This window comes from Folsomia candida, unplaced genomic scaffold, assembly GCF_002217175.1.
Source record: "Folsomia candida strain VU population unplaced genomic scaffold, ASM221717v1 Fcan01_Sc004, whole genome shotgun sequence".
NCBI lineage: Eukaryota > Metazoa > Arthropoda > Collembola > Entomobryomorpha > Isotomidae > Folsomia > Folsomia candida.
Genome location: NW_019091196.1, coordinates 4328571 through 4400659, shown reverse-complemented (window position 1 = coordinate 4400659; position 72089 = coordinate 4328571). Strand labels below are relative to the sequence as shown.

The 72089-nt window shown below is 33.8% G+C and overlaps 2 protein-coding genes across 3 annotated transcripts in view; both read right to left on the bottom strand.

Moving 5' to 3' along the window:
* The window catches only part of LOC110848962, a 948-nt gene extending 76 nt beyond the window's left edge, over positions 1-872 (bottom strand). Inside the window, exons 1-2 of the mRNA XM_035851481.1 lie at positions 462-872; positions 1-389 (exon numbers count right to left, since the gene is read on the bottom strand). The exon at positions 1-389 is cut by the window's left edge and continues 76 nt beyond it. Of these exons, the coding sequence (XP_035707374.1) occupies positions 131-389; positions 462-757 (555 nt within the window). The 5' untranslated portion in view covers positions 758-872 and the 3' untranslated portion in view covers positions 1-130. The remainder of the gene's footprint in view (positions 390-461) is intronic.
* Positions 873-41388: 40516 nt separating this feature from the next.
* LOC110849375 (neuropeptide CCHamide-2) lies at positions 41389-70670 on the bottom strand. Of its 2 annotated transcripts, XR_004834755.1 has the most exons (5): positions 70452-70670; positions 70245-70387; positions 43053-43252; positions 42015-42159; positions 41389-41952 (listed from the first exon to the last, which is right to left on the bottom strand). XR_004834755.1 is itself a non-coding variant. In XM_022096780.2 (4 exons), the coding sequence occupies exons 2-4, from the start codon at positions 70357-70359 to the stop codon at positions 42067-42069; spliced, it is 408 nt and encodes a 135-aa protein (XP_021952472.1). In that variant the 5' UTR covers positions 70360-70387; positions 70452-70670; the 3' UTR covers positions 41389-42066. The 2 variants fall into 2 exon arrangements, 1 of the variants encoding a protein (XP_021952472.1); XM_022096780.2 differs by having other exon boundaries at positions 41389-42159.
* Positions 70671-72089: the final 1419 nt, after the last annotated feature.

Sequence of the window (72089 nt, the reverse complement as noted above, 5' to 3'; positions counted from 1 at the left end):
TTGGAGACCATGCTTACTTGACAAAGACTCAGCCTGTGCATTCTAGTAATATTAAGTTTCTATGCGTCAAACGGATGATTTACTGCAAGCTGAAATTTGTTGTAAGTTAATTCGCGTCTTTCAATGGTGACTAATCGATAATGTAATTTACCATTAAACCGTCCCTTTCACCGTGGACGCAGGCTTTTTCAGAATCGTTTTCGCGTTTGATGAGGAAAGTTAAGCCAGCAGTTTTACCAGGGAAATATTGCTTCCAGGGAATTGTAATCGTTCTATTTTGTCTCTTTTCCGCAACAGAGTCGCTGTCTCGATCAGATTTTACCTTTTGCCATTCAGTGAGCTCTTCAGCTTTGTACTGATGTCCAAATTCTGATTGCAGCGTCTTGTTACTAGATTAATGAAAACATTAGTATTTTTGATTATGCAAAAAATAATTGAGATCAAATAGTACTTAATCTTACAGTCGCGTTGCTGCGGTTGGAATTCCGTTAAAGACGCAAGAACTTCCCCTTTCAGAAAAATGCTCTTTAAAAACCTCCCCACAATCTAATTTCATTCCGTTGAGGAAGCAGCGTTCAAATAATTCCGAACAGTTTACCATTCCCTGCAGCAGAAGACAAGAGGGAATCCAATTTTTTGTGATATCATACATAAATACAGCGCAACTAAATGTGATTTCAATTTTCCTAACCTCTCGAATAAATGGGGCGACTATTTCACTCTTCTGTAGATCATTGTCCATTACTTGTTCAGTCATGTGAAGGTAATTTGATAATTCCCAGTTAGTATTGTTCTCATGGCTAACGCCATTCAAACCAGCAAAAGTTGTGTTGGGGGAGCAAACTTGATCAAAGATTTGAACTACTCCTACGGTCTCGTTATACGTCCAACCATCAACAGTATCAAGGTCATAGATTACGAAAATAGAATTCCTGTAATGTGTAAGTATAAACTGTTAAATTAAATAGATCAAATATATTATAGATAAATTTTGAGGTACAGTCCTAAACAATTTGTCATCTTTTTAGCTGTATTTCTTAAAATATTCTCTTTACCTTATCGCTTCGTCGATTTGGCTTTTCTTGAAGCCCCCCGGAGGGGCAACGGTGACCTTGGGAAATGCAACATTTCCGATGTACGTTTCCTCCGTTTCAGGGTTAATTACTAGCGGATGGCCCATTGTTCTTGTCCTCCCCATTTGAACAATGACGTACACAATGGCAATTAATATCGCAATAACGACCATCCAAAACACCCTAAAATAAAGAAAACGTCTTATATAAATTATTCATAAGTGAGCCACTCACGAAGCAGGAAGTATTGCAAAAAATATTATTTTTGAAGATTATTTTCTGGTACATAAATTTTAATCTGTACAGGCTCCAATGAGAATAGAATGTTTTGTGTGTAAATCAATTTATTTATTTATTGAAACACTTTATTTCTGATAGTTTAAAAGTATAAATTTATTTGGTTCTAGCTCAACGTTACACCGTCCCTTGTAAATAATGAAAGTTACCTTAACGCACCTAATGACGATGCTACTTGTCAGCTACATTTGTCACGCATCGCATGAGAACGAACACGATCGGAAGATACTTGTAAGTCAGTATGACCTAATACTGGGTAAGGAATGGGAACCGGGTTGCCTGTGTCCAGCAAGTCTAAACACGACGGGAACTTACTTTTTTTTCTGTGGCCGTGAACTAACGCCACCGGACAAGTGTGCCCCAGAAGCGTTAATGAGGTGCGTTAATGGGCGGACTAAAGCAATTCAGAAGCAGGACTGCGCCGCAAAAGGAGCTAAATGCGGCCAAAAAACTATCTTGAACAATGGAAAGCCTTGCCCCCAGTGTGAACCTCATGGTACAAAAATTTGCATAGAGAAGTAGACCCCCAATGAGGACGAAATGGAGAAAAATTAGATATCTGGATTTGGCAACAATTAGTTTATATCGATTATCGTTTGGAAGACTCCGAGCAAATCAAGCAGTATAATTATGCAATACGTACCTTAAAATAATGTAAACTATAATAAATTGATATGCAAAATGTGCTATAGTTTATAATCTGTTTCGGTACACTCTTATAAATAATTGATCTCTGCGAGCAATCAGAATTTCAAAAATTCCTAAGGGCACACTTAAATTTTTGCGTTAGTTTCATTTACATACAGTACCAGTGCGCAGTGGCGGCGGAAGTTGAGAGGGGGGCGTAGGGCGACGTTAGAATTGTAGAATATGAGCAAGATATGATTTCAGTGCGTTTCTGGAGGACGCCGCTAATGAGCAGTAAAAGTGCTCACTGTTCTCATAATTTCATAAAAATACCACCAATTTGATAACAGCTTACTATTTGGAGAGCAGCGAACTATTTTGAGAATGATAAAGGCCACCTAGCAAAGCTCCGCTTCAAACTTTGGCATTGACAGTTATGCAAATTTTGCGCATCAGAATTTCATGACACATTACATTTTTAAAGATACATCTTTCAAATAATGTAACTTATAATAAACTAGCTTTTAAGCCCGTCTTCGCCGGGCGATAAATTTCACACTTTGAATGCCTGTCCTCAACGGAAGTAAATTAAATTTGCGTAATTATCATACCACATCTAGAAATAATCATGATGGTGATTGGTGGTGGTAACCGAGAAGTTGTAAAATTGACGCATGTTCAAAGGAGATTTTATACAATCCCGTTTAATTTACTGCCAGCTCAGTAAACCCATCAGTCCAGTAAACGCAATAGCCCAGTAAACGCAATAGCCCAGTAAACCCAATAGCCTAGTAAACTCAATAGCCCAGTAAACCCATTAGCCCCGTAAACCCATCAGCCCAGTAAACCCATCAGCCCAGTAAACCCATCAGCCCAGTAAACCCATCAGCCCTGTAAATACATCAGGCCAGGAAACGCATCAACCCAATAACCAAGTTAACGCACCAGCCATAAACTATCTTTCCATGGGAGGCCATCTTTACGTTGAATTGCCATTCATTGCTGCAAATTGCATTATATCGAAGGGCACGCAGATAACCATCTTTGGACAACACCTTCAGATATCCACCCACAGATAACTACCTCCAAAATAATCATCCACAGATGAACACTCAAAGACAACTATCGTCAGAATATTGGAGCTATTCGAAACTTTATTTTTCCTACTTTCATATGCGTCACGCCTTATTTAGAGTATTATTTTCTGTTTATTTTTGTTAACATTTTATTTTTGTTTTGATTTATTTTTCACCATGTTAATTTATAGTACAAGATGAATATTTCAAAAATTTTCATCTCTCGTTCTTTTAATTTTCACGACAACATAAAACAAAATACTATAAATTGACAAAAAATAATCTCGGCCTAACATGAAAACCTGCAGTGCAGTGCATTTAGCCCAAGTCAGGGACTTGGGTTAAATTTTCCCCGAATTGTCCGACATAATATTACCAACCTCCGTGGTGTGATGTTTGTTAGATATTTTCTAATATTTGGCACCAAATGTTTGAAGTATTTACAAATCTTGTCCATTAACTACTATGACCAGTGGGGTTCTTTGACATCCTGAACTTCCAAGCTGCATGTGCTATCCAGAGGTGTGCAGATGATGCCACCCGATCAATGCACCCCATCAATCGCACCCCGTCTAAGGCACCCCACCATTGCCACCCCGAGGATAATGCCACCCCCGAGCAATCGCACCCCTGCAGATGCCACCCTTTATCAATCACACCCCTAGGAGTATCCCACCCCCGATTTTCTGAGATTTTGACAAATTCTCAGATAGAAATAAATAAATGAGTGTAAATATGCGATACACTTCGTTTTCTTGGGGAGTAGAGGAAAAACCGAAAAATCAGTATGGGTCACCCTCTAGGGTCACTCTGGTTGCACTTTGTTCACTTTTAATTTTATATATTTTTAAGAGAAGCCATTAAGTAGGATTTCATCTCACAAGTAAGGAGTTCATCTTTTTAAAGCAATTTCTAAAAATCGGTATGGATCACCCCATAGGGTCGATCCGGAGAAAAATTTTCGTAAGGAGGAGGCACCCTCCTTATGTGAAATGCCCCACCGTGATATTCGGCTCAATTTTTGATATGTTGTACATTTCGACGTGCTGAACGAAAAATGTATTGATCCCTAAGCTACCTGATTCGACCGGAAATAGAGGTCAAAGCTCATTGCACTTTTTCGCTCGGAACCCCACAAACCGTATATTTTTGGAAAGCTACGGACCTCACCAGTCCGAATATACACCATACTTGGGTCAAAGGTCACCCCTTGACCTTTCGAGGTCAATCCTTGACCTATCGAAGTCAAATACGTTATTTAGGCAAGGTAAGATTTTTGAGGAAAAGTGGCCAAAGTGCATTTCTGATATGATGACTGCACGCTTACTGAAAAAGGGCATTATTACATAGCTGGTTAACACTAACATTTGGGTTTATTGATCTTGATTATGTAGTGTTCAGTTGCATTTGTTTCTCTGTTCAAGTTGCATTACAGTTTTGACTGGAGAAACTCTAATTGTGTGGTTCGCTAACAAAAGAGCTTACATTTCGTCACGAGGAAAGCGATACAGTAAGAGATAAAGTGAGAAATTTTGAGATTCTAAAATTCTAAAGGAATCATGAGCAACAAGCTTCTCTCCGAGACTGATCTTGTCTCTGAAATGAAGGACATTGCATAAAACCCACTAGTGGGGCTCCACTAGGGTCAACAACTTCAAACTGGCAGTTAGTCATCCTCGAAGACGCACTATCTCGAAGACGCAGTGCGAAACTACTACTATTACTTTAGGGGATTTTTTGAGGCCCATTTCCGCTTTATATTAAAATCTGACGTTTTGTTTTATTTTCACTCGGAAAAAGTTGATTGGATGTCAACTTTGCAAAATGATGTGAAACAGAACAGAAAACGAGATGAATTGCACTATAAATTAACGAAAAGAAAATGAAAAGAAAATGTTTGCATGGCATTAATTTTGAATGAAATTAAAATGAAAAGAATATACTATAAATTGATGCCGTGGTGAAAAATAAATTAAACAGAAACTAAAACGACATTGACTGGTATGAATAAAACCAGGGAAATCCTCCAAGGAAACGGGAAAGGCATTTGCCTGAGGGGAAGTCTCAGGTCAAGGCTATTACCCCTTTCCGTATGAATAAACTTTTGCCTTTCTCGCCAGGCAAATCCCCCTGGTTTCGGGCAATTCCCCTAACTTTAATTACATATAATTAAAATGATACCATCGAAACTAAGACAAATGCATTTTCCAAAATTTCTGACCATGTTTTTTAATCAAATTCTTAAGGAAATGTACCCCTAGTGACCCCCACTGGTTTGTGCTGGTTAAAAAAGCTGAAATTCAGTATGATGGTACAGGTGCATCTCAGAATTGCAAAAATTAAATAAATTTCGGGGTTGTATATGAGTGTATTTGATTTCATGTGTTTGAAAATGTATTTGATTTTTTGTACACCCTCCAAACTCACTCACAATGCGATGACGCCAGCGCGCAGCGGTCGCGCTCCGATTTTGATGGAACTTCGGTAATTATGTAGCCTTAGGTAAATAATTGAATACATGTTTCGGGATTTTTCATAATGCTCAGTTTAAACAAAGTTATGATGGCATAAGTGGCCGAAAATTCGCATTTTTCTCCATCAAAAACAAAAAAAGAAAAACGTCACGAGAAAAATGCGAATTTTCGGCCACTTATGCCATCATAACTTTGTTTAAACTGAGCATTATGAAAAATCCCGAAACATGTATTCAATTATTTACCTAAGGCTACATAATTATCGAAGTTTCATCAAAATCGGAGCGCGACCGCTGCGCGCTGGCGTCATCGCATTGTCAGAGTAATCCTAAAAGACCATCTTCAAATGCTAGCCAAAAATCCAGTTTTTCTCGGAATTTACAAACTCTTGTACGATTTTAGTCCCAGTTGTTGTACAGTTGTTTTATAATATCCAACATCAAATTCATTTTTGAATTTTTATAGATTTTCGAAATTTTCCTAACCAGGAAAAAAAACTAAAATTCTAACCTCCTAACTTTGTATATACTTAAAAATCATGTAATTTTTGTAAGAAAAACACACGGCGATGAACAGGTTTCAAATTCGCCTTTAAACGTAAGAAGGGAAAATTGAGACACGAAAATTCAAGTTTAAAACCCGCACGCAAAAAACCCTTAACCTTTTAAGCATTTTGACCATGTATGTCATGGCGAACAATTTTACACGAAGTGCCGGACGAAAACACAACAATTAAAAAGATCCGTCCTTAGTTACATATATCAATTTTTTACGAAATTTATTAAGTAATTATTGTCGACTTTTAATCACATCGCAACGTTAAAATATTCGGATTACATCCAAAGACTGACTTTTTCTCGCGTCGTGATTTTTAGCCCGAACCAGGGCTTATGTAATTGTCATGTCAGTCGAACTGTCGAACGAGTTAACCAATTTTGACCAAATTTGGTGCAGACATGTATCTGGGCAATGCAACGACCGAGTTAGAAGATGGGTTCGATCAGAAAAGTTTTGAACCGGTGGGGGTCATATAAGTGGGTAGGGTATTTTGCACCAAAATTTCAAAATTGTTGTAGAGAGCTGAAATTTGATACAGAGGTTGCTAATGGCTCCTAATAGAAAAAAATAACTTCAGGTTGGAAAAATTTTAATCTTGAGGGACCCTGTGGGGTGACCCATACTGATTTTTAGAAATTACTTTAAAAAAAATGAAATCCGGCACGATGGTACTTAATGGCTTCTAATTAAAGAATATGAAGTTAAAAGTGAGTAAAGTGCAACCAGAGTGACCCTATGGGGTGACCCATACTGATTTTTCAAAATCATTATATCGAGCTGAAATTTGATATGGAGGCTGAAAACCACTGCTGGATAGCACATACATACAGCTTAGAGCTTCAGGATGTTAAAGAAGCCCACTGGTCATGGTGGTCAAGACACATGATCTGTAACTTGCTCAAAAATTTGGGACCAAATAATAGAAACTATCTAACAAACTTTTAACCATCCACAACACGGAAGTTGGTGATATTATGTTGGTCAATTCGGAAAAAAATTTAGAAGCGGGCTCTGACTTATTGAGTCAGGGACTATGTCCCTGACTCGGGCTATATGGAGTCTGCACTGTAGGTTTTATCTATTAGGAACCATTAGCAACCTCTGTGCCAAATTTCAGCTTTCTACGACAATTTTGAAATTTTGGTGCATAAGACCCCACCCACTCAGATGACCCCCACCGGGTAACCAGTTAACCGATTTCGCCCATCTTCGAACTCGATTCCTAACTTTGTCCAATATGCCCATGGTAAAAATTTCAAGTCGGTAGCTTGTGTTTAAAGAGAGTTATCCTGTTTACGGACGGACGGACGGATATGACGGTTCCATAAGCCCTAACTCGGGCTAAAAAGCTGTGGAAATTATTATTTTCGACTTCCATGTATGTCATGGTCAAAGTATTTTCTTGCAAAAACAATCGCCATGACTTTGATGGTATTGGTCCTGCAATGCAAATTTTTGCGACCATGACTAACATGGTTTTGGTCTTTCGATGTGTAAAAAATATGACATGAACACCATGGTTTAGGAAACTTGGTGTAAAATTTTTCTCCATGACATTCATGGTCAAAGTTCATTCCCCATTTTCGACTATAAAATGTAAATGCTTAAAAGGTTAAAAGATGAATAAATGAGCGAAAGCGGAATTTTTCCAAAATTGGAAAATTTTCAACATTTGCAATTACATAAGTAGCATTTAATATGCTACTTGGGCGATACCGGTAGCTTGACCAGTTGGATATCGAGCCCGAAATTTGAATTTAAAAAAAGTTTCAGAAAATATTTTCAGGTTTTTAACGAAAATATAAAATAAATTTTTTCGATGTCGGTAGCAAATAAAAATCTGCATATTTTTGTCGATAAATTTTGTTTTGTAAGTTTTAAGGCCCTACCATGTCCAACTTGTGTCCAACGTTCATAAAAAGTGCAGCAGATGCTTAAAAAACTAAGTTTTACTGCTAATTCCGTTAGTTGGGGTCAGCGTAATAGCTGATCGGTAATTTTTGGGGAGATTGCCTGAAGGAAAGGCTTTCACCTTGGTTTTATTCATACGAAAATCCCCGTCTCCAGGGAAAATCTTGAGGTTGAGGGAAAAGCTATTCCCTTTTTCCTTTCCCTCAGGGAAAGAAATTTTTATTCATATAATTACGGGAATTTCCCCGATTTTTTCCGGAAAAAGGATTTCCCTGGTTTTATTCATATCACTAATTAATGCGTTACTCTAAATAAGGCGTCACGGACAAAATTATTTCACTAGGTCTGGACAGGGCCAGCTATTGGACCGGCCTAGTTGTGGGCACAGAAAACGTGGTGGACATGGCTTTGGTACTGGGCCAAGATTTGGGTGAGTCCAGATACTGGGCCGGCCTTGTTGTCGGCCCAGAAAAACTTGGTAGATGTTGCTGGGGGAACTGTCATTTTTTAGTGGGCCCAGATCTCGGCCCAGTTCAGTCATAACTAAGCTTCGTTCTCCCTACTACACCCTCCAAGATATCTGGGCCCAGAAAACTTGGAGGATGCAGGGAAACTATCTGTATATTCCTTCACTGGGCTGAGATCTCTGCAGGTGTAGTGATTAGGAAGATAACTACCTCCAAGGTAACAACCCTCAGACAACCACCCACATTCAACTACCCCCACATAGCCACCAAAAGACGTCCACCCTCATACAACAATCGTCAGATAACCACCTACAGATAACTACCCTCATGATAACTCCCTCAAAGGTAACAACCCTGAGACAACCACCCACATTCAACTACCCCCACCCCCCAGATAACCACCTTCTAAAACCATAACACACCCCTCCTCCAACTTTTGAAACATGTTTTGAATTTAATTTAGTTTGAATTTTCGCGCCATTCGAAACTTGACTTTCCCTGCTTTCACTTCCGTCACGAACAGAATTTTGGGACGGAAAATTCACTTTCCCTTCCGTTGCCAACAGACATTCCCTCTTATAATATAGATAAGTAAAATGTGCTATAATTTATGCGTGCATGCTCATTTTTATAACTATTATTCTGGACGAACAATCAGAATTACAATGGCACTTATGTAAAAGCACAATAACGACCGTCCAAAACATCCTAATAAACCCTCCAAACGAATACAAAAAAGTAGCGTCAGAGCGATCCAAGTTTCCCTTTAAAATTATCCCATATCCCATGACAATTATGTATCTTTGACCCTTGACCTCAAGGTCATGAGGTCAAAAATATTAACGTCCTTGAAATCGCCGCAAAATTTCCTTTAAAATAACACCTCATATGACAATTATGCATTTTTTGACCTTTGACCTGGTCGTCAAGGTCATGAGGTCAAAACTATTAACGTATTCGAAATCTCCGTCAAATTTCCTTTAAAATTACAACCCACATGAAAATTAAGGTCAAATTTAATTTCAACCACACCCCCTGTCGCAGTGGGGTGTGGTCCGATTGACCCCATTTTCGAACTCGACCGAGAACTAAAAATTAGAAGCACAATGGCGTAAACGGGGTTTGATTATGTTGACTCGTTCTGGAGATATCCTGCTTACAGACGAACGGACGGACAAAACGATCGCAATAAGTAGCTGACGCTACTTAATAAAACAAAGGAGAGAATGTGCATATAGGGAAAAAGAAAAGAATTATTCTAAAAAGTTGCTCACAACTAAACCACCGACGAAGCCGTGTAGTATTATTGAAAGTATTTTCATAAACTAATTGATCTTGCGACTATTTTGAGTACTGGTAAATATTTATTTATTTATAAGCACCAATGAAAATCAAGTTATTTGTAAATATGCGTATCAAAATTAATAATAGGATTCTCACACTTTATTTATTTTTTATCCGGTTCTAGCTCCTCGACCCAACTTCCCTTAGTTATGAAAGCCACATTAATTCTTCTGATGGCAATAATGCTGCTTGTCAATTGCATTTGTTATCCATCTCATGCTCCGGATTCTATAAGAGCGTACTCGTTCGTAGGAGAAGGAGATTCGGAACCGGGTTGCCTGTGCCCAGCAAATCTAACCACGAAGGGAACTTACTTTCATTTTTGTGGCCGTGACCTCACCCCGAACAAATGTGCCCCGGAAGGCATTGTGAGATGCGTTGATGGACGAACTAAAGCAATTCAATTTTCGGACTGCGCACCAAAAGGGAGTAAATGCGGTCCAATGACGAAGCTGCCGAATGGGGATCACTGCGCTTACTGTGCAGCTCATCGTGCAAAAACATGCATAAAACACGTGTGACAATGATCAAGATGGTGGAAGTTATTTAGATGACGATTGGTTTAAAATTGATCACTTATGGAAATTTACGTCAGTAAAATAATGTCTATACGGAAAAAAATGTGTGCTATAATTAGCATTATTCTAAGTATGTCATGCATATAAGGGAACGTTCATAAATTATGTAGGCAAAAATGACGATTTTAGACCCCCTTTAACATGTGTCACATACATTGTATATCATACACCACACCCCCCCCCCCCCTCTCGCGTTAATACTTTATGAACGGCCCCTAAACAATTATTCTAGAAGGTGAGGAGAATTGGAATTAATTAAAATTATGTCGTTTTAACATCAAATAAAGATTTTGCGTTAATTTCATTAGCATACAGAACAGATGCGCTCTTATTGTTAGGTTTTAGACACTGCCCAAAATTGACCAAAACATCGAAAAGAAAAGTGTCCAACATTAAAGAGTTCCAACTTTGTAAAAAAATCGCATTTTTCGCTCTCTTCACAAAACGCTTTTTTCTCAATTCCGTAAGCGATCTCGAAATTTTATCCAATATTTTTTCTCAAAAATCAAAACAATAATTTTATTTTTGGATCAAATGAGTGAAAAAAGATCGAAATCGCATCGCAATTGAGAAAAAAGTTTTGAGGAATGAGCGAAAAAAACGATTTTTTACAAAGCTGGGAGTTCCAATTAAAAAATCAGGCAAAATTTTCTTTCTTAGCGACTTTTTTTGCAAATCAATGCACGAATTAAACTTGCGGATTTTAATAATTGGATTACACGGAGTTTAGTGGAAAACTCGAAGAAAAAGAAAAAGAATTTGCTTTATTTTGTCAATGGGGCTCCTCAGTCACAACTCAAAAAATTCGCTTGATTCGCTTGGTTAAAAATTTCGCTGCATTAAGCGAACTAGCGAAGTAAATCTGACTGAACTCTTTTCGCTTAATAATTCGCCCAAAGATTTGCTACAGCAAAGAGAGACAAACTGTCAAGGTGAGACTGTGCGCGAATTTTAAAATTCACAGCAGCAGCAGATGAGGAGAGAAAAAGTAAGCGACACTAACTCTACTCTGGAGCCTCGCTTCCCCAGATTTTCGCTCGCTTAGAATGGCGAGCTCTAATTGGTTGTTTGAGTGACGGTGATGATGCACCTTCGCTAACGTAAGCGACATTTCTAACCAAGCGAATTGAAATATTGGGCCTCCTCAGACAGATCTCAAAAATTTCGCTTGCTTCGCTTGGTTAGAAATTTTGCTTGTGTAAGCGAAGGTGCATCATCACCGTCACTCGAACAACCAATCAGAGCTCGCCATTCTAAGCGAGCGAAAATCTGGGGAAGCGAGGCTCCAGAGTAGAGTTAGTGTCGCTTACTTTTGTGCTCCTCATCTGATGCTGTTGTGAATTTTAAAATTCGCGCACAGTCTCACCTTGTCTGTTTGTCTCTCTTTGCTGTAGCAAATCTTTGGGCGAATTATTAAGCGAAAAGAGTTCAGTCAGATTTACTTCGCTAGTTCGCTTAATGCAGCGAAATTTTTAACCAAGCGAATCAAGCGAATTTTTCGAGATGTGACTGAGGAGCTCCAATATAATATATATTTGAGGACTTTAATTGTCGAAATTTGCAAAAGACGTTTTGCTTTGAAATGTTTTTTTATGAGAAATTCTTACAGACTTGAACGAAAAACTCCCATAGAATTCTGATTAAATGGCAGATTCACAGCCGGATCAACTTTCTGCCAGCATTTTTGATTTGGTTTGGTGGCGTTTTAACCCCACCCCCGAACCCCCGAGGAGCAACGGTGACCCTGGAAAATGCAACGTACATTTCCTCTGTTTCAAGGTTAATTACTAGCGGATGCCTTATTGTTTTTGTCCATTTGAACAATGACGTACACAATGCAACTTAACATCACAATAAAGATCGTCCGAAACCCCTTAAAACTAGTGTTCACAAACGAACATTTGCAATAACTAGCTAAAACAAAGGAAATAAAGCGATATTTTATGAATGAAAAGAAATGTTTTAAATAAATTACTCATAATTGAGTTGAGGAAGCAGTAAGTATTGCAAACATATAATTTTATAAACTTGATAAATCGGGGACTAATTTCACTATTGGTAAGTATTCATTTATAAAACTTGCAAACGAAATGTAGCAAGAGGTTGAAAACACGGAATGGTCCACCCCACACGACAAAATCCTATTTTTCGACCTTTGACCGTCATACGGTTATGGGGTCATCGAAAGTCGAAATGAGGGCAATTTCCGAAATCTCCTCCCTAAACTGCTTCTAAATCTGTCGAACCAAAAAATTCGAAATGCTCGACCATTCATCACCGCGACCCCGTGACCTTATGATCAACAACGGCGATCTTAGAACTTGGCACAAACTGCATGTCGAAATTCTAATACATTCTAAAGTTATCGTGGACACAGACGGACAGAGGATTTTTACCCCATTAGTAGTATATTTAGTAGTTGAAGAAACATTTATGTATGTGTGCATTTTTGGTTTTCAAAATCCATGATTCAAATTTAAAAAAAACTAATTTACTTAATTTCAGAGTCCCAACTTTACACCTTCCCCTACAAATAATGCAAGCTAAATTATTGCTTCTGCTGATGGCAATGCTACTTGTCATTTGCACTTCAATTCCATTCCATTCGAAGGGGGCTTTCGACACGTTTAATTTTGTAGAGCCATACGAATCGGAACCAGGTTGCCTGTGCCCAACAGATCTGAACACAACGGGAACTTTTTTTTTTCTGTGGCCGTGAACTCAAACCCAACAAATGTGCCCCGGAAGGCGTCGTGAGGTGCGTCAATGGACGGAAAAAAGCAATTCAGAAAGAAAACTGTGCAGCAAACGGACAAAAATGCGGTGTAATGACTAAAAAATTCGACGGATCTCCATGCCCCCATTGTGAATCGCATCGTTCAAGAGATTGCATAAGGTCGTGACACTGACGAAGACGCAGAAATATTTATTGGACAATTATTGGTTTTAAATTTTGTACACCTGAAATTTGCCACACCTTCAAATAATGTAACCCATAATAAATTGAGATGTATGTATCTGTATGATTTATTTGCAGTTTATGTCCACTTTTATTAACAATTATGTATTTTGTGCGAACAATGGGCCGTAATGTGAATTATGTAACGCAAAAATCGCGATTTTCTAGACCCCTCCCCCCTTTGTCCCACGATATCATTGAAGCCTTGCACCCCTCTCGCATTACACAATTTATGAACGGCCTCCAAGCAGAATTTCAAAAATTCCCAAAAATTCAAAGCCTTCCATTACATATGCATTTGTAACAAATTTAAAATTGTGCTTTAATACGCGGTCAGTAATGATTTAATGCCAGTTTTAAAAGTGTGCTTGCAAATCCGGTGTCCCTCTGACCCCACGTACGCTTCCGCGGCCACTGGTGTGATTATAATATGAACATGTTGATAACAGCTTACCTCATCCAAATATTTATGTCGTTCGCAAAGCATTCTCGAAACCCGGGCAGATTTTTAAGGGCTTGGACGAGAAAATTCCCCTGGTTGGGTTGGTACTCTGACCGGATGACGGATTCGCAACGGGATCGACTTTCTGTGCAGCATTCTTCTAGTATGTCGATTGCGACGTTGTCCCTTCGGGAGGGGGGAGGAGGAGGAGTGGGGTCAGGTACAACCTGCCCCACTGGCTCCATGGCAAACTCCTCCAGACAATGTGGCGAATGTCGACGCATCTTATGTCAATTGAGAAGAATGAAATTATGCAAATTGAAATAGGCAGTCTTTTTAATCGTGTCTTAACCAGTGTTTCCCTTTCTTGCACTCGAAGCAAGCAATACAATGCAAGAAATGCGGGGTGCACGAAACTGGGAGAAAGTGCAAGAAATGTTCGCTATCTAGCCAAGAAATATAGCGGCGGGGCGTCGTTTCTTGCACCATGCTTTTCTTGCAGGTCGAAATATTTAGCTGCAAGAGGTTACTTTGTACCAGAAACACTGGTCGGCCGCCGCCTCGCCACTATCAATTTAAAAAATATGTATGAAAGTGCTCAAAAACTCACCTTTCAGAATTACGATAACGTTCGAGTTCGAGCGTTCGAGTTTGAGTTCAAGCGTTTGAGTTCGACTTCTTTAATTTGGAATTCGAATTTTGAGCTTTGTAATTTCAAGTTATTTTCAAGACTAGACGAGAAGGATGCGATAACCAGGTGGAAGTGCATTAGACACTAATCCGAAATTGGTTCATGGCACCTGACGATGACCAATGGTATCGAGACATATGAGTCATGACACGACGCTGGTCATACGATTTTAACAACAGAATTGAACAAAGGAATTTTGTTTCGATTTTCAAACCATCCAGATCGACATACATATATACATACAAGACAATTATGGACGAAATGCATAGATCCGGTGCGGGGACGGAACCAACTTTTTGTCACGGTTTTTCGGGGATGGTGGAAATACGAAGATTGCACGCTCCCGATTGTGACCCTTTGTTCTAAAAGAAATATATAAAAACAAGTTAAGAATACGTGGCGAAATTCGGTACGTTCTTATCCATAGATTTACAGGTGCATTAGAGTTGGAGCTGAATTCGATCGATTTCGATGATCCAAGCCAAAATATTTAAAATATATGGACATGTATTTAGCTTTGCTTCTATGAGACCGCACCCCGTTACTAAATTCACCTCGTGTAATACACAGTTTACTTTTATGCACAACCAATGCATTGCAATGCATCACCATATTATGAACAGCTCTGAGGAAAAGTTAGTCATGCAAAATTTCCATGCGCTATTTATGCATGTAAATATGTACCAAAAGATGTCTTAATTGTTGGCAAAATCCGCAAAGTTCAATTAAGCAAAGAGTTGTATTTCAATTGTCAAACCAGATAGAGATTCATGTGGTAATTAATGATGCATGAAATGGGTCAAGATTTGCATGCAGGAAGGGAAAAGATTCCACCAAGCCTTAACGGAACCAAGCGTTTGTCACTGGTTCCCAGGTTTGGGGACAAGAACATTTACACGCTCGGGATTGTGGCCCTTTGTTCTAAGAAATAAGTACGATATGTAGCATGGTAAATATAACAGAAGAATGCGTGATCCAAATTCGGTACGTTCCGTTCTTAAATGCTTCCTATTTTGCAAGTGGAGAATAAATTCGATCGGCTTGATGACCCAAGCTACATGTTTATGTACGTAGATTTATGCACAACTAACACATCCAATACGTACAAGACATGAATATGTCTGAGGGAAAGTTAGTCAAAGTTTCCATGCGTTTTGGATCGACTACAAGATCCATGGTATACTGTTTAGCCCGAGTCAGGGCTTATGGAACCGTCATGTCCGTTCGAAGATGGGCCAAATCGGTCAAGTGGTTGACCGTTGGGGGTCATCGGAGTGGGTGTGGTATTATGCACCAAAATTTCAAAATTGTCGTAGAAAGCTGAAATTTGGTACAGAGGTTGCTAATGGCTCCTACTAGATAAAAATGACTTCAAGTTGGAAAAATTTTCATCTTGAGTGACCCTATGGGGTGACCCATACCGATTTTTAAAAATCATCATATCGAACTGAAATTTGGTGGAGAGGTTGCTTATGGGTTTTAATGAAAGAATATGATATGATATTGTAAAATTTTTATCTGGAGAGACCCTATGGGGTGACCCATACCGATTTTTAGAAATTGCTTTAAAAAGATGAAATCCGACACAATGATACTTAATGGCTTCTAATTAAAAAATATGAAGTTAAAAGTGAGTAAAGTGCAACCAGAGTGACCCTGGAGGGTGACCTATACGGGTTTAGAAAGTTGTTATTTTGGTCTGAAATTTGGTATGGAGGCTAAAAAACCTACTCCAAGCAACTTCTAAGATAGCATTAATACCATCTTGGTAGTTAAGGGCAACACATTTGAGTGGAAATGACCCCCACCGGCCAACCACTTGACCGATCATGCTCATCTCTGAACTCATCCTTACTTTTTACCCGAAGATGAAGCATGCAAAATTTAAACTCGATAGCTTTTGTTTAAAGAGAGTTATCGTGCCTACAGACGGACGGACAGACAGACATCTCGACAAATCTATAAGGTCATCTTAAAAGGCCTAAAACCACTTCTGGACTATATGCAGCTTTAGTTTGTAGGTCAATTCGGATAAGAAGCGGACTCCGACTTATCGAGTCAGGGACTCTGTCCCTGACTCGGGCTATATGGAGTCTGCACTGTAGGTTTTTTAAAAGCGATATTACGTTCGGAAATATAAAAATTGGGCTAATAAACTTTTAGCATAAATTAATTTTTAATTGCAGATAGATCCATTGCCCGCCGTATTCTAAGTAAAGAAAAAATCTCCTAAATTTTAGCAATTCAGCTTCTTTTTGAATTAGTAATTTCGCCAAACATCTTAATTTGGATCAAATAATGGTACAAAGTAGAACCAACGAACCCCATTTTTTTCAAGTCGCTGAAATTGATCAGACTTTTGGCTTGAAATTGTATATTACTTGCAATTGTATATTACTTGCTCAAACCATGTTCAACCCAGATAATTTTTTACCATCTGATTGTCAGTTCGAGAGAAACAACGTTTAGTGCGACACAGATTCGCAAAATTTTAGATCTTACTAATTTAGAAAACAACATCATACATACCAAGAAATGTACTTAAAAACAGCTCAGAAATAGAAACTAAGCTTTTCAATAATTTAGATGAGTTTGCGAAATACGAATATGATTGTTTGCTGGGTAGATTTGCGAAAAAAAATTTATGATGTACCAAAAAAAATTTTAGGAAATCTCCCAATTTCGTAAAAATTCGCAACCTCTACAAAAGGCGTTAGGACATGGTTTTGACGAATTCGCGGGTGAGTATCTCTGGCAGGGAGTTGAATTTTGAACTGATTTTTGGTCAGTTGCAAGATAATACTCTCAAAAAGATATATTTAAAATTTTAGTCCGATAGCTTTATAAATGCCCCCTCCAGTGCCCCTAGAGTTGGAAGGAGCCAAAAAAACACTTTCCAAACTGATTTACTCATATAGCATGATAACCTAAGAGGTCAGAGGTGAATGATTGTTAATATTACAACCCTAGATAATCATTGCATGTAATAATAAAAGAATCCACAATGAATTACATAACGTTGGGCCACCATCGTCGCTGATACGTTTTCATGAAAAGTGATCAATCGGACCGTGCACAGGAAAATTGACCTGCTGACCTTGAACGCGGACCCACTCGGTCAAATGAAGGTTGAGGGCAAAGCTATAAGTGTACAAAGTAATATTAAATTAAACAGTGAAGATTTTGTGTAAACAGTTTTGGAGAACGACCCTAGCTAATCAGCTGTCGCGGAATCCTAAAAAACTCGTGAACTAATTTGGGAAAATAATCGTCAAATTTTGTTGAAAACAAATTTTAATAACTTTTTTGTGCCCCCTACTGCAGAACTATTTTATCTACAAGGTACATGTGACAAAATAATAAAATTATTGCGTTTTGGTTAGTTAAATTATTTCTGAAGTTCAACATCGAAAACGACGGGAACTTTTCCAAAAATTTTATAAGGTCTGATGAAAACTCAGCCCGTGTAGTATAACCACTTATCAAAATTTTGTCAAAAGTACTTACAGTGCAATATACTATATGCACCTTGGATAAAAACCACGTTAGGGATTTTTAGCATCAAAGTCGTAAAATGTGGGGGCCTTAAAAGTCGAGGAGTTGCGTTCACGAGAGCATTCCATTAGGACAAGTATGAAGCTAGACTACAAGAGGGACTTAAAAGATAAGCATGATACAAAAGTGGTTTTATATAGTGAAAAGCATGCTAAGTCCCTTGATAATAGTTGCAAAGACGATTTTTGCACCAGGACCTCAGAAAAAAATATTTTGTTCAACGCCATTTTATAAGAACGCTGGTTTGGAAAACTAAAAACGGACACCTCTCCAAATTTGACCTTGCCTCATTTCGCAGAGTACACAAAATCGGAAGCCAGATATGTTTATCTATAGTTTAAGACATGGGCTTTCACATAAAAAATGTTAGAAATCTCTACAACTAAAAACCATCCTGCAATTAAGGTATGAATTCGTCAAAACCATGTCCTAACGCCTTTTGTATGCTCAATTTGCGAGATATGCAAACGTGATATGAACGTGAGTACGTTCATTGCCTTTGAAATTTTTTTTATTATTTTGCTCCATCATAAGCGAAATTTTAAGAACTACGCAAGCTTCCTTAATTGAAAATCGATGCGACAAACTTTACCGGCCTCAATGATCTTTTTGTTAGTATTATTCGCATTTTATTATTTCCAATAATTTTTTAAGTCGCGTAGCCCTAACACACAATTTAAGAAATTCATAATTTGTTACCATCTTGTTCACAGGTAAGTTTTTAGACTCCCACATAAATTTGGAACAAAATAGTATCAATTCAAAAATAATATGTAAATTGTGCTGTGAGGATATAATAGGAAAAGTGAAAGGATAAGGGCTCACTTGTAGCATTTGGAGGGGTCCGGATTAGGCCTTTTTTGTCAACGTTTCGACCTCAAAGGGTCTTCTTCAGGACGACGAAGAGGATTGCTTCACATGGTGGTTTGTGGGTAAATGGGGAAAAAAAGAAGGAAAAGAATGAAAAAGTAAAAAAGTATTGTAAGATAGGAGGAAACAACCGTTAAGCGCGTAACGGTAACGGCGTAACGGTCAATTCAAAAATAAATACAACAAAATTTAGCCTATTTATTTTGAGACTAAACTGTTAATGGGCCGTAGACAAGATGGTCCAAAATTATAAATTAGCAATTTGTTTTAGATTTCGCCGAAATTTATACCATTATTTATCTGGGAGTCCAAAAATGTGAAAAATTTAATTTTGCACAAATTGGAGGCTTGTTATAGTTCATTTACGGTTATTTATTATTTAACTTCTTCATAGTTGCAGCTTCTTTTGAGACCTGCGTCTAGATGAAGATCCCAAATTATGCAAAAATTTATTCACGGTGTGGACATCACAGTAAAATTCTGCTTTATTATTTAAAACATGAACAATTTTCTTACGCACGCAATTATGCGAATATTTCAAAGGCAAATTAGCTCTGAAGTATTTTGTAACCTTACTCAGATCAAGGGCATCTTTTTTATTTTGTAAAAGGTTGTAAATCTTCGTGCGTTTTAAAAAAAATTAACTTTATTGCATCTAAAAATCTACAATTTTTAGGTTTATAAAGTTAGGACGTTATAATTTTGATTTTCTCTTCCATGAGAAAATATAAATAAAATAGATGAGAAATATTTCTTTAAATAAATTTTAGATGCAATGAAATCTTCAATTTTTAAAAAAATCCACGGAGATGAACAGGTTTCAAAACAGCCATTTGAATACTTGAAAGAAGGGAAAGTTGAGACACAAAAATTTAAATTCAACACCCGTATGCATTTGAACGTTACATTAAGTTTTTTTATAGAAAAAAACAGTTCTCCACCAGCAATATTCTTAACAATTCACGTTTGCAGTTTCTCCCACCTTGCATTTCTTGCATGGATTGCTTTGAAGTGCAAGAAATGTAGCAAACCCGAACAAAATAAAACACTGGGTACCATCTCTGACATGTATCCAAGCATAAAAAAATAACCTGAAATTTATGTTTTCAAGTTATAAACTTATTTTATGCATAAAATCAGCAAATTTCGGAATAATAATGACAAAAAATACTCGGTAAATATCGGTAATACAAACACACATTTTTCACAAATTCATATTACGAATTTTTTTTAATTCTCAGTTGGCTCCGACCCAAGCATATTAATTAAAGTACGATTTTTCAATACTATAGACTTTTTAAAACCTTAAAGCGTAAAATTTACATAAATTAGTTTGTATGAATTAATTCACCCCTAAACAAATTACGAGTAATATGCATCTACATCGATTCCAAACTTATGAATTTTTCCAAAATTCTCAAACTGGCATCAAGTCATTTCATATGAATATATATTTCAATAACGCTTTTTTTAAATTTCATTCAACTAAAATAGTTGAAACTGCGTTAATTTTTTTCTAATTGATGCACTCTTATTTCATGAAATTAATGAAATATCAGACAATTTTTTGACAAAAACGTTGGAAAATATACACCTATTTCATAAATTATTATTTACTTAATTAAGGTCAGGCACAGTATAAATCTTAATTTAAGTATATATTATTAATTTCATAAAAATTCTCAATTGGAATCAAAGTGTAACTCAACTTACGATTTTTTAACCGCGAGCAAACTTGCTAAGATTACAAAATCTGTGTTGTGAGGGAATTTGCAAAACATGACGTCGCAAATCTCGCAAATCTACCCAAATAACATATTTTGACATTTCCATGAATTTCTATAATTCCTATGAAATAATATTACATGCTTATTACCAGTGGTGAGCTGGACCAGCCTTTTTGAAAACCCAGCCCAACCCAACCCGACTTCCTGGGTTGGGCCGGATTGAACCCGACATTGTTGGGTTGGGTACTCACCCCTGCTTATTACGTGTCCATTCGCTAGGTAAATTTGAGAAAAAAGTTCTGTTTTTTTTTAGAAAAAGTTTTGCAAAATCTCGCAAATTTTGCACAGCTATGCTCAATTTGTTAGACATACGAAGGTTGACAGGGGTACATAATTTTTTTCAAATATTGGACAAGTTGTTATAAAAACTGACCGAACTGACTTGGCAAATCTCTCCACGAAGTATTGCATACTTGTTTTGCCACGTTTTGATATTTTAGAAAATTTCAAATAATTTGATATTTTATCATTTTTATGGCGAGATGAGCTTTAGCAATTTCTTAAAATTCAAAAAATGAGAAAACTTCCATTAATCACTTTGTTGTCACATCACAACTGATCGAAAAAATTGAAATTTTTCCAAGACTTTCACCTGACATAGCTGCACTTCTAAGATCTTTGATTGCTTATAATAGCTAAAAATTTTCAACAATTCGCAACTGGCATCAAATCAGAACGGTTTGACAAACCTCAAAAAAATATTTGACCCACTTTTGCACGAAATTCCTGAAAATTCGTGGGAAATCCTTCGAAATATATAAAACGCTCGAAAGAAATGAATCCCTTTTATATATCTCATACTGCTAAAGTTCTACAAATTTTTCATAATTTTTTTACCGGCGTCAAACATTAACTGAGATTTCTTCAGTTGTAAAACTTTGTTTATTATTAGGCAATGAAAAAATCTAACTAAAATTGACTACACTTACTAAATTTAGTAACTCAATATTCCAGTATTTTTAAAACGATATTACGTTCAGAAATATAAAAATTGGGCTGATAAGCTTTAAGCATAAATCAACTTACAAGTACAGATAGATCCATCGTTCGTCGTATTCTGGGTAACGAAAAAATCTACCAAATTTTAGTAATTCAATGTAGTTATGCATATTATTTTATTTAAAAAATGATTAAGAAATGGAAAATGTTCAGAAATTGGAAATTCGATCGGTAAGGTTTTTACAGTATTTGTAATTCTTAATTAGATCACGTCTTATTTATATTTACCTATGAACTCAAAGAAAAATTTGATCTGAAAATTATTCTAAGATTACAAATAATAAAATTCCTACCGGCGTCGAGTTCACGTGTCAACTCACTAATATTTATTCACTAAAATTCCCATGGCCCGTAACAAAATGAACCACAAAAATTCTTGAAAACTCCCGGAAACGTTCAAAATTTTCGAAAATGATCGACAATTTCTTGAAATGCTCGAAAAGTTGAAACATGTCCCCCTTGTTTTCCGGGCAAGGGGGAAGCTTGAACGTTTCCACCACAAATAAAATTCATAAAGATCATGATTGAAAAAATACAGAGAAATTGAAACAATGACTTATTACACCTAATGTCAGAAATTATTTTTGAATTTAATCCCTATTTCTACCTGCATCACAATTTTAATTTTGTATATTTTTCCAAAATTCTCTAATCGCATTAAACCATCATATTATTTGTATTTTGTAAAATCCATAAAAATTACCTTCTATTAAACAACGAATCTTCTGATTTTCATAAAATTTCAGATTTTATTAATTTAGAAAATTAGACCATATCAAGCAATTTCATTAATAAAAACAGCTTAGAAATAAACACCGAAGCTTTTCCATAGATTATTTCGGACCTAAAAATTAAATGAGACCATGATTCAACATCTGCAGTTAGTTTGCGTTCAAAAGTAAAAACTATTGCAAAAATTTAACCTGGTATTGAACTATCACATAAATCAATATTTTGACAAATTTCAAACATTTATCTGAACAAAAACGTTTAAACGATTTTACTTTTTTACAATTAATAAATTTTTCACATAAAATTCTTAAATGTCAGAAATTTTCTGGAACAAAAACTTTCTAAAACGGCAATTTTGCATTAATTAAGTCTGAACGACATTGAATAAAAGGTGTACAGTCTAAGGAAACTGGTATTAAACCACTACTGGCCGGCGGAGTACATGTGTGACTCTACCAGCATGGTAATAATAACGACCGTTGCCGTTTGATTGAACGGTGGTAATAAAACATGTACATACCACTTGAGAAACAAACTACTACCAATCCGGTAAGAAGTTGTTACCAAATCAATACCAGTTCTAGTACAGAGTATATTCAGTGGAATTATTTGTGCGTGTCACCTCATTTGAATATTTTCGCGACAGACATTGATTTATTCAACACGGAAAGTCCGTATCGCTGCAAATGGGTTAGTGAGATTTATGAAAAATGAGGTGATAAGCACAAAAATGATGAACAATGTATGTAGATTTACAACAGTGCACCTAATTATTAGAGAAATTTACATTCATTTTGACGCTGATTGTTCAATTACGAAATTGTGAATTGTACTCATTATTAAATTACTTCAGGTTTAGTATCTATTAAGTTAATAAATGTATCGACTTATTTAGCCAAAAATTAAATTCCAGTATGGAGTACATATTTATGTACATATAAATATGTCAACCTGATTTTTTACAGTGTAGTGAATATATCCAATTCTTAGTGGTCTCAACGGTTCTAGGTTTTGACGGGAATCGAACCGGCGGTTCCGGTTCGGTTCGGGTTTGTGCGGAGAACCGAACCGAACCGAAACTTTTATTACCGGTTCGGTTCCGGTTCCAAGTTTCTGAGAACCGGACCGAACCTGCAGGTTCGGGGCAAACCGAACTTTTTAAATTTCTAAAGTGAATTTGTATTTTCTCCTAATGTGAACCTCAATTCACAAATTCTCTCCCACCTCTGTGACATCTTAGGTTATATATTCAATTATACATTTTTATAATAATTCATAAATGGCGTTAAACCATAACTATTTACAATTCGAAATTAATTATAATTTTAGATATGATTTGTAAAAGTTGAGTTTGCAAATTATATGTACTTTGTAATTCAAAATTATGAAGAAACTGTAAACAAAAATTTCCAAATTTTTGGCGAAGTCTGACATATCTGAAGTAAATTCGTGAGAACTAAAAAATTGGACAAATTTCTGCTAAGATTTTGCGCACATTTTGCAAATATTTTGTAAAAAAAGTAATTGCCTTTCAAACTTTAAAGCCAAAATATAAATTTTGAAGATTTTGGCAAGTGTTTAAGTTTAATTGTAGGTTACGTCAAAGAATGGGAAAACTAAAACTTGAATGAAAACGTGGGTAAATTCTGATTTCAATTTTTGCAGTAAGGCAATTCACGCAGTCCTTGCTAACTTTGTAAAATCTGTGCATTTTGTAAAATAATTTTACAAAATAAAAACTTACAAATGAATATAACAAAGTAGCGTCAGAACGATTGAAATTTCCTTTAAAATGACACCAGATCCGAGAATTATGTATTTTTGACCATTGACATCTCCTTCTCAAGGTCACGAGGTCAAAAATTTTAACGTCCTTGAAATCGTGGTAAAATTTCCTTTAAAATGACATTCCATATAAAAATTAGAGTATGAAAATTTAGCTTTCGACCACCCGCTGGAGCTGTAAGGGGAGGTCTGATTGACCCCATTTTCGAACTCGACCGAGAACTAAAAATCAGAAACATAATGTCGAAAATGGCGTTTGATTATGTTGATTCATTCGTTCTGGAGATATCCTGCTTACAGACGGACAGCCGGCCGGACGGACAAAACGATCATAATAAGTAGCTTAATAAACAATTAGCCAACAATTTACTAAATCAGACCTATCAATTACTATCTGAAGTAAGTTCGTGTATTCACAATTTGAGATTGATTGCACTGATTTTTCATGATACATATGTAGGCAAGCATGCAATTTTAAACGTGATTTCCAAAATTGTAATCTTAGTACACAGTTGATTCCCAAAATTTTCGCCCACAATCAGTAATAAACTATGAGCTACAAGGGTCTCCCAAGTTTGTAAAAAAGATCTGAAAAAGCGAAAAGCTAAAAAATCTGAAATCCGCTTTTTTCGCTCAATACTTGACTGTCCCGATTTTTTATCGCTTGAATACTCAGGAGCAGAGAATGGGTGGTCAGGAAACTTTCTTTTAAAGTTTCTTTTAAAATTTAAATTTGCTTCATGTTGGATATGATAAAACAACTATCTAAGATCATGTAAATCCAAAAATTACCAAAATGGGATGAAAATAGGATTTTTGGCAAAGGTTTGAATGCGGTAGTTTTAGTGGTTGCAATGCTTTTCAGGGGGTGTGGCGGGCGCAGGTGGGGCAATGGAATAAAATCCTCCCTCACCTTTCATACACTCACCTGATATTGCAATATATTCCATAGGGCATCAAAATCGGGCGATGTCCCCTTAAACATGTCTCTGAGAGACTGATTTTTCACTCAAAGTAGTAAAAAGAGCGAAAAAATCATCTTAAAGTAGATTTTATTTTTGAGCAGAAAAAGCGGAAAAAAGATCGGAATCGCATGCGCAGTGCGGTTTACAAAAAGAGCGAAAAAATCGTGAGCGGAAAAAGCGATTTTTTTTACAAAGTTGGGACACCCTACAATTTACTTATTTTGGAACAATCATTACCTAAAGTTAACTTGTGTCACACACACAAGTTGTGTGTAGTCTAATTTTCGTAATAATTCATAAAAGTCGTTAAACCTGAGGGATTTATACAATCCGAAATTAATTAATGCTGATTTCTGAAGGTATGTAAGAAATAATTTCAAACGAGATTTGCAAGATTTAAAAATTTCTAGGGAATTTAGGTCGTCGTCATTTCATGTAGAGGTATTTATAATTTTAAAAGATTTCAAAAAAATTCACACAATTCGTAAATTTAACATTTTTTATGATACAACAAATTAGTACACAACAAATTGTAAATATTTATCGCAAATTACTAGTAACTGGAATTGCCGTTATCTACAATCCAATTCCTCATTTACAATTTTTCCAAAATTCCAAACTGGCATCAACCCATATCAATTATATTTTTTTCAAAAATATTATGAAATTAATTCGATGTCAAAATCGTGCTAAATCAAAATTTTGGTAGGTTTGCAGGAACTTAAAATAATGCATCTAAAAAAAACCTGAAACAAATTAGGAAACTTAAATAATGACACAAATCATTATCCGGGTTAAAATATTGCTGTTTAATAAATGATATTTCTATTTAACAGATTTAGAATTTTAGAGGAAAAATAATAATTTTTATTAACGATATTATAGAAAATTTACATAAATACGATTTTTCAAAATCAAAATCAAAATCAAATTTCAACCAAAATTAAAACTAGGGTGAGAACTTTTTTAATAAATTTCAATTTCAACAAAACTACAAATTTCAATCCAAAATTTGAACAACTTGCAACTTCCTTTTCAACCTTAATTAAAAATTAGCGTCAAACATTTGAACAGATATCGATTCAATTTCAACAAAAATTGAAATTTTTATAAAAAAATGAGCAAATTTCAATTTAAAATTCAGTCAAAACTTGCACCAAAACTAATCAAAAGTTTTTTTATGGAATTAAAAATTTATTTATTTAAGCATGTAAATAAAATGGCCCCTGATTTATCTAGTCATTTGTGTCATCAATCAAAAAGCTTAACTAATGATGAAACCATTTCTGAGTATATTTTCGGATACAAACTCACTAATCTTTGAATATTTGTGCAGATTTTCCTGCGAAATTACAATTTTGTAATCAAAGAACCCGTAACAAACCAGAGAACCTGAAGTTATGAGATAAATCGAAATCAGGGTTAAAATATTATGTTAAAATTTGCAAGAAAGCCTTTGGTATCTCAAGTACTAAGGAGCTTTCATGTTCGGAATTCACAAATTTCTACGTTTCACACTACAAAATTCTGAAAGAAATTATTATAACAATTTGCAACATTTTTACAATTCAATTTACAGTGTTACCAAAAAACCGTTATGTAATGTTACATAACGTGTCCACGTTATCCATGTGCATGAAACAAGAGTGACCAAAACTTTGGCACCCAAAAAAATGTCTATATAAATTTAAAGAGTCGAAGTTTTCATTTCTTTTTAACTTTTCGGAAATATAAATTTTGTTCAAAATTTCACTTAAATTGTAGATAGATAGGGGTTTTATTCAAAGATTGATGTAGCGTAAGCCTTTACAATCATACTCATTCATTCGTTTCATACAAAAATGCCTTCATGTACATACATACATAGTTTCATTTTATACTACACAAATCAATCAATTCAATAGAGTATGTCTCTAGTTGAGGTCGTGATCCTCAAGTGGCACCCGGCATCCCAATACAGGCTAGTTGCATACAGTAACAAATAACATGACAAGTATATAATTAATGATAATATATATGTATAAGTAGTAGGGATGCAGAGGGAAAACCGAACATTGTGGGTTCGGAAAACCCCTACATGTCCTGGGAAGGTTGCCCAGAACACCATTTGGTCCCTGCTACATATTTACCCAGGTAGGAGAATGTATGGCAGAGATCATAGGCGGACTCCGTGGGGTTGGAGATATCCAAATGAGGACGGAGACGGCATGGCGAAGCAGATAGTTGAAGGTTGTTGGGCGGGGGCTGTCCACGGACCGCGGGATCTTGCCCACGTCCCCCATGGTAGCCGTAGCCGGGGCCGACGACACCCCCACTTGCCCCTTCCCCCATCTCAACATAACCAGGTCATGGGACCCCCGTAGACCCAACTATGCTGTCCTCCGCCATGCACGACCCCCCCGTCACTCTTCCATCAACCACTCCCCACGGTCACCACCCCGATTTACCAAACAAAAAACCTACCTGGGGGAGTCCCTCCAAGGCGTAGATCCTCCTGAGCACTGGGTCCATCGAAATCCATCTTCGCCTGGTGGCTCAGCTTGTCGTTGCTGGGACGGGTGTGGCAGGGGGTGTCACTTGGCACGCAGGTGGGAGTGTGAGTGGACGAGGCTCACTTGGCGAAAAGCCTTGGACACACTTTACTTGCCCTGGCACACCCGCGACCCAGATGGAAGAGGATCCAGATGCAGAGCGAAAGAGAGATACGTAGTGCCCAAGAGGAAGCCAAAGAGGAACTCTCCACTTAAATTGTAAATATAAGGGATTTTGAAAATTTTGTTATTGATCATGCAAAGTTTGAAAACTGATCATTTTTAATTAACTAAGTTACTGGATATCAAAAGTATATATTTATGTTTCATTTTATCACATTTCGGAAATATATTATCTCCAAAATTTTACTCAAATTATAAATATCGCTGCTTATAAATCGGCACAAAATTTTTGAATTCTTGGGATCCGTATTTTCCATTAATTGAGTCAGGGCAAATCTATCAGAAATAAAATTAGTACAAATTGTATGCAAAATTCTCATTTTTAAATTACCTACAATCTTAAACAGCCTTTTCAACCTTTAAATTAATTGCAATTTATTTACGGCTCAGCACTCTGGCAAATTTAAAATTTGAATTCGCTTTCTTGAAATTTCAGAAATTTCGAGATTGTTCACAAATTTGAAAACTTTGTCACAAGAGTGATACGGTGCCAAAGGAAAATGAAGTTACAAATTAAGTATATAATGTAAATAAATCCCAGTTTACATTAGTTTTTAAAATCTATTACATTTTGACGCCGTTTAAAATGAAAACGATTTATTTTACGCCGATTTAAAAATTTGTAGATCATGACTCGCTGTTATAATTAGGACGCAATTATCACTCGATTCAGTCTGAAATTAGTAATGGGATAATAATCTTCGTAAATTTACAAATTTCTCATAATTGTATTAAAATTTGCCACATTTTGACGACATTTCAAGCGAAAAGTATTTATGTCATGTCAAGTTCCCAAGATTAGGTAGTACGCTGCTGTAAAAAAAATACGTAACTTACTAAGAAATATAGAAACTGGCAACAATTTTGAGAACCTTACTGTTTCATTTGCCCGGAGTTCTTAAATCGAGGATAGAGTTTTACAAGGGAACTGGCCAAGGTGTACAGCTGCTCCTCCCATAATGGACGAAGTCGGGATTACATTACCCGAACAGCCGAATTATTTTATTATTTAACATCACTCATTTTTATTTTGGCGTTCAAATTATTCAATTTCGTATGATTTCTACTTCTATTATTTTTATTTTGACGTACAAGTCTTACGAAATTGAATAATTTGAACGCCAAAATAAAAATGAGTGATGTGAAATAATAAAATAATTCGGCTGTTCGGGTAATGTAATCCCGACTTCGTCCATTATGGGAGGAGCAGCTGTACACCTTGGCCAGTTCCCTTGTAAAACTCTATCCTCGATTTAAGAACTCTTTAAGAAATGAAACAGTATTACCATAAAATTACGATGGAAAATTATGATACAAATTATATAATGTATGCGTTAGTTTTTAAATTTGTCACATTTTGACGTCGTTTGTAACGAAAATTACTTATTTTACGGTCTTATAAAAATTTTAGATGCATCCAAAATGTACTCTAAGTCCACGCAGTATTGAACTTTTACAGAAATTGAGAATTCTGAGAAACTACTGCCAGTGTCAAATTGTCTCAAATCATGTTGACGAGGAACTTTGAGACTGACAGTGGCGTAGTTTTTCAGAATTCTCAATTTCTGTAAAAGTTCAATCCTGCGTGGATTTAGAGTACGAAAAATCCTTTAATATTTCCGATACAAAAAATTTGCGTGAACTTTAAAAACCTTTAAGTCATAATCCTGAACAAATTACGATGAAAAATTAGGTTACAAATCAAGGAAACATTTACAATTTTAAAGTTTAAGATTCTAAAGTTTTTTTACATCGTTTACAACATGAGCTAATTGCATTATTCATAAACAATAGTATTTACTCTTGGTTTTTGATCAGTTTAAATATTGTGACATGTTTCACAAGTGAAGTAAAACTTACATATGAAGGTTACAAAGGAAAATCAGGTTACATTATGGACAGATGTATGGTTTAAAAATTGTATTTTAAATTTTATCGAAGTTTGAGGCCATTTACAGGAATAGTTATTGAGGTAATTTACGGCAGCCTTGGTAGTTGTTTAACCAAGTAAGTTTACGAAGATCAGCTTATGAACCAAAAACATCTCTTTTGTGTTGGTAGGGTTTTCAAGTTAGATGTTCCTAAGTTTCGTCAAAATTTCGTACGTTTCGCAAATTCACGTGGTTACGGAGTTACGAAGGATACGGATCTGTTTTCATTAATTTGATACTAAAATCTATACATATTTAGAATCGTTGTCAAACAATTTCTAAGAATTTACTTTTTTCCAAGGTTTTGTAACTTCGTAAGCAAAACTTACCTTTGAGATGTTCCTAAGTTTCCTCAAAAGTTTACGTTGTTACAGACTTACGAAGACTGAATTGCCTCATTCATTTTCTAGCTAAAGGTTCAGCAGAGAAAAGTGGATAAGTAAGACCAAGAAGACTCAACTCCATAAGGATGCATAAGCCACGTTGAGAGCCAATAACAGACGACGGCGAGGTTTTCGGGCTTTTTCCCCATAATCTCTCAGTATTTTCAGCTTCTTAAACAATCACAAATATACATTTGTTTCGATTTTGGCGTCCAACATGTACAATTTACTGCATTTTTGACAAAGTCGGACTACGAAAATTAAAAAAGGACATAATTAATATTATTTAAATACAAAAACTTTTCTGACTGGCTGTGGATGGGTGGGAGGGGTCGAAAACCACGCCGTTCTCTGTTATTGGTTCTGGCTTTCAACGTGGCTTATGCATTCTTAATACACTGCATCTTCTATATGTTCAATGAAGGTTCAGATGTTTTGATAATTTGAAATAAATGTCCAGAAATCTTGAGACTTTGTTACCCAGTAAATTCGTAACCGGACAATTAAATCTTGGAATAATTGAGCTACCCAAAATGTAAAATTTTTCTTTAACGACGTTAAAGTCTAATTAAAATAAAAATAGGGGACAAATTATTTACGTAGTTTACAAAATCCGATTGAATTGCTGCGTATATAAATTCAAATAATAGGGCATTTCACAAAGGCCTTGGTAACTTTGCAATATCCTTAAATCTGCAAACTTTTAAAAATATCTATTTCTGAGGAAAATTAGATTATAAAGTTTTGTAAACTTCATGTGATCGAGGGCATCTTTTTGCTTTGCAAAGGCTTGTAAAATTATTTTACAAAACTGACCAATTTACAGAGTTACGAATGACAGAGTAAACTGCCTCATTAAATCTCAACGTTTGTAAATTTTAAAAACAAACTTCAGATTAAGAATTTGTCGTCCAGAATTTTAGAACAAATTTCTAGGGCCGATTGATTTTGACGATATTAATGATGAGTCATAGAGTCCTACCGTAACGCAGTTTATTTCAGTTTCTTGTACCCAGCATTTATTGCGTGTATTACTTTGCAGTCCAAGAAATGTGACAAACCCAAGAAACGAAACACTGGATACAATCTCTCAAATCTATCCAGAGATGATAACCTGAAATCTGTGTTTCATTCAAGTTCTACATACACTTTAAGCATGAAAATCATCGAATTTCGAAATAATATCAAATCAATGATCAAAATGAGCAGTAATGCAAACACAAACTTTTCATAAATACGTATTACGAACTTATTCAAAATTCTTAGCTAGTATCGACCCATGCATATTGCATACAGTACGATTTTTCAATGTTGTAGTATTGTACTATTTAAAAAAACTTCCTAACTCTAAAAACTTTCGGAAATTACTTTGCATAAATAAATTCGACACTCGCCCCATTCAATTTTATTTCGTCTTCCTTCACCGTTCTACATCACAAGTATAGTTGTAGTTGTTGGACCAGGTACTGGGGAAACTCGAGACTTTTGCCATTTAAAGCTTACCACTAAATCCAAAATACATCATACCCTGCACGCACGCCGCTGGATCCCTCATAGTTGGTTTAGGCATACGGGGAGACAGAGGCTAAAAATTTTGGTGGTGAAAATTCATTGTTTTTCTACCCGGAAGGACTTTTTCTGGAACGACCGCGACCCTCAGCCCTTGGAAGGATAATGGTATGTATTATTTTCATTTGGATTGGTTGGGTGATGTGATTTGTGGGAAGAAAAGTAAATAATTAAATGAGTATTTAATTTCATTGCGTATCCTCACAAAAATCAATGAGTAACTTTTAAATTTAAAATTAATTCGGGCCTAGAGATCCTTGAATAGGAAAGTGCCCAGTGGTGACACTGAAAAGCCCACTTCAATCATAGTTAAAATTATGTAGGCCAAGAGATCCTAAAACAGGAAAGTGCCTTGTGGATAACCAAGAACGGACCACATTTAATTGAGTTGAATGAACTTCACTATTCTATATACTTGTGCTGTATTTGTTGCAAATATTTATTTTATTTTAAAGAAAGATGGCTCAAAATGTGGACGAAACCACGGAGGAAATGTCAGAAAGAATTAAAAAGAATGAGAAAGCACTGAAGGCTCTGGAAGATGTTCCATCTATTCTTGGCGAATTAGTTAAAAAAGTTGGAATCCAGCCGGGCGTAAATCAACATGCACCGGGAGAATGGTCTTTAGGATTATCTGATGATGAGGATGGGGATCATATCGATATTGATGATGATGCTAACAAGATGATAGAAACTGGTAATTAAATGAAAAATATTTTATTAAAAACTTTGATTACAATTCTAAATCTAGTATATTCTATAAAATAGATAAAAACTCTACGGATGAACTTGAAGAGTTATTGAAAGATATCGAGAAGAAAGTGGAATATGGAGCTTCTGTAGTGTCGAATGTTGGGATCGGTTTTCTTAAGACAGTTTCCAGACCATTAACAAAAGAATCAAAGACCTCACTCAAAGAGAAAATTAAAATCCCTGAGTTTCTCGTACCAAAAGTGAATCCTGAAATTTGGAAATTACTCCCTTCAATGGCTAAAATCCAGGATATTAAACAACAACAAATGCAAGAAGTTCTGAGCTTAAGTCTCGCCGCATTAACATCTATTGCAAATACGGTAGCCACCAACAAAGATAAGGTGCCCAAGGAGGTGGTGAGTTCTGTAATCAAGCAATCCCTTGACAATGCGAATATATTAGGCGATCAATTCCAAGCAATTAATAGTCAGCGACGGTGGAATATGAAACGACATCTCAATCCAGAGTATGCAGGCATTTGCTCAGGCCAATTTTCCAGTTCGGAGTGGTTATTCGGTTCGGATTTAGCCGAAAGCTTGAAATCATCAAAGGCCACTACAAGTTTGATGAGAAACACAATGCCAAGAAATCAGCGATTTCAATCATATTCTAGACCTAGGCCACAGCAGCAGCAAACGTTCTCTCAGTCGCCGTCTTTAAACTGGCGAGGCCCGTTGTATCAGCAGTCTCGAGGCAGCGGGAATTACCAGCAAATGTTCCAGAGACAATCACAAGGACAATTCAGGATGCTGAATCCAGCAAATCATCAATTTCAACAGCGGCACAGGAAATTTTAGAATCCGAAATGGTATGTAAAGCAAATGCTGGTAGATTGAAACAGTTTCTGAAAGAATGGGAAAATATTACGAAAGATCGGTATATATTAAATGTTATTAGAGGTTTTAAGATCCCTTTCAAATCTTTGCCAATTCAAATTAATGAGCCTGGGATAGGTAATTACTCGGATGAAGAGAAGCATTTAATTGATGAGAGTATTGTAAAGTTGTTAAGTACAGGAGCGGTTGTGAATTCACAAGATGAGGAAGGTCAATTTGTGTCTAGGATATTCACTGTGCCAAAACCTGATGGCTCTCGTCGACCTATTATAAATTTAAAGTATTTAAATAGTTTTATTGATAATCCTCATTTTAAGATGGAGAGTATAAAAACAGCCATGTCATTGCTATCAAAGAATTGTTTTATGGCCGTCATAGATCTGAAAGACGCTTATCATGCTATTCGAATTGATGATGAGTTTCAAAAGTTTTTAAAATTTAGATGGAATGGTAAATTATATAAATATACATGTCTTCCTTTTGGTTTGTGCTTAGCCCCTTGGTTATATACCAAATTAAATAAGCCAATTGTATCTTACCTTAGGAGTCAGGGAGTTATTTTAGTTTCTTATTTAGATGATACCATGATTATTGGTAGAAATTTTCATGAATTAAAATATGGTTTGGAATTAACATTAGATTTATTCAGAAAACTTGGACTGATAGTTAATGTAGAGAAATCTCAACTAAACCCTTCAACATGTGTAAGGTTTTTAGGTTTTGAATTAAACTCGAAATCTATGCAAATAACTTTGCCTGTCGAGAAAAGGCAAAAAGTTTTACGAAAATGTAGTGACATTCTAAACAATCCTAATCCTACACTTTTAAGTCTTGCAGAGCTAATTGGTACTTTGGTTACGGCATCACCAGCGACAAGATATGGTATGTTGTATACAAGGCAGCTAGAGGTTGAGAAAACAAGAGCATTAATTGGAACGAGTGGCTTATATGTAGGTCGTGCCAGTCTTAGTCAGGAAGCACAAGATGACATAAAATGGTGGATTATTCATCTTGATTCAGAGTACCATTCGTTAAAATCATTTAAGCCCACGTATGAAATATTCACAGACGCATCATTGAAAGGCTGGGGCGCAGTGGTAAACGGTGTTGAAGCTAGAGGAAATTGGACAATAGCAGACTTCATGGAGTTAGGACAAGGTTCACAAATTCATATTAATACGCTGGAACTACAGGCGGCATTCAATGGTTTAAAATCTTTGGTAAAAGGTTCAAATCATGATATTTTACTTAGGGTTGATAGTTCCAACGCTATGGTTTATATAAATAACTTTGGTGGTTGTCATTCAAGACAACAGCACATGGTAGCAAAAAATATTTGGAAATGGTGTGAGAGTAAAAACATTATAATACAGTCAACATACGTAAATACAAAGGAGAATGTGGTTGCGGATAAGCTCTCAAGAACAAAAGTGGATAATTCTGATTTTATGTTGTCACCGTCCTATTTTTCAGTTATTTGTAGGAAATTTGGAATTCCTGAAATCGATTTATTTGCTACTTATCAGACCAAGCAATGTGATAGATATTTTTCTTGGAAAGCAGATCCCATGTCAGAGGGCATTGATGCGTTCACGCAAAATTGGGACTGCAAATTTTACGCTTTTCCCCCTCTAAATTTAATTGGAAAAACTTTAAACAAAATATTAAATGATAAGGTTGAGGGTATTATTGTTGCTCCGTACTGGACAACTCAATCTTGGTATCCATTATTTCAGAAACTTGCTATTACTAAAATTTTATTTTTTGGACCGAATAATAAATTACTATTAAATCCTTATTCCAGGGAATATCATCAAATAAACAAAAGTCTCAAATTAATGGTGGCGATTTTGTCAGGAAAACATTGTCAAGATTCCAATTACCAGATTCAACAATTTCAATAATGTCAGCATCAAAGTCAAGAGGAACCTGGCAGCAATACCAAAGTGCATTTAAAAAATGGAGTGATTTTTGTGATGAAAAGAATTGGTCTGTATGGGATAGTAACTTAAATCATTACTTGGTATTTTTAACAGATTTGTTTGAGAAAGGGCATAGCTACTCGTCTGTAAATACATGTAGGTCCGCATTATCTAGTATTTTGAGTGATATTGATGGAGTAAGTATTGGACAGCATAAATTGATTGTTAGTTTCATGAAAGGAGTTAGTCGCCTTCGACCTGCTGCGCCGAGATACTCAATCACTTGGAATCCCGAAATAGTTTTACAATTATTAAAATCCTGGGAACTGGATACATGCGACTTGAATAAATTAAGTCTAAAACTTGTGGCATTGCTAGCCTTAGCTACTGGTCAGAGTGTTCAAACCCTGTCATCGATTAAGTTATGTGACATTGTTTGGGGGAGTCCAATTCAAATTAAGCTGACTTCTGTTCTTAAGACCACAACTGTGACTAGATCTAATCCTGTTTTAGTGTTACCATCATATCATGATGCTCAAATTTGTCCAGCCCAAACTTTAAGGAATTATGTAGAGTTAACAAAATTGATCCGAAATTCAGATAATATTTTTATTACAACAACCAAGCCTCACAATGCGGCATCATCACAAACTTTAAGCCGATGGTTAGTAAATGTGTTAAAATTAGCAGGTATAGATGTGGGCATATTTCACGCCCATAGTTTTAGACATGCATCAACTTCTAAAGCCTCTCAATTCGGTGTAAATATGGATACTATTATTAAACGAGTAGGATGGGCGAAAGGATCACAGACATTTGCAAAGTTTTATAACCGCCCTATTGATGATGTTACCAAATATGCTGATACTGTTTTGTGAATAAGTTAAATGTAGTGTGCATCAATGTAATTTAAGAAATATTTAATTAATTACTTAATTAATGATGAATGCGATTCATTGAAAATTTATTTTAGTAAATAACTGAATAATTGCTAATTGATTAATTGTACTGATTGATGATTGTCTAAGAATTATAATACAAAATTTAATAGAAATCGTACATCTGTTTTATGTTCATATTTTCCCTTCATCGATGCAGCTTTGAAATCTACAACTATACTTGTGATGTAGAACGGTGAAGGAAGACGAAATAAAATAGTAGATTTTGCGAGCCCGAAGGGCGAAGCAAAATCTTTATTTTGTGAGTCTTCCGAACCGGAAGACATCACAACCTACCCAACCCATCCACTTTTATAATTTAGCATCGATTTCGGGCTTTCAACTATGAGGGATCCAGCGGCGTGCGTGCAGGGTATGATGTATTTTGGATTTAGTGGTAAGCTTTAAATGGCAAAAGTCTCGAGTTTCCCCAGTACCTGGTCCAACAACTACAACTATACTTGTGATGTCTTCCGGTTCGGAAGACTCACAAAATAAAGATTTTGCTTCGCCCTTCGGGCTCGCAAAATCTACTATTATAAATCTAAAACTGATGAATAGACTACGAACCTTTTTAAAATTCTCAAACTGGCATCAAGTAATTTGAAATATACATATTTAAGTAACGCTTATTTAAATTTTATCTAAACATAAAAGTAAAACTGCGGTTAATTTGTCATATAATTGATACACTCTTATTTCATGAAATTCATGAAATATCAGACAATTTCTTGATAAAAACGTTCGAAAATACAAACAACGATCATTTCCATAAATTATTTTGTAATTAATACCAAAACACATTACAAATCTAAAGTTCAATATTTATTATTAATTTCCAAAAAAAATCAATTGGCATCAAAGTGTAACGCAAATTGGAAATTTTTAAACATAAAATTTATCCAAGCAAAACTGAAATTCCTGCGAGTAATTTATTAGTTGATATACTTTTATCGAGCATACTCACGACAACGTCTTATCTCGCATCGCAACTCTCACATCGAAAATTGTGAAGATCACAAAATTTGTGTTGTGAGGAGATTCGCAAAATATGACTTCGCAAACCTTGCAAATCTTCTTAAAAAAACTATTTTGATATTGTTAGCCCTGTAATTTCTCTCGTCGGAGATGAGGAGGATTTGTTTGCTAAATAATTTTGCTAAATAAGAACATGCTGAATTGCTGGATAAATTTGCAAAACAAATCACAAAGTTTTCCAGCAAATTTTTTTCGAAATGTCCAATTTATGCTCAATTTGCGAGATATTCGGCGGTTGATGTGAATACGCTCGCTATTATTTAATGGATGCACGTTGATCATAATTTTTTTCAAGTATTTTCCAGTTCATAAAAAGACTTAAGCCGAAGACATGAATATAATTTAAATCTTATTTAAATCTTACAAATTTATTTATTTACTAATTTTTATCGGCGTCAAAATTATAGAAGGTCAACACTATATTACGATATTGCCAAACCACTAAAATTTGTCTGTAGAAAAGTTACACCAAATTTATTGGTACACTTTTAACATAAAAATTTATTGGTTCGATTTCTGCATTATTCCCGGAAAACGGGGGGAAGAAACCCCACAAAATTCCTGCCTCCTGTAAAAACCCGACTCTAAAAATTCTCCAAAATTCCCCGAAACGTTCGATAACTTCTTAAAATGCTCGAAAATTCCCGGAAGCTTTCAAAATTCAGAAAAGTGTTTCAAACTTTTGTAAAAATACTCGAAAATTAAAGGATTTGCCGAAAAAAATCAAAAATTTCTCTCTTCCTTTCCGTCAAATGAGTATACGTTTGCACCACAATCTAACCCACGCATAAAATTTGTAAATATCATGGAATTTATTGGAAAAATTCACGAAAATGGAAACAATGATATTCAGAAATTTTTTATGAATTTTTTAAATTTGATCAGGTCCAGCTGCTTGATCAGATCCAAACTTCACCTGTATCGCATTTTTGACTTATTAATTTTCCCAAAAATTCTCTACTGGCATGAAACCTTCACATTATATTTCGTCAGGAAATTAGCCTGCTATTTGACTACAAATTTTCGAAAGAAAAATTTCAGATTTTGTTAATTTGGAAAACAAGAGCACGCGTCAAGCAATTTGTTCATAAAAACAGCTCAGGAATAGAAACTGAGCTTTTTCATAAATTATTTCTGACTTAAAAATTAATTGGTGCCATGATTCATCTTGAGCAACTCTTTGCTCAAAATTAAAAATTCCTCCAAATTTGAAACTAGCATTAAACATCGCAAAATACGATTTTAGACAACTCATTAAAATTTTTATATACAAAAATCAGACCAAATTTACTTTTTATTGGTGCCATGATTCATCTTGAGCAACTCTTTGCTCAAAATTAAAAATTCCTCCAAATTTGAAACTAGCATTAAACATCGCAAAATACGATTTTAGACAACTCATTAAAATTTTTATATACAAAAATCAGACCAAATTTACTTTTTATATGATTGATACACTTTTCACATAAAATCCATAAATAAGAGGAAATTTACTATAAAAAATTCACAGAAATTGAAACAATGACGTATTAAACCGTAGTCAGAATTTCTGACTACGGTTCACTTCAGAAATTGAGTATCTTACTAATGAGAAACACTTCCACCTGCAGCACATTCGTAATTTATTTATTTTCCCAAAATTCTCTACTGGCAAGGAACTATCCCATTACTTGGTATTTTGTCAAACCCACAAAATTGACTTGCTGTTAGACAACGAATCTTCAAAACAAAAATTTCACAAAATTTCAGATCTCATTAATTTGGAAAAACAAGAACATATGTATCAAGGAATTTATTTAAAAATACACATATTTATTTAGAAATTGAGCTTTTTCATAAATATTTGCGGACCCAAAAAATAATTGGTGCCGTGATTCAACATCTTGAAAATTAGTTCAAAACTTAAACTGCTGCAAAATTTTAAACTGGTATCGAACCATCACATAAAGAATTATTTTGACAAATTGCTAATAAACACGTTTACTTTTGACACAATTTTTACTCTACGCATAAAATTCTTCAATATAATTTTAGTCGATATAATTTCCTGGAACAAAAACGTTCCAAAATTGAGATTTAATCAACCTTTCCATAAATTAAATCTGAAGTCTGAACAACGCATGGAACAAAGGGTGTAGTAAATCTGATTCCAAATATTTCAAATATATGGACGTAACTTAAATTTGTCGTAAATTTGAATGAGGAATAGTCCCAAGAAATTATTGTAATGAAATTAATATTTAACAAATAATCATGCACAATCAAAAAGAAATTGTCGACAACAATTTACAAAATATGGGTAAAAGCTTGTCTCATCTGAAGTTAATTTGTGTCTTGTATTTGCATAATAATTCATAAATGGCGTTGAACTTGAGATGCAATTCTAATTTTTTGGTATGCATGAATTAATTTTAAACGAGATTTGTAATATTTCAATTTTATCGCACTGCTAATTGCCAAAATTTTGCCCACAGTTAACACTAAATTATGTACAACAATTTACTACTAATTTTAGGTGATTCAATTATCATCTGAAGTTAATTCGTGTCCAGTATAGTTTTCATAAATAATAATCCATAAAGAGCGTAAAACCTTAAGTATTTACAGTTATAAATTAATTATACCGATTTTGTATTTTTAAGATATATAAGAATTAATTTTAAATGAGACTTATAAGATTTAAAGTGTTTCAGGGAATTTAGGACGAAAGGTACCCATTTTCACACAATTCACAAATTTGATATTCCTTTACATAACATATTCTAAATATTTATCCCAAATTTCAAGTTGTTAGAAAACTCTTTAAAAAAAACTGCAAATCGCAATTAGCTGCAAACGTGATATCTACAATTCATATCCTTATTAACACCTTTTCCAAAATTCCGAACTGGCATTGACCCATAAATTATGACGTTTTTCGCAAATATTATGCAATTAATTCGATGTCAGAATCGCACTAATCCTAAATCACAATTCAGCAACGTCAATTGAATGATGCATCTTAAAAAAATCTGAAACAAATCAGGGAACTGAAAATATGACACAAAATTAATATCGGGGCTAAAATATTGCTGTTTAATAAATACAATTTATTTCTATTTTAAAATTTAGAATTTTTGAGGAAGAATTGTATTTGTTATGACCCCCAGATTCTGACAAATTTACATAAATATGACTTTCACAAGAAATATTTCAGGTTCAATTTCAACCAAAATCACAAGCTTTAATACAAAATAAAAAAAATCAATTTCAACATCAACCAAACCTGAAATATATGTAGAAATAGAAAGCGTCAAAAATTTCATTATGGAATTAAAAATCTATTTATTTATGTAAGTATTTAAATATGATGCCCTCGATTAGATGCCCTCGATTTCAAATTTAGCATTTTCATGTCGTTAATCAAAAAGTTAAACTAATTATAAAATCATTATTTATGAGTATATTTTCTGATAACAATTCACCAATATTTTTGTATTTGTGTTGATTTTACCACGAACTTAAAATCCATTAACCTAAGACTCTGTACCAAATGCGTATACATGAGCAAAATCGAAACCGGGGTTAAAATATCGCACTTATCCATATTTTTCATGCTGAACATATTTAAAAATTTAGAATATTTAGGTTGCAGAAAACAAATAGTTTTTGTCAACCATATATTGACAAATTTACATAAATACGATTTTTAAGAACAATTATCATATTTTGACGAAGAAACCAAACATTTTTTGTAAACCGTCAACCGTATTTTGAAAATTTTACGTAAATACGATTTTCAAACTTACTAATCGTATTTCGATTTAATTTTCATCTAAAATTAAAAACTCGTATAAAAAATTTGAACAAATTTCAATTTCAATGTGAACCAAAGTTACAAAATTGCATTAAAACTTTTCTAATGTAATTATAAATCAATTTTCTCGCGTAAGTGAAACATCCCGGACTTAAAATTTGTCTTTTTAGGTCAACAATTTAAAAAGCTAAACTAATTATAAAACCAATTCTGACTATTTTTATTAATTTTGATTTTTAAGAAATTTTGGCTAAAAATTCACCAACTTATTCGTATCTGTGCCGATTTTCAAGAAATAAAAAAAATCTCAAACACTTCTTTAGTTTCCCAACTCGTAATAAATTGCCAACTTTTATTATTTATTACTAAATAATTTTACAACATAGACATCAAACAAACTTATCTACAGATAACCACCTAAAATTCAAATCAAATTTATGTACATTAATCAAAATTTCAGAATCAAAATCTTATAACCGAATTTCATTTTGTAACTTAACAATTCCAATTTCTACATAAATTTCACAACTTCCGTGCTTTTCGCATATTTTTAATCGTCCAAGTCTTTCGCGTCGTTCTCTAAATTTATTTTTATTTCCACCAATTAATTCAGTAATTTGCATATATATTTAATTACAATTATTTGTATAATACATAATTATTAATTGCTAATTAACTATTTTGGGCTACAGTGTGAATAAATGTGTGAATTTTTTAATCGTGATTAGGTAACAATTATTTTAATCGCTATTTTTATAACAATTATTAAAATCATTCTTCTCAACTTGTTACGTGGCGATATAATTTGGTGATTAATTAATTCTTAATTAAGATAATTAATTACTCATTTTTACAGAATTGGGAATTTTTGTTTTTATATTTCTGGAAAAAAATCAATGAATAAATTTTCACATTTTTTGTTTCTATTTTTCATCTCGAATTACTTATTTTGCTGTTGACTTCCGGTCGTGACTTTCACTTTCTCCAATTCGCAGCTTACTTTCTTCGCTGGTCCGCCATGTTCAGATCGTCCTGCAGTTGGCGAGCATAATTCGCACTGAGAGGTTGACCTCGATGGGCGGAGAGCAACTGTGCAAAAAAAATAAATTCTAAGTGCAAATTTATAATTAAATCTACATATGCGCGAAATTTACATTGTAATGAATTGCAAATTCATTAAATTATTGCAAATCGTTGACTTAGTAACTAATTAAATTGATTAATTATTGGTAATTATTATGCAAAATAGGCTGAAAGCAATTATGAAAAAAATGGATAAATTGGAATTTATGGATTTAAGAAATTCACATGAAATAAATCTGGGATAGAATTTCTGCGTGTTAATGAATTAATTAATAATTCAATTTTCCTCAAAGATATTTGTAAAAATTGATAAAGATATATTATGTAAACTTTCAAAATTTTACAATGAATGTTATCCGTACATTGACGCAGTTAAGTTTACTCGTCTAACTTTTTTTATCATAGTAAACGATGTTGTACATTTACGACCTGAATTACTAAAATCTTTGCTCATAATTCAAAAATTTTCACAAAAGGTGTTTCATACTGGCGAAATAAAAAATTCTGCAAGGAATATTGAAATTTACAATTCAATTTGCAATGGTACCAACGATTGCTTCATTGGCAATTATCTCGCCATTATTAGTAGATACCGAAATTTCTGTGTGTGTATCACCATATTTGCATAAATCTCATTGAGATTATCTCAATATGCCCATTATCAGCGATACATGCTTTCCATTTTATGTAAACTCTCTCTAATGACATGCAAATGAGGTGAACCGCAAAAATAATCCCGCAATACAGTCGAATTTTTTGTGCGTGTCACCTCATTTGCATATAATAAATCTCATTATGCCCATTTTTGCTGGACGGGCTATCCACGTTGAATAAACTGTCTTTCGCTACTGCGTCAAAATATGCAAATGAGGTGAACAATCAAATTTCAAAATAATTACCCAATCCATGAGATACGGGGACATTCCGACGCGTGGTGCAAATCCGCCGGCGGGATAATACTCAGCTCCGGGTCCGGCGGGGTAGACGCTTTCACCGGGAGAAAGTTCGGCCCCATTTTGTTGTCCGCCAGTCGCCCCCACATCACCGCCACGTTTTCCATGTGCTCCGAAACAAGAGTGACCAAAACGTTGGCATCCAGCTGCACGGAAATTTAAAGAAACCTACATTAACTTAAATAGACAAATTTTTCGTTTTTTGCTTTTCGGAATAGCATTTCTTCAAAATTGGTTGTATTTAGCAAGTTTTTAATTAGTCATACAAAATTAGTATATTGTAGTAAATTTGCGTCATTTTAAATTAAATAAATTACAAAACATAAAATCTTTATATACAGGTTTCATTTTATCAATTTTCAGATTGTACAAAAATTTGGAAACTAATTGTCGTCAGAAATATTTGGAAAATTTTGGAAAAGTTTACGGAATATACGGTTTTTAGCAAGGACAGCGTAAATTACCTCAATCTTTGTAAATTACAAACATTGCAAATGTTTACAAATTGTAAACTGAGAATAAATTCTGAAAATTTGAACTCCCTTTCTTGAAATTTCAAAAATGATAAAATATCAAGTAACAAATACATGTTATATATAGTGTTCATAAATTGATTTAAAATTTGTAACATCTTGACGTCAGTTTTACTTAAAAAAGTATTTATTTATATCGCACGCTATAAAGTTCAGGTTAAAAAATGGGATTTTGTGATTTGCACCAGTGGATTATAAAATTATATGATTCACTCAGAAATGATAATAAATTTTTTTCATAAGGGTGAAAAGATTATGAAAGAAAACTACTGTTCAGCCAGTCTTAATAGTCTCAATTACTTCGAAATTTTTCTGCGAGGTTATTTGGTTTTTTGAAAATATAATGAAGCATCTGTCAGGAAACCTTTCAGAATTTTTTCAGACTATTAATATCGACTGAACACTAGGTTGTTGCAAATTATTTATAAAATATATAAATCTGGGTTTACGTTATAGTTTTTAAAATTTCGTACATTTTGGCGTCGTTTGTAAAGAAAAAGATTTATTTTACGCCAGTTAATAACTCAAGATCTCGTTCCTTTCTCTACTGACGTAATTCTCACAGTCATACATTAGTAATGGGATAATGATCATCGTAAATTCTTAAAGTTTTCGTAAATTGTTTTAAAATTTGTAACGTTTTATTTAGGTTTACCTCATCTAAATTTATCAAAGTTTAACCAAAATTAACCAAAAAAATTACGTGATAGGTTATTTTGGTCCGCAGGTAATAAAAACAAATTATTCTACTCGCTAAGAAATATAGAAACTGGTCACAATTTTGAAAACTATGTCATAACGGTGAAAATATTACAAAGGAAAATTAGATTACAAATTATATAATGAAAATAAATCTGGGTTTACATCGGTTTTTAAAACGTGTTATATTTTGACGTCGTTTGTAACGAAAATCATTTATGTATCTTACGGCTTTATAAAAGATTAAGATAGGAGCTGATTCTCGTAGGCCATCAAATCAAAAAATGCACTTATACAAAATCCTTTGAAATAACGATCTTGCATAAATGACGATGGAAAATCAGGTTACAAATTAAAGAAGGATTTGTAATTTAAAATGATGAAATAATTTATTTTGACGTCGTTTACAGCATGAATTAAATTATAACTTCATAATTCGTAAAGAATAGCACGTGATCTTGTTTTTTTGATAAATTTAATATAAGTATTGTGACATGTTCCACAAGTTAAGCAAAAATTATGAAGGTAAATTTCGAAAAGCTCTCCAAAATTTTTGCCAGATTTATACATAGGAAGAGACACGAATAACGCCGTCCCGCTATAAATATTTAGGTGTCAATCTCGCTCGTCACGTCTTTTTTAGTATGCGAGGAAAATGACGGGATTCATAATTCTGCCGAGATTACATACATATTGAAGATAGCGAAGTGTAGTTTTCGAGGGGAGAAAGTAATCCACGCAGAGAAAGTGGTGCAGAAAGCAAGGGGATAATTTATGGCCAATATAAAACAACCACCTGCAATAATAATAACAACACGTACGTACGAATGTCTGGATTGCACTCGCTCTTTGTCCTCTCGAGTTAATAAATAAAGGGGCTCAGAGTTGGTGAAAATGTAGTTATTTCAGGGTTTGCAAAATCAGAGTGTGACGTGATTTTATGTGACTTGCAGGATTTGATTATGGGGTAAACTGGAGTAACTTTTTGTAAAAGTATGACTGAAATTTTGTAACTTAACTGATAGAAAATCAAATTGCAAATTAAGTACACATTTAAAAAAATAGAAATCTAAAAATTGTCACATTTTCGAGTCGTTTACGCGAAAATTATTTATTTTTTGCGAGTTTGCGAATATTAGGTTCGTACGTACTCGTGGAGGTTAGGATTTTGAAAATCACATCACAGTGGTTATACATAGTCTGAGCTTTTTCATGTGCGCATTTTTGTTGATCAACTTTAATCTTTAAGATGAAAATCAAGTGCAAAATCCATCTTTGTCCTAATCGGTTTAAATCGTAAAGAAAAATGCTCAGAATTTCGTGCTAAATCCAAATATCAAGTTGGATTTGTGGTAAAACATAAATATTCTAAACAAGTTGTCTCACTTTTCCCCAAGTAAGATCGTAGGATGTGAAAATCACAGAAATCACAAAGTGTGATTATCTGTATAACAGTTCTCTAAACCCTGGAGGTTGTTATTAGTACGTTGTTCTCACTTTTTGAAGTATGGCATTACAAAATTTGTATCGTTTTGATTCGGGTTCTAAATTTGGCACTTTTGACGTCGTTTAAAATAAAAATAGCATCCATCTTATTATTAATTATAGAATTAAGATTTATCCGGATTATTGTTCAAGTTTCTGAAATTTTTATAGATTTTTATTTTCTATTCGATTTACTCTGCAATTTGTAACCACGTTATAAATAAAAAATATTCATAAACTTGCTACCCTGAGTTAATTCGTAGATAACAATTTTTGGGGATGGAATATAATTTTCTTTTTTTATATAAATTAAAGAATGTGGATCAAATTACATTTTCATATTTCAATGCACAAAAATCGAACGAAATATAATGAAGAAAAATACGATTTCATGAAATTCAGAATCCAATTTTCGATGGTGTAAATACGCTTTTAGTACTTTCAGAAACACTGTACCAAAAAATATAAAACTTATTCTATATTTTCTCACCATAAAAAATCAGGCAATTTTCTGGTGCAAGTAGATAACCACACTTTCACCAAAATCAGACCCATTGTGTCAAAAAATTTAAAATTATATTTCCACATTTCTTTCAAAAATTACAGTTCTTTTAACGGTAACAAAAAAGTACTTCAGGGTATTCTATTCACCTCTCAAATTTTTGCAACCTTACAAATTTATACCTTCCTTGACACACTGTTTATATATAAGTAAAAAAAAACTTCCATTAAAGTATCCATTTGCACCAAAATTGCACTCTTTTCCGTCCAAAAGTACCCTTTCTTTTGGGCACAAATTACCCAATTTTTGCATCATCTCTTTCACTCTTACAAACATAAACAAAGAAATATATCGCCGAAAATCCATCATAATTTCGGAGATAAGGTCACCACACGACCTTTTTTTCCTCCGTGATCCTGTCATTTTTCTCGTTTTATTTGCGAAATGATGATCCCAATGAAAAATTGCTATCTCCACCTGCGTGCCATTATTATTATTATTATTATTGCTGCGAACGAGCCGACCCCACCCGTGAAAGTAGATACATTGTAATGTTACGTATTTTATTGTGGCACTCTGCTTTCTCCAAGATAATAATCGTAACAGAGAGAAAGAGAGAGAGAGAGAAGAAAAAAGTAAGTGGAAAAATGAAATGAAATGGAGTGCTTCAATCCATCCTGCATAAAAAGACTTCAACAAGAGAAGGAATAAAGTGGTGGGAATATGGAATCGAGTTGAGATATGACCTGGTGCTGTGACCTTTTCATGAAAATGGTCACCTAACTAATTATAATTATCTATTTCTTCGTTTAAGGCAATTCACGCAGTCATTGGTAAAATCACTTTGTAAAATCTATACATCTTGTAAAATAATTTTACAAAATTTTCCAAAATAAAGAGATGTACTTGATCTGAGCAAGTTAACAACAATTTGGAAGCTAAATTACCTTCAAAATATTCCTAAAATTTTGTAAAAGTTTGGAAGTTTACAGAAATTTACTGCCTAAATTGCTCGTATTTCGCAAACTTCTCAAGTTATTAAATATTTAACGCCGATTAGAAAATAAATGTTTACTTATGGAACTGATAGAAATATTCAGATGTGTGATCTGTGGGTTCTTCTTTTACTAGAAAACTGTGTTTTTTTATGCAAATTGGCAAATGAAAATTATTTTTGAAAATAAATCTCTGAGGTTTGAAAAGTTAGTGCGTGTATGACAAAAAAAGTCGGTGAATAATTTCTTCATAATAATACGTTTATACACTAAATTAAACGGGGCAACAAAAATAAGTGGAACAAAATGGAAATTTGACAAAATAATTGTCAGAGTAGGCACTAAATGATTTGTTACCTATCGATTTTCTAGGGTGTGAGCATTCCAGTAATAAAATTGTCACCGTACTGGCAACGATTTTCTATCCACGAAATGATAATGGATCACTCTTTTAAATGCGGAAATTGATTCAGGCCTGGTAGAAAATTGTGCATAGATAATGCCCTGGCTACACTACTGTCGTAATATTCTAGAGTTTACTGATAATATGGGAAAATGCATAAGGCCAGCTACATGTGTAACTTGCAACCAATTCAGAGTTTACTCTAGAGTTTTACTAGTAAAATTTCACTAGTAAAACTCTAGAGTTCAGAGTTTTACTACGAACTCTAGCTATACCAATGTGCTACTTCAGTGTTAAACATTGAAATTTTAAGCGGGATTTCTTATTTACTGACGAGAGTCCACTTATTTTTCCAAACATAAATTCTTAGTCTTCATTTAATTTATAAGAAAATTTAAATCAATGGAGTCGCAAATAATTCAAAGTATGAAAAATTGACGAGCTAATTATTGTTAAATCCATGTCGAAAGTTGGTCGTCAACTCTTTCTCGACACTTTTATTTTAAACTAAATTATTATTTTTTAGATGGTAAGTTTTTAAAAGTCCCACCTCTGAGAAATAACTCTGAGATTTGGTACCCTGAAAATTACAACGGTACAAAATGCAATGTAGCTGGAGTTTTTATTTCAGCGTTAAACTCTAGAGTTAACTCTGAAAAAATTTACGACAGTAGCGTAGCCAGGGCATAACAATATTTGTTACACAGCGAACCTTGTGGCAATCTTATAGCCCGGATCAAGTAAATCTGAATTTATAATTGAACTTATGTTTTTACAGAAAAAAATCTTATCGGAATTAAAATGTATCAAATTTCGTAAATTCGTAAAGTTTATCAAAATTTTACGTAATTATATCATTTACAAATAGTAGAGTGAAGTAAAATACCCTCATTTCTGATGACATGCATACCTAATATTTTTTAAAATAATAAATCAAAATAATAAATGCTAAATTGATGGAATAAAAATTCCATTCCTTCAAACAAAAAAAATACTTCGCAAAAATTTTCAAAATTTTTCAAAAACTACACTTTCTCCACATACCGGAAGCAAAATAAAATTTTCAACCGAATCATCACCTCCCCATTAACGTCATCACATAAATAAGCGTCAACAAGTCCACAGTGGCGACTCACACCACCACTTTTACTTTATTACCGTGACAGTAATAAAACCACGTCGTTTACTTCAGCAACTGGTGGGACACTAAATACTTAAACCGCAGGCTGTGCAGAAATAATGTGACCTTCGTTTTTGACCTGGGATGACCTCGAATGACCTCAATTGACCTAAGAAAATTGGTAAATACAAGATCAGAATATTTGCAACATCCGGTATGAATGGCCCCATCTCAAATAATGCGGCACCCCCCGTGGATAAAAGTAAAGTCTGCATGACACCCTTTAATAATTCACGGGATAAAATCCACATTGATAAATATGAATTGCGAAACGTTGCGAAATATCGGGTACTCCCACTTTTCGCAATATTCAGGTCTTGCGAAATATTTGGCCACGAAATTTCCAAAAGTTGAAAAACTTATAAAATTTCCAAACTTCCTTTCTAACCCATCAATTATTGAAAACAAGCAGTTTAACTTTCCCAACTGTTACGTTGGGTTGCATTATTTTGCGCAATTGGCAATTTCCGCAATACATTTGTGTCTATTTTTGCAATATGCAAATTATGACGTCTATCCCACGTCAGCAAAAGTATTTCAAAATTCACAAAAAATGCAAAAAATCTAATATTTTCAAAATTTTTTAACTTTCTTTCTTCCATATATCAAAACATTAAACAATATGGAAGCAATTCAGGCAGGCCTTGGTAACTTCGTAAATCCGTAGATTCTGCAAACCTGCAAACTTTTAAAAAATTTTGAAAATATTTCTGAGGAAAAGTAGCTCATAAATTTTTGAAAACTTACTCTAAACAAGGGCGTCTTTTTATTTTGTAAAAATTTGTAAAATTATTTTACAAAACACGGTCTCGCAGATTTCATCGCAGTCTTGCATTCACATTATTTTTGCAACAGGTGCCAATTTTTGCAATATGCAAATTATTTAATACACACATGACGTCTGTCCCACTTCCACGTCAATCTCTCCCCCGTCATCGAGCCCTGATTGCGTTTTATCTCTCGATTTTGATTCAATTTTCTAATCCAAAAACTTCTCATGCAAATTTCTACGTCAACATTTCACTTCGAGTCAAAATCCAATCTCCAAACAAATTTCGGGCCGAGTAAATGGATGCAAATTACTTTAATTTCCTGTCGAAATGAAGTTTCGAGTGTTTTTCAGTTTTAGAGTGCTTTTCACTCTGTCTCTATGCCCACGTGGAGGAGGTAAATGTCACCCTCATTTTTTTCACCTGGCGTAATTATTATAAAGCAGGGGCGAGAACGGAGGAGTGAAATTACATAAAAATGCGATTAGTCGGCAGGGTGCTTAACTTTTTATTGCTTTGATAAATCTTTTCAGTGGGCGATGCGTTTAAGGTGGAATGACTCTGCCATAGATTTTTGATCTTACTCTACCCCAATGAAATGTCTTTATATCAAAATTTCTCTAATTTCTCGAAATTTTTTAGATAAATATAAATCCAACTTTTTGTACTTTCAAGTGAATCTAATTTTTTGGGGGCGATATGTTTAAGATGGAATAACTCCGTCATAGATTTTTAATCTCACTCTGCCCCTTTTCAATGTCTTAAAATACAAACTCCTACAATGGCACTAATTTCATGAGGTTTCAGATAAATCCTACTTTTCGTACTTTTATGTAACGCTAATTTTATTACCTTATTTGCTAAAATCACGTCGGTCTATAGCAACTTCGTAATATTGGTAAATTGTGTCTCGCATTTTTTTACCTGGTGTACATAATTATTATAAAGTAGGGGCGAGAACGGAGGAGTGAAAGTACATAAAAATGCGATTAGTCGGCAGGGTGCTTAACTTTTTATTGCTTGGATAAATCTTCTGAGGGGGCGATACGTTTAAGACGTCGGACGTCTTATCTCACCCCGTCATCTTATTTCGAAATTGTGTAAAGTTTTTAATCCACGCAAATGTTTGGAACAGTCCAGAACGGGAATTCAGGAAATATATTTTGACTAATGAGGCAGTTCACGCAGTTCTTGGTAACTTTGTAAAATCCGTGAACTTTTACAAAAATTTTACAAATATTTCGGAGGAAAATTAGCTCCCAAATTTCTTGCTCAAGGCCATCTCTTTATTTCATGAAAATTTGTAAGATAATTCTACATAATTTATAGATTTAACTAAGTTACGATTGAAATGCCATAAATTGCTCAATATTTGGATTTAAAAAAACGCACGGTGATTAAAAAAAATAATAATTTGTCCCTTTCTCAAGTTCCGTTTCATTTCAATTTTTTTTCGGTTGGTAACATTTGTAGGGTTAAAATTGGGTTAAAATTGGGTTAAAACTTTCAAATCTTCCAAATAATCCAATCGTTTTCAACACATCTAAACAGTTAGTTTATCTTTACATCGTTATATTTGGCTGCTAATGGCGTTAACGTGTGACAAAGTATGAAAAAACTGATAAATCTGTGTAATCTTTATAGTTTATAACCTTTTTTTCGCAATCTTTACTTTACATACTTGTGAAAACAAATCACAATCTTTAAATTTATTATAAAACAAAAATCTTATTACTTATTTCTATTTCTGAAGTTATAAGTTAAGTATTTCATGTTGTCAAAATAAATTTCGAAACAATAAACTTTCCTTTAATTTGTAACCTTATTTTCCATCGTAGTTTGGGCAAGATTATGTTAACGTTTTATGTCAAGTTTACGTAATTTTTTGCAAAGATAAGATTAAAGGATTTTTTAGTATACTTTTTTATGTCGATAAACAAGAATGTAAAGTGGAACCTAAAATTTATATTAAAGTGCAAAATAAATATTTTTTGTTATATAGGACACTAAAATGGGAGCAATTTTAAATACCGGGGAATTTACTTTCAGTAAATAATTTCTAGTGACCTAATTTTCCTTCGTAATCTTTTGACCGTTATGAAAAACTATATTCTTTGATGTCCATGATGTGAGAAGAAAAATTTAAATCTAAGATTTGCATAATAATGTAAAACAAATTATTTTCGTCATAAACGACGTGAAATATTAACGAATTTCATAAACTGACTAAACCCGTGATTTATTTCCAAAAATTATTAAATCAGTAAATTTCGTAAAACAATTTTACAAACTTTACAAAATAAAAAGACGCCCTTGATCTCTGCGAATTTACAAAACTTTGTAAGCTAATTTATGTGCGAAACATTTAGTAAAATTTTGTAAAAGCTTGTAAGCTGAGGGATTTTACAATGTTACCAAACGTCTACTTGAATTACTTCTTTGTAAATTTTATGAATTTATAAACATTTCTAAATTAATTGCAAACTTTAAATTTGTAGCCTGATTATCAAAAGTTACTTTATCTTCGCAAATTTTTTGCACGTGTATTTTGTATCCCTTAGAAAATCGTCCTATCTAAATTTTTAAATTTGTAGCCTTATTATCAAAAGTTACTTTGTGATTATGCCGATTTGGGCAAATTTCTAGTAAGTATATTTTGTAACACTTGAGAACGTGGTCCTATCTAAATTTTTAAAAACTTCCCAAATACTTCGTTTCCGTTATAAACGACGTCAAAATGTGACAAATGTTAAAAACTAATGTAAACCGAGATTTATTTACATAATATAATTTGTAGACTAATTTTCCTTCGTAATCTTTTCACCATTATGACAAAGTTTACAAATTTATTAACAATTTTAATATTCCTCAGTGAATTACAAATAATTTGATTGTTTACTACAATGGATATCTTGGCTTCACCTAAATTTTGTAGTTTGGCGTAAAATAAATAATTTTCACTTAAAATGACGTCAAAATGTGATAATTTAAAAAAAATGCTATAACCTAAATTTATAATAAAACTAATCGTAATCTTTTCACCGGAATCAAAAATTTTTCAAATTTATTACGAATTTCTATATTTTTCTGTGAGTCGAACCATTTTTTATTAACTCAATCCAACAAAAAAGGAACCTAAATTTTGAAATTAACATGTTATATACGTAGGTGTTTTATTATTAATTTTCAAAAGGTATGTTCCGCACTGTTTCTGACCAAAATTTTGATGAAATAACAAACTTCAAATACATTTAGGAGGCTGTGATTTTTTTCAGCTCTGTGGGTTAGCATAAACACTAGCAATAAATCGGCAAACTTTACCTCGACGGAAAAAATGCTAGATTTGCAAATTAAATATCGTAGTGTGATTTAATTTTTAATGCTGGATCGGCAATACGTGTCGCAGATTTATGGTTGAATCCTTAAAATTTACGATGAAGACTGCCCAACACAAAACACAAATTCAATTGGGTCAATAATTTTAAATGATGGCGAAACGATGTCTCGGGCAAAAAGTCGCCACGACGCTCAAAATCCGTTTCTTCCACAGAAAGGCTCCGGAAACTAGAGGAACAAATAATGAGAGATCCGCGATTGAAACTGTCCTATTTAGCAGATGAGATGGGTGTTTCAAAACCAGCAATTTGTTCCATGTTAACTGAAGACTTAGGTATGAAAATGGTTTCCGCCCGTTGGGTACCAAAATTGCTTTCAGCATCTCATAAACAGGATCGAGTCGACTTTTGCAATGCCAATTTTAACCTATTAAATGAAGACTTGAACCTGCTCAATATTTTATTAGTTGCATATGGTACTTGGGTTTACTATTATGACCCGGTGACCAAATAATAATTCCCTCAATGGAAGCACGAGGGGTTGCCACCGCCCGTGAATTGAAAAGTGCAAAAATCTGACAAAAAAATGATGATGACCACTTTCAAGGATACCAAAGGTCCCCTCCTTATAAAATTTATTGCTGGTAATACTGCAATAAATGGGGCCGTGTATGCAGGAACCCCGAAGGAGCTGCGTCCTCCGGTTGAAAAGAAACGTGGGGTCAAAATAAAGAGTTGGCCTTTTTTTAGACGACAACGCGCCACCTAATACCTGGCTTTTTGCGAGGGTTAGTGCAGACGAAAATCGCTTTACCTGCACAAACCACGCCCCGTGCAGTCCAGACTTGTCCCTTAGTGATTATTATTCGTTTCGAAACTTAAAGAAAAACATCAGGGGAAAACGGTTTTCGGATGATAATGAAATCAAGTCGTAAATTTTGGCATATTTTCGAGGTAAATTTTAATGAGTTATTGCTAGTGTTAATGTTAACCTACAGAACTGAAAAAAATCACAGCATTCTAAAAGTATTTGAAGTTTGTTATTTCATCAAAAGTTTGGTCAGAAACAGTGTGGAACATACATTTTGAAAATTAATAATAAAACACCCACGTATACTTTTCACCTTAAACAACGCCAAAATGTGACAAATTTTAAAACAGTTTATGAAAAATCTGTATAATATGCTCTTTTGAATTTAATTTTTGCAATTTCACGACAATGAGGGCAAATTCGTAGAATTTATTTTTGTTACTTTACAAACATTGAGGAGGCACGATTCACATAGTCTTTGGTAAAATTTACGGGTTTCAAAAGTTATAAAGGCCTGCATGAATTGCCTCGGTGTCTTTTATCCTACTGAATTACTCATCACGACAACATTGAGGCAATTCACGCTGTCTTTGGTAACTTTGTAAAACCCGTAAATTTTTGCAATATAATTTTACAAACATTGGAGCGAATCTGCCATAAATTTGTAGCATCATCCGCGCACGTCTCTCACCTCGGTAAAAAAAGTGAGGTGAGTGAAAGTCGTCGGCATGTGGGCAACCAACAAAGGTGGGTGAAAGCAAAGGAAAGATCAAAGCGTAATAAAAACGGTGGTGATTATTATCACGGGGACGCCGACGGATCAAACAGGGAGAAAAAATCCTGCTTGCACGATTCACTCAATTTCTATTTTTACTCCGAGTCAGGGCTTATGTATCTATCATGCATAGTTTGACTGTCTGTCTGTCTATCGACTACGCTTGTAGAATTTATTCAACGGACTTGAAATTTGTGCGCACGTAGAAAAAAGTTTGAAGATGTGCAAAATGTATTGAAAAAAAAATTTTTAATAAAAAATAACATAAATTTTATTATTCAGATTATTGTATTTTGAAATGAATTTTAAATTTTTGTAAAATAATAAAAAATTAGAGATTGTAGTGGTGCGGAACCCGCCTCAATTATTACCAAAATCCTCGGAATCGGCATATTTTTAAACATTTTTCCGGTCTGGGAATTTATTTAAAAATTCTGGACGATTAATTTGTAGTTAGTAATGAAATTATTATAAATTATTATTATTTGGAGATATTGGACATTAATAACAATCTGACTCGGGCTAAATAAGGCTGCACTGTAAGTTTCTCATATATTTAGTGACTTTCACCACCAATTTCACTTTGATGGGGAAGAGAAAGCGAGAATCAATCGTGAGCAAAACTCAGGTTTTTTAATGGTATTTTTTGAAATTGGCCCTGACTTGCGAATATGTTTTTAAATTATTCTAATGAAAAAGGTTGTGCTTATTTCTTTATTGAATTGAATTTCTAAAAAAATTTCAAATAAATAATTGATTGCTTTAAATTTCTCTTAATGCAGGGTAAATAATTTATTTCTTCAATTTGGACAAGTTCAACGTCTAACGTTAAATGTCGAAATTAAAAGAATTAGTAAACTTACATATTAGATAGCATAGAAGGGCAGAAAATATTAACACATTTTTTGACAATGGAGGTCTCCCAACGTATGCTCACAGATTTTTGACCGTAGAGACCAAAGTATTGTCAATCGATCACTAATTTAATTCATGCGAAAATTGCAAACGGGACTATCTGTCAATGCAAGGGTTTGACAGGTATTTGGATCCGAACATGACAAAAGGCGCAGTACATTTTGAAAATGTAAAATTTTTCAACTTTATTTTGCACTTTCTCCTCTCCGGATGCAAATATCGCTGCCAAACCTGAGCATTGACAGATAGTCCCATTTGTAAATTTTATATATTGAATAAATTAGCACTAGTTTAGTCGAAATCTCTGAGCAAAATCGGCCGAAATCTGTGCATAAATCTGTTGGAAGACCTCCATTCTGAGTGCAAAATTCAACTTACTATGTATCTCAAACCCAACTCGATTTTCACAGAGAAAATATAATTCGGCACAAATCTAAACAACATTTCGAGCAAGTTCATAAATTTTAAATCGGAAGGTTTGGAAATATGTTTTATTTTTAATTTTTATGTTTTTTTTCCTCTCAGAAGTTAATTTCTAACACGTTCAAAACACGTCAAATAGTAAGTAATTTATTTCAATTGAATAGTAGCGAATTTACGTCTTTTTTTTCTCTTGACTAGTTCGACGTCAAATTTTAAATTCCCAAAATGTTAAATAAAAACAGAATTATAAATTAGATAGACAAACACTGACGATGAGTGCCGAACTAAAAACGTGGAAGCATAAATATTTAATAAATATTTCGATCTCAAATCCATTTTGTAATTAATTGATCTCTTTTGACACGTGATAAAGGATTAACAAAAAACACTCGATTTTCACAGAGAAAATATAACTCGACACAAATCTAACATATCGAGAAGTTTTAGAAACTTTTGAATTCGAAGGTTTACAAGTATGTTTTTTAACAAATTTGTACATTTTCGATTTTCCTGTCAGAAATTTCCACTAAAATGACGTCAAATAAATTGTTTCAATTGAAAAGTGGAGAATTTACAGTTTAGTTCAATGTCAAATTATAAAATTTCTAAATTATCAAGTATCTAACTTATAAATCAGATTGAAAATTTAGAAGAGTTAAAAAAATACTTATGCAGATTTTCATAATATGAGTGATAAATTAAAAGTGCGAAAGCTGAAATATTTGATAAAATTTCAATCCCAAAACCTGTTCGACTTTCGAAGAAGAGAATATGATTCGATATAAATCTTACGTTTCGAACAGAAATTATCAGAAATGTGAAATCGAAAGTTTGAAAAATATGTTTTTCTTTTAATTTATTGGTTCATCAAATTTATGCCAGAATTTAATTTCTGCTAACCATAAAATGAAGTCAAATAGTTCATAAATTAGTTTAAATGAAATAGCGAATTTATAATTTTGTCCGAGTATACTAGTTCGACGTCAAATTGTAAATTTCTAAATCATTAAGTAAGAACAAACTTGCAAAATTAGATAATGTAACTGCGAATATCAAAAAATTTTTAGGAAATTTACAAAAATATGACTCAACTTAAATACTCAATATACTTCTACACTAATTTCACGTTTGGAATAAATTTCAGAAATCTTAAATTAGAAAGTTTACACATTAATACAAATATGTTCTATACATATTTAACTTCATAATTTTTCAATCAGAATTTATTAAAATCACGTTAAAAAATCAGTAAATAGTTTCAAATGAAAAGTAGCGAATTTACAGTTTTCGTAAGTTTGAATAGTTCGACGTCAGATTATAAATTTCCAAATTATTAAGATTAACTAATCTCACAAAATTAGATAGGAAATGTTCAAACGCCAAAAAATGTTCAGGAATTTTTCAAAAATACGACTGTCATATTCAATACTCAATCCCAAAACTCACTAGAATTTCACAGAGAGAATATAATTCGACATCAATTTCATATTTGGAATAAGTTGCAGAAATTTTAATGGGAAAGTTTAGTTATTTTCTTATATTTTTGTATTTCATGATTTTTCTACCAGAATTTAAAAATCACGTCAAACAATTAGTAAATAGTTTCAAATGAAAAGTTGCGAATTTACCGTTTTCGCAATGTCCACTAGTTCAACGTCAAATTTTAAATTTCGGAATAATCCTAAACTTAATATTTTAACAGATCAAGAAGTTATGGTCAAATTTTGAAAATTCCAAATTCCAGAAATATTTAGTAAATATTCCGATTCCAAAACTCACTCGATTTCCATCTTAAAGAGAAAGCGAGAGATTAAAGCTTTGGGTCTTTTTTTAAAATCGGAAGGTTCACAAATACGGGTATGTATTTTTTTTATTTTCGACTTCAAATAAGATAATATTTCTGGTGGATTTAATTTCTAATAAAATCACACCAAATGATTAGCTAGTTTCAATTTTACGGAAATGCAAAGTGAACAATTTTCAAATTTTGATAAGTTCGACGTCAAATGGTAAATAACGAAAGTATGAAATTTAACCATGTTTGTGAAAATCAGATGACTGGAAATAATATGCCATGTAGAACTATCTTGACTTAAAAATTAGTGGGAATATTTATAACTCAGCATAAGCATCGCCCTCTTCGAATTTTCTGAGACAATTTAAATTTTCAAACCTATATATTTTTTAATTGTAGTCTTCAAGGAGCTATGATTTTTCAGTCATCAATTAATTTTTTGTTAAATCACACAAACCATTAATTTTGTAATTTTACAGTAATGCAAATTTAGTGATTTTGACAAGTTTAACGTCAAATTTTAAATGTGGAAAGTATTAAATGTATCTAGACTTATCAAAATTAGATTGCTGGACGGGAAGCGAATAAACATAAAACAAATTCCCTAAAATCTAATTTCAGAAACGGAAACATATATCTGATTAACTTCACACTTTTCGAGATTTCTGAAACAATTTAAATTTCCAAACACATATTTGTTTAAATGTTAGACTTCAAATAGTTATTTTATTGCAGTTATAATTTAATTGCTTGTAAAATCATGTCAAAGAATTAATTATATTTAATTTTGAATCAAAAGTTATGATTTTTACTTTTTCTCGAGTTTGAAAAGTTCAACGTCAAATTTTAAATATCGAAATTATTAAATTTGTAAAAACTTGGGAAAATTAGATGCGGACCAGGACGATGAAAATACCAATTGCTAATCTGATTATAGAAATATCTTTAGGAAATTTTCAAAAATATGATTACCAATTGCCAAATTAAATACTAAATCCTCCAAAGAAAACATTGGCCTTTCACAGCGAGAATATAAATTTCACAAATTTCACATAGTTTCATAAATTTTAAATTGGAAGGTTTATAAATATGTTTTTAATATTTCTGTATTTCATGATGTTTCTACCAGAATTTAATATCTTCTAAAATCATATCAAAAAATTAGTAAATAACTTCAAATGAAAAGTATGTAGCGAATTTGCAGATTTCACAATTTTGACTAGTTCGACGTCAAATTCTAAACTTCGTAATAAGAAAATTAAAAAAAAAACGTGATTAGATATTGACTACTTACGATGGAGTATAGAAAAATAAAATTTTGTAAAAGTTTGTAAGTTTACGGGATTTACGGATTTTACAATGTTACCAAGCCCTGCGTGAATTGCCTTATCGTAAAATAATTTTACAGAAATTGCTTCCCAGACCGAATTTCAATAATTTATCGCAATACTCATCGCGTAAAAAAAGATGGGAAATGGAATAACTAGATTTCAGACGGATACATAATCGAGTAAAAACTCACGAAAGAAAGTACGTCACCCGGCTAAGCTAATAAAACCCATGTTAACGCAGAATATGAAGAAAAAGTTATTTCTTTTCGTAGTGATAACCCAATTTTACAGGGAAGTGAACCTCCTAAAATAGAAGAGAAAGTAGGGTAAAAAATAATTCTATGCGATGAGCAGAGGGCGGCTATCTATGTACTTATTTTCAACTTTTTCATTTGATAGCAAAAATTTCAAAATATTTTTTTTCTTTACATATTTCTAGGTTGTCACTGTCAGACATGCAAATATTTCAGCTATTGTTTGAAAAATACGTAAATATTTTAGATATTTTTCTCAAAAAATTTTTTGTAAATTAAAAAAAAAATTTTAAATTAATAATTTTTTTTTTTCAAAATATTTTGTAAATATTTTGACATTTTTTTTCTCAGAGAAATTCAACGATAAAGAATTCAGAGCATTAGATTCGTAATGTACACATTTTTCGAAAATTATTATTTTCATGGTCTTTTTAATACATATTTCGCAAATAATTTGGCGTTTTTGTTCCGTAAATATTGAATATATCTTAAGTCGACTTCTCGTAAATACATATCCGCTCTCTGGACTGATAATCCAATTTTAGAAGGAAGTGAATCTCCTAAAATTTAGAGTGAGGAGAAGAGAAAGTAAGAGAGAAAAAATAATAATTATACGACGCGATGAATCTTAAGACCGGGATAAAAGAAAGAAATCAAGATTTACTTCTTACTTTCATCTTAATCTTAATCAACAAAGGAACCCTCCAAAACTTTCACTGGGTAGCGAAATCCTGCTCATTTTAACGTAAACTATCTTTGTCTCATGTTGCCTCGTTTGCTGAAGATGCGTTATGTTATGTCTCATTTGTAAGTCTATGGCCGAGACAAAGATACGCTTTCTGTAGTGAAATTCAGCGTATTTTATCTCGATCCTGTCTCATTTTGCCTCCTTGTTCGGACGCTGTTAAAAATTTGGTAGAGTCATAAATATGCTGGTATTGGTTTGGTAATTACTTCCCACCGGATTGGTAGTAGTTTGTTTCTAAATGGTAAATTCTTCATTACCACAAACATTACTGAACGGTAATGCCCGTTTTTACCAGTTGTGGTAGAGGCATATATGTATTTACGGACAGTAATGAGTTAATACCAGTTTTCTAAATATGTTTGTCTCATTTCGCCACTTTGGTGAAGTGAAGATGCGTGTCTCATTTGTTAGTTTATAACGCGTGATCGAGACAAGGATACGGTGTATGCAGTGAAATTCAGCCCATTTTATCCAGAGTCTCATTTTGCCTCCTTGTTCCTTGTTTCTCCTTGTTCTCATATACACAATGCATTTTGAAGGTATACGTTACGGGCTACCTCGTTTATTTACGGTTGTTTTTCTTCTAATGGTAAAAAATGGTGTAGAACATAGTGCACCGTCAACATCGATACTTTTACTGGGTTGCGAAATTTAGCTCATGCACAATCATGATCTTTTATCTGCAAAGTATCAGAATTTTAAGCTAATTGCTTGCATATATGTACATACATAAGATTAATATTCAAAAATATTCAAATTGGTAGAGATCCCTGCCATTAGTGAATTTGGATTAGTGTGCAAATTCCTCAATTTAAACAAGATTGGTATTATAGCCAAATTTTGCATTGGGAGATCTAATATTTTGTGGATTTCATTCATACTAATTAAATTTTAAATCGCTGGATATTTATTTTTTCAAAATTTGAGGGAGGGAGACCTCCATTTTATTTACATATCCTTATTTTGTCTCATGTTGCCTCCTTGTTGTTAACGAATGTGTGTAATCATTGTCTTGTTGGTCGTTTACATAGCAAAAAGTGAGACATGCAAATTGGAAGTGAATAAACAAAAATAAGATTAAAAAATCACTAAAGTTCACACATTACTGAAGCTTACACCTGTCAATTTTATGTTCCTTTCATTCTTTCATTTTTTCCCAATTTGGCGTAGAAATTGATCAGTTTTAAAAAGATAGTGCAAAAGGTGGACGCCATCTTTCTTTGTAAAGCTCGGAAAATTTTGTAAAATTGGAAATATTCACAAAATTATGGGGCACCTTTTAAAAATCTTTGGAAAATTATGATGTGTAAAGTTATAACAAGATTTTGGTTTGTTATCTTCATAAACTTGTGGAAAATGGTGTAATTTTACGAATTTTGCTGTGTTGAAATTATCCGACTGAATTGTTTGTATCATTGCGAAATTTTTTAATAGATTTTTAACTTTGCAAATTTCCAGCCTTAAAAAGTGACAAGAATCCGAGTTAATTGTATTATTCTGAAATAATATTTTTTAAATAGATTTTGAAATTTTCAAACTTCTAGCCTTATAAAGTTACAAATCAGCTATTAAATTCCGATGTTTACCAACTTTTAAAAATGTGTTTATTTTACACCGCTTCAAATAATAATAAATAAAATTTATCACACATTTATAGTCTAGTCTTGTAGTAGTTTTTTTTATTTTGAAAATTTGTATTTACTTAGAGGTTACAAATACCGGCGTAAATTTGGCGACAATCGTGAACAAAATCTTTATTAACTAACTAGAACTACTTAATTCCCTTATTTTTGCAATTTGGCGTCGAATTTTAACCTAAGATTTTACTTTAAGCCGTAACAAATTTCTCGTAACCTGACATTTCAATAATTTCAAATGATACCTTACTTTGACATACGATGCGCCCCTTTTGACCTTGGCGACAAGGTAAAAATTATCCAAATTTAGCTTCGACCGTTTTAGATCTTATTTATAGCGGGAATTTCAAAAATCACCATCATTTTGACAAACTATGTCCTATGACCGGGTCAAAGATCAAAGCTGTCGAAATTTTAATAATTCGCCTTAAAACTTAGGATTTTTGACCTTAGAAAAACTTAAGATTCTGCCACTTGTTTCACCCCTTTGTTACGTCCAGTTATGTATTTTTTAATCAAATCTGCCTCCAATTTGTAATCGTGTTCCATTTCATTTTCATTATTGATTAATTCCGTGTCCATTCCTCTGACTCAATCGGTGTGCGGAAGACTCCAGCCCACGGACTCCAGCCCGTGGGAGTCCAGCCCACCATTCAGTCTTAAAACGTTACACAATAAAAGTAATCATTTTTTTGTAACTTTCCCCCAAATTCCAGGTGGACTTTCTCCCAGCGGATTAATTTTTCAGTGTTCTTCCCAAATAATTGTATCTAAACAGGAGTATAGCACAATCTATAACGCAACAAAATTGGTAGGAAACCATGACCATGGCTCGTTATGATGAAGGGATGACCAATTATTACATATTTACGTGTTGCGTTCAATCAATTTTTTTTGCCACAAACTTCTGTCACATTTCCCTCATTGCACTTTCTCCTCAACGCAATTTTGTAATGAAAATGTAAGATTCAAGTGGGCAAAATTGACGAATTTTGATGAATTGGGGGCTAAATAATTTAAGGTTGAATACCATAAGGATTTGATGTGTATAAATTTTTAATCTCAATTAACCCCCATTCAATATCTTTAAATGCAAATTTCCAAAATGACATCAATTTCATGAGTTTTGAGGGAAATGTAACTCTTCATGGTTTCATGTAAACTTAATTTCTGGTACTGCAGAACAATCGATTTTAAAAATTAGCGAGTTCATTTTCAGGAAATTTGTTGTAAAAAAATGGCAAATGAATTACAAATTTAATCTACTCCTAATCAAGATGAAAGTTCCAATGAACCAATTTTTACAGCAGAATTCTGCAAGCAGACTACGCTCTGAAAAAAAATTACGTGCACATTTTAATCTGAATGCAAATTTGTGCAAAAAAGTTTGCATAATGTAGAAAAATCGATAAAGTTTCAGCAACTTGATTTTCACACACAAATTAAAATAAACAAAATTTCTTAATTCGACCACGTCCACAAGTCCCGTTTTCCAATTAACCTCGAAAAAATAATGGAAATCAGCACAAAAAATTGACGAATTGATCACCAAATAATCAGATTAAATATGTATCTCTCTCTGCACAAATGGAACCCAAAATTCAATTCACATCGCAACATTTCCATAAATTTCCAACTTATTAATGGAGTGGGAACGTGTGTCGGAGTGAATTTGCATGTGTGTGCCTCGCTCGCTTAATGTCCCCATCACGAAAGCAATCAGTCTCTGCCGCACAATTTATTAGTGGTTTATGTCCATCATGCCGTGACATTTACTTAATTTGCGTATCCCCCTCCATACATATTTTAGGCAGTGATCTAATTACTCATCTCGCATAATTTAGGGACTAAATCGTCACGGGCAGGCACCTACAGCCCGGTAACAAAATGTTACCGGAGAACACAATATATATATGAAATGTTATCACAAATGTTATCCTGTAACATTTTGTTACCGGATAAAACTTGGACACTGTTAAAAATCTGGTAAATACTCCGTACTGGTATTAATTTGGTAATAATTTTTTACCGGATTGAGAAGTAGTATTTGAATAGTAGATAAAATAAACCATATGACTTCCTCAGAATTATATTTCTACCACAATTATTTTACTTTTTGGAAAGTGATTTCGTCAATAAAAAAATTTACGAAATGTCACCTCAACATAAATTTGTGTAGATGGTTGTACAACTATGTGAATATTTTTGGAGAACAGAATTTCCTAGAAATCTGGAAATTTTTAAGATTTGGAACCTTTATTTTAGAATATTTATTTCTATCCTAGTAAAACAAATCATAATTTCAGCAGAATTATATTTCTGTCGAAAGTATTTAATTTTTTTTTGGATAGATATTCCGCCACTAGCAAAACTTGCGTGATGTAAAAGTATAAGAATTTGCGTAGATTATCTTTATTTTATTTAGGCAGGGTTTGAATTATAGAAAATTTTCAATTACGAAACCCTTGTTCTGTTACAATTTGATCCAAATTTATCTTCAAGATTTCGAAATTTTTAGGAAAATTGGTCCTTCACAAATACCTATTTTTATAAGAAGACTAATAAATCTGATGTGTTGTAATTATGGCATTAATTATTTCAAAATTTTGTAATTTTCTAGCATTACTAAATGGTAATACCCGTTATTACCAGTTCCTGTAGAATACGGTAATGATTTAATACCAGTTTTCTAAGAGTGCCGTACATTATTGACGAAAAACAAATTTTGAGTTTATTTATATCACACTTTGTCTCCTACCGGAAATATGCAGGTTTGTTTTCCCCAAAATTTACATACGCAGTTGTTGAAAATGTGTGGTTTATGTGGGGAAAAGTGGGTGAAAGTTTATGTCTGTACCTTGTTTTTTTGCAGGAGACAGCTTTATTAGTAAAAGTGGGAATTGTTGTGTGGGTGTGTGGGTTGGGGAACAGACGGGGTAATAAATTTCATCAACAAACACACTACTTAATATTCATGCTAATCTATTGGCACTAATTTAAATTTTAGGGTCAAAGTTAGTCAAGGTTTGCAAGTATAACGTGTTTCTTGTAACGAAACTTTCAAAAAAGGAAAGTGTTGTACTGTACATGATATATTCAATAAATCCTATTTGAAACCCAGGGAAATCTTTAATTTCTACATTTCTATGCATGTAATATTTCCAATTTTCTATCCTAAAAAAATTTGCTTAGAAATAATTGTGATCTTTTTTAATACATAACAATTCATCGCAAATTTTATTAAAATTTATCATAATATTTGGTCCAAGTTTATCACAAGTTTGGTACAATTTACCAAGTTTATCAAGTTTAAGTTTACCAAGTTCATCACAAAATTTTGCAATAATTTTATCAAAAATTCCCCAAATTTCGAACTTCACATTGTTAACAAATCTATACAAACTATACTTTGTAGAGTCACACTTGTAAAACTTATGCAACAGATCGGTAGATTGGGAACACTGAATTAATAAGAGTGTGCATCCACCAACCCTCCAAATAAAATTAGTACTCGATTCTGATGCATGCGGTTACTTCTCCGAAAAGCACGCAATTCCTGAAAATTATCCCAGTTTGCTTTTCTTCCCATCGAAATTGGCAGGCGGACAGGAAACGCTACAATTATGACGATGGACCTGTCACTCGCAGAAAAATTATTACCACGAACGAAATGTTTCCCAGAGTCATGAAATCTCTAAATTTATCAGGAGAAAAACACTAATTAATTCGTCTGCCTCCATGAAAAAACCCAGACTTCAAAACAAACCAACTTTCTCCATGAAAAAACTTATGCCCCATTTCACTCCAGACTTGTTTATTGGTCGAGATCAACCGCAAAATCGGATTCTTTATTACGATGTAGATGAGGAGAAAGTTAGCTAAATTCTCACTTTGCCCGGCTCCACGTTAATTGCACATCTTACTTTCTCCACCCAGAATTCAGTAGTTGATAAAATATGAAAATCTCGTACTTTATGAGCAGAAGGAAGTAAGCTGGATTCTCACTTTGCCCCATGCTAATCTCAAATTCTGTCCTAGTTTCTCCACTGAGAATTTCCTTACTATTATCAATCTATCAAATACAAAAATCTTCGTTTTGTGAGCAACTAATCAAGTAGAAAGTAGTCTGAATTCCAACTTTTCCCCATTTTTAATCTAAGATCGAATCTTGTCCTACTTTGTACACTGAAAATTCACACCGAGGCAATTCACCCAGTCTTTGGTAACTTCGTAAAATCCGTGCATCTTGTAACATAAGATAAACTTTTACAAAATAAAGAGATGTCCCTGATAACGCTCATTATTACCAAACACAAGTGCTTATGTTCTTCCAATATTTCCTAAATGTGGGAAAAAAACAATTTCCTGGGGGGGGGGGGGTGAGAATAATACCGTGTTGTTTTTTCACAATTTAACAAATTTTGAAAAAAAATGTCTCACTTTTCCTTAAATGAATAGCATATCAACCTACTGTCCGCGTACTCGGCTCTGTCATCTCATTTGCATAATTTAACGCATTCGTGAGAGTCATAGAGTTTACTCAACATGGAAAGCTCGTATCGCCGAAAATGGGCTATTGAGATTTATGCAAATGAGGTGACACGCCTAAATGCGAGGATAGTAGGTATGTTGCGAACCAACCATCTACCAGTTTTTAAATTGAAGGTGATCTTACTTAAAATATTTTAAATGGCGTTAAGTGTTAGACAAATTTCAAAAAATGATATCAAGCTTAAAAATAAGCTCACATATTTCGTCGCGATAAAATAGTGAGACAATTCACGCAGTCCGTGGTAACTTTGTAAAATCCGTTTTGTAGCATAATTTTACAAACTTTTATAACGTAAAAAGACATCCTTAATCTGATCAAGTTTGCAAAAATTTGTAAGCTAATTTTCCTCAGAAATATTTTCAAAATTTTGCAAAAATTTGTGAGTTTACAGATTTTACAAAGTTACCAAACCCCTCGTGAGTTGCCTCTTTGACTATTAGTCCTTCAAACACAAAAATCTATTTACTGCTTTATGACCATCTGATCAAGGAGAAAGTATGCTGAATTCTCACTTTGCCTCATTATTAATCTCACATTTCCCCCTATTTTACTTTCTCCACGATTCAGTGGAGCGGATCCCATTTATTACTTTCTTCTCCCTCAAACCACGATAATTTTCATCCACTTGATATACTTTGCGATGAAGTGGATGAAAATTCTGGGAAATTGAGAGGCTTCTCAAGTCATGAAGAGGAGAAAGCAGTCTGCCCTTCAAGTCGGGATTCAAGGTGAGATTTAATTTCAAACGTGGGTGTGTGAGCGGGGGACGTGCAGGATGAAGGTCACCTTGTGATATTACCACGTTGGTGACGATTTATAACCCAAAAGGAGACAATAAGTTGTCATGACATTGTTCAAATTTGCAATCAATTCGTTACGATAAAGTTGAAAAATTATTGTCAATTGGGGTATTCATTACGAATTTTTATGTTCGCGACATAATTTCGCAAAATATATTTGCTAACGAAATGCTAGGGGTATTCATTACGCGTTTGCATCATTAACAAAAATAAACAAATAAAGTTTGCAAGTTCGCAAAAAAAATTACTTGAAAATTTCTTTGCGAAATTGCCAACTTTTTTTGCAAATGTGCGAACGATACGAACTCGTAATGAACGCGCTCAATGAATTAGACTTGCAAAATTGTTCTCGACGCGGTAATATCACACATAATTATAAGGTTTGGCTGTATTTAATTTTCATATTTAAGTAATTCTCGATTTTCGTTTGTGCAAAACGTCAATAATTAAAAATTGTAAAGGGTTACACATGTTTAAGAAATGTAGATGGATTGTATCACCTTGCTCACGAAAATTACTTTATCTTATCAAAACACGAAAATTACTCTATCTTATCAAAAATTTGAAATATTTAACAGTGAAATGATTTATCTAATTAGACCCTGGCTCAAATTGCTACATATATTCAACCTTAGAAATTTTATATTTTCGGGTTTAAAAAATTTGTTGCATTTTTGAAATTTAAAATTTTGGTTTAAAATTTTGGTTTAAATTTTAGTTTAATTTTAGTTTAGTCGCAACATGTCCAATTTTTGATGGAATAAGAGATATATTTATTTTTAAGTCGGTATGAACCCTAACTATATAGTACGTCCTTTATGCTTCCCTGCATAATTCAGACTTGAAATCAAGGTCATTTTAATGACATCTCAAAACGATGGTAGATACAGTGAATTAATGACGCTTCTCAAAACAATGCACATCTTGTCCCAATTTCGGGGCAATAATGGAACAATAATAATGTTCTTAAGGATGACAAGCTAATTAATTTCTATTGTCTGAACAGATGCGTTCATTCACGTGTGCATATTAAGATAAGGAAGTCATTCAATTGTCACTTTGTACAAAATTCGTCTCATTTCAGTCCAAAGTCACCCCAGGGTTAAAATAGAAAGTGGAAAGGTAAAGTTGCAGATAGAAATTGGACCGGAAATTGGGACAGTTTGTCACGTGGTGAAATTGTCCTGTTGCCCATACTGAAACTACTCTTTAGTTGAATGAAGATAAAACTGGTAAAATAATATTGTAGATTCACGTTTAACTCCCGGCCCTATAAATTTGTGGTTCAGAATTTTAAAATAAATTCCCAGAGCGGGGAAATACTTAAAATATATGCTGATTTAGACAATAAGTCATTCCTACATTAACTATACTCTGAATAATCCGGTAAAGTCACGCAGGTAATGATTTCTCGGTAATAAATTTGTTAATAATATTTTACCAGTTAGTAAAAATTCATTACCATGATGGTAAAACTTTATTACTAAGCCATTACCACACGGTACAACTTATCATTACCACTTTGGTAGAGTCATATACTTGTGCTTTTCGGTAATGTTTTGTTACAAGACAATATCTCTAAAACCTGGTTTTTAGTCATTATTATTAAAAATTCATCATTTTCAGTATCGGCGAAATACATCTGCAAGTCTCGACTCGCCCCAGAAATATACCTCCTACATGTTGTTATACTACCGGAAGTAACCCCAAAGAAAAGATAATTTCTGTAATAAGATTCACATGTTGTCACTTCTCCAAATCTTCTTATAATATCTTGTCATGATTTTTGCTATATTATATTTTAACCCGTAAAATTTGTCATTAATTTCCACGTATAATACCAACCACACAATAACAAATGTATGTATGTATGTATTGTGATTCAAAATGTATTGTGACTAAAGTATTATTTTTATTCCAGTTTGTTCTCTTCAGTTTGTGCCAAATTTTTGCTAAAGTGATGCAAAAACACTTGAGATGTGTGCAATATGAAAATAGATGATGGTTAAAAGGAAGAAACGTTGCAAGGGTGGCAGTACCCGATGAATGTATCAAGATCCCCGCCTGATTTTACTCGGTGGCCCCATTTACGCCAATCACACCCACTCAAAATGGCGAAAAAACATGTCCTATTTTCCCCCTTTAAACCATTCCCATAAATTCAATTTTACCTTTCGGATTTAAATTTTCTTTTAACTCTTGATAGTTCGTTTATGATATCAAATGTCTAACTCGACTTTTTTGAAATTTTCATTTTTATAAAGACATGAAATTTTCGAAGATATTAGACAAAAACAAGTTACAGGTCGGACAAGATAAAACATCTATCTAGGATCAAAAAATCAGAAAATTCAAAAATTATCAAAATTATCAAGTAAACCTGGGATTTTTGGCGAACATTTTGCCAAACTTTTACTAGTTGCGATTCCTTTGAGTGGGTGTGGCGGGCGCAAATAGGGCGCAAATGTGGCGCAAATGGAGTAAAATACTCTATACACTCACCGACATAAGTACCACGACATATAGGATCCACATCAAAATGGGCTTTCCTCTTATTTAAGATAATATTGAAACGGAGAAAGTGGTGAAAGTGCATATAGCACTTTCTCTTCCCCTCCGACCCGTCTCATTTTATTGTCTATTTCTCAAGTACAAATGCAGAAATGAACTTAAAATCAGTTATCACTACTTTCACTTTGTTCCCTTCTACGACACTGCGTTATGTGAGGAGAAAGAGTAAAATTTACATGCTTTCTACTCCTCATAATCTATCCATAATGTTTAATTTTGCATAAAATTAACCTCCAAACGAAGGAATATGTGCGTTTTTTATCGCTACTTTCACTTTGTTAACGTCCTCCACTCCTCGAATATACATAAAATTACGAGGGAGAAAGTGTAAAATTTATGCAGTAAAATTCGCATAAAATTAACTCCCAATTGAAAAGCGATGTGTGTCTGGGACGTAAATTTTGCCCAATTTTTTCACCCTAATGACACAAAGAGGAGGATTTTACTCCACTTTTTGGGGAATATGAGTACCCAATTAGGTATCAAGTCGCCCCACGATTAGTTAACCAAGAAATAAGCATTTTTCTATCTTAGATGCGTTTAATGAATGTTAAATATGCTTATGTTACGACGTATTTAAGAGAAAGCGGATGAGTGAAAGTGAGCAAAAGTGGCTTTACGTACCTTGTGCCTCTCTCACTTCTCCCCAGAGGAGGACCAACGCCACGAGACAGATCATCCCCACAAGTCGGCAAGTTGAAGAAGCATTGTTTGAAACCTTGTTTGTCATGGTGGACATTTTTTTCAGCTTAAAATCCTTTCTTGACCTACAAAAATATGTAAAAATTTGAAAAAATGGCATAAAACAAAAAAAACACTACATGTTTTTACCTGATTAAATTTCTTCTCAACAAACTCAACTGCTTTCACTTCCTCGAAACCTGGTTGATTTTCTCCTCAAAAATTTCTTCGATTTCTACTGCTTTCACTGCGTCGAAATTATTTAGAATATTTTTTTTTCGAAGTTATTTTTTCAAAATTTTGAAGACTTTTTTTTTGAACTTGTATGTTCTATTCGTTTTGGAGGAGAAATCGAGAATGCGTCAGTGGGGCTGTGTCCTAGCTCATTTTATACTTTCATCGACTCCCCGAGAAATTCGGGGCTACCTGGCGCTTGGTTTGGCTTGGGTTCTGTCTTCCTTGAGGGGACCATGCGGAAAGCACGTGGCATAATTTCTCCCCTTATCTTTAAGGTCAATCTGAGGTGACCTTAGATGACCTTGACCTTAGTTGACCTCGGGAAAAAAATATGCCCAAATCCACCCCCTCAGTTTGCACAGCCCCTGCCTGTTGCTTTCACGAGAGGCGAGTGAGAGACATTTATCAGTGTCGTGAAAACCGTCATCAGGGATCATTACATGAGCCGCAAGTTGCCCAATGTGCCCACATAATAACCAACCAACCTACGTGGGATGACGACCAGCTAACTACTCACACTGCGAATAATGTGGGGACAAAATCGTCTGCGATGGGAATTCAGGCAGGCTTGGGTAACAATATAAAATCCGTAAACTTATACACTTTTACAAAATTTTGGAAATATTTCGAAGGAAGAAGCTCCCAAATTTTTGAAAACTTGCTCAGATCAAGGGCGTCTCTTTATTAAGGGGTGAAAACCCCTTTATGGAAATGTCTTGTCTGTCTGTCTGTCTGTCTGTCTGTCTGTCTGTCCGTATCCACGATAACTTTAGAACGGATTCGAATTTCGACATCCGGTTTTCGCCAACGTGTTTCTAATTTTTGGGGACGGGATGAGTTCGAAGATGGGCGTTGTAGGTCATAAGGTCACGGCGCCACGGTGATGACGCCAACGGTCAAAGGTATCGAATTTTTAGTTTCCACCGTTTTAGACGTATTTTTGGATGGGGATTTCAGAAATCACCATCATTTCGACGTGCGACGACCGTGTAGACGACGCCAAAGTCGAAAATTGTCGAATTTTTTGTTGCCACAGTTTTAGACGTATTTTTTGGCGGGGATTTCAGAAATCACCATCATTTCGACGTGCGACGACTCCATGACCGTGTGGGAGGTGTCGAATGTCGAAAAAATGACTTTTGTCATATGGGGTGTCTATTGAAAGGTATTGTCGTGTACGTTTGAAGTATGCGGGTGGGGGTGGGCAAAATGAGACGTGGGGTGATGTGAGACAATGACGGGAAAGTGAAGAAAGACGTTGTGGGCGTGCCACAAAGACAATTCCGTGTGTTTTCACCCCTTTGCTACATTTCGTTTGCAACGGTTTATTTTGTAAAAGTTGAATTATTGAATTTTAAATTGTTTAATTATTTTACAAAATGCCCAAATTTTACAAAGTTTAAGCTAATTTTGATTAGAAATATTAGTAAAATTTCGCAAAAGTTTGTAATTTTACGGAACTTATTCAATGTCATGTCTCTTTTCGTAATTTCTTTAGAGTATCGTAGAGAAGAATGTAAATTTTGCATTTAACATGTACCTTTTAAACGT

Bases quoted from the DNA above. Each gene is read 5' to 3' on its own strand.
- LOC110849375 (XM_022096780.2), bottom strand. From the start codon at position 70,359: ATGTCCACCATGACAAACAAGGTTTCAAACAATGCTTCTTCAACTTGC. The intron at 43,253-70,244 runs GTACGTAAAGCC...ATTTCCGTGCAG, and splicing joins AGAAGTGAGAGAGGCACAAG to CTGGATGCCAACGTTTTGGT. The intron at 42,160-43,052 runs GTAATTATTTTG...TTTTTTGCACAG, and splicing joins CCCCGTATCTCATGGATTGG to TTGCTCTCCGCCCATCGAGG.